The sequence below is a fragment of the Telopea speciosissima genome, chromosome 11 (genome assembly GCF_018873765.1).
Source record: "Telopea speciosissima isolate NSW1024214 ecotype Mountain lineage chromosome 11, Tspe_v1, whole genome shotgun sequence".
Classification (NCBI taxonomy): domain Eukaryota; kingdom Viridiplantae; phylum Streptophyta; class Magnoliopsida; order Proteales; family Proteaceae; genus Telopea; species Telopea speciosissima.
In genome coordinates, this window is record NC_057926.1 from 1,077,843 (window position 1) to 1,149,931 (window position 72,089).

The window sequence follows — 72,089 nt, forward strand, 5'->3', positions numbered from 1 at the left end:
AGGAGAAAAGCATTGTAAGTAAATTGTCCGAGATGAATATCAGCCACATACCCAATCAGCAGCATATTCAAAAGCCATAAGTGTCTCAAGGTCATTGCGACCAAAATAACTGGATACCCACCAGTTCAGTTTTTTAGGAATAACATCTAATAGACTGGTAGGTATGTATCTAAGTGTCTAGATAAGTCACTCCAACAAGAAATACCTTGTTGTCTCCATACCTGCAAACATATATTAGATACTAATAAAATCCAAGCCCCCCCCCCCCCCGGCTGCTCTAATTGTTGTAGTTTAACAAGAAAAAATGTAATAAAGCATTTAGTGAAGCCTAATCCTGCTACTCAGCAATCAAATCCCAAGAGGAAAATAAAACGTATCCTTAGGAGAGGACAAGATTATCTAAGGCTCCTTGTGTGAAGGGTCCTTTGGCCAGCAAACTACTGTCAACAGAATCATCAAGATTCTAAAAATTACAATATTATCGCATGAAAAATTCAGGCTCAATCAACTCCGGTGTTCTCTTAAATTACTTTATGGTTTGAAGAGCCTGGAAAATGCAGCGATCCTAAATATTAAACAAGAAAAAAAAAGAAGAAACAACACTACTCCTTTTAATACTTAAATTTTATTAGAAAAAGAAACAATTAGTCTGATAGGATGAATGATACTCATCCAATAAACCCTTCAAAAAAACTGCAATCTGCATCAAATCCATGGAAATCCCCATCCTTGCCTAGTAAAGATAGACTAGGCCCTAACTTTGGTGAATTTGGAATTCACGGTATATGGAAAATTGGCAGCATCCATTCATCCACCCACTACCATGGACAAAGTGTTCTTTTAACTCGTAAACCAAGCCAACCATAATTTAAATCAGTCAACTTTCTCAAATACTATATTTCGACTATGTGAGAATCACTCTATCTAGAACTATAAACCTGCATGCAGCCATCAGAAATTTAAGTGTTTGTCTCAAGATCTAGGACAATAGCCACTTTTCTATTATTAATTCTCTCTTCTGCATGTAGGAAAGCCGCCAGTTTTAATATTTTATCTTTGACATCCTAGGAAGAAATAATTTAAAGCAGAGAGAAACTCTTTGAAGAAAGGGTCTCTACTGCAGCATATATTACAAAAGAAAGAATACATACCAATGTTAACAAGTATAAATATTATGACCATTACATGTTCCACCTAGTAATCAAGAATGGCTACTCTCTGGTGGAGAGCCGGATGGGAGAAGGGAAAATTTGTAGCGGAAGGGAAAAGGGATCACACATTCACACACTCTCACAGAGTAAACCAATAAACTTTCTATCAATTAACTAAGCCCATTGTTGGGTTACATGCAAGTATTTAAAGGAAAAAATAACAAGACTCTTAGTTAGGCTATGAAACTGAAATAACAACTTGCAATATGAAGCTCTAACTCCTACGTACTCAATCTAAAACAAATAAAAGACTTAAATAAATAACAACAATAACAACAAACTCAGCCTTATCCCAATTAATGGGGTCAGCTAGATGTATTCAAACAAAACAAAGTAAGAAAAATTGAGTTCTAACAAAAAATGGGAAAGAAAAGATGGGAAAAGAGGGATGGGGAAAGAGAAGAGAAATGAAAATTGAAAAATGACAAATTAAAGATGGAAATAAATAGAAAAATGAAAATGCAATATGAAAGGTAAAAGTTAGTAAGAAGAAAGAGGCACAACCCAGTACGTCAGGAAAACCTCAGCTAAATGGAGTTTGCTACATGGATCCTTGCCCTCCAATAGGCTCTATCCGAGGTCATACTTGGTACAAGACCTAGACCATGCATGTCCTTCCTCATCACATCTCCTATGGTCATTTTAAGCCTACCCTAGCTCTTTTAGCTCCTTCGATCGGAATCGTATCACTCCTCCTTACTGGGGCGTCCTTAGGTCTCTATTGAATATGATCATACCACCTAAACAACTCTCTCGGAGCTTGTCATTGATCGGGGCGACTCCCAAGTTCACTCTAATACGTTCATTCAGTACTTTATCCTTCCTTGTTTTTCCACACATCCATCTTAACATCATCATCTCCACTACACAAAATAACTACTAAAATAACTAATTCCAACCCTTATTGGATCAAAAACCATTGGACCGGTTCTGTTTGGATTTGGATCTTCAAATCCTATCATGTTGGTTCAACCAGCCAAGTGATACTTCATCAATTCTCCTCATCTGAAAAGAACTCAACTTCATCAAATTAGGAAAAGGACTAAGAAGGCCATCTGAAGCAACTAGCTGAAGGAGGAATAATCCACTACTTTCTTTAGTTTAATGTCAGGGAGACCCTTAGCAGGAAGAAACTTCATGGTTTTATTGCCATGCTTGAAGGAGTAGGCATTCGCATACCCGTAATGTTGTGCCTTCTTATCAAACAACCACGGTCGACTAAGAAGAATGTGACATATCTTTAGAGGCAAGACGTCACACTATAATGTATCCATGAATTCTCCAATAAAGTAGGTGAGTAAACACATATCTATAACCTTGAGATTAGTGTTGTTCACCCATGCAACTTCGTAAGGAGTTGGATGGGGCTCTATTTGCAATCCCAGCTTATGAACAACTTCTTCAGAAACAACAGTAATGCAACTACCTCAATCAATCACCAGACTACATAATTGGTCATTGCACTTCACATGGGTCTGAAAGATACTGTTGTAGCGTCAATCTTCATCCTCAGTGACTTTGTGAGTGGTCACAACAAGACAAAGAACATAACAAGGATGTTGTTCCTCATCACTAATATTGTCATTGACTTCACCTGGTGCATGCTCTGGTGACAAATCAATTGTTGCAACACCAAGGTGTTCTTATGGAACATAAGGGATAAAAGAATAATTATCAATATATGCCACCAAACGGTTAGGACACTGAGCATTGACATATCTGTATCCTTTGCATGTAAAACACTGAATGGCAGCCTTTGGCATTATAGAAGAGTTGTCGAAAGCACGCCGAGGTGGAGAATTTAATCAGATAGATCGTGAAGATGCCCTATCAGAATCACGCCCAGGTGGAGAATTTAATCAGATAGGTCGTGAAGATGCTCTATCAGAATCACGCCGAGGTGGGGAATATGGCCGATTAAGCTATGAAGATGTCATAGATGAATTAGTAGCCTATGGTTTGCTGGATTAGTTTTCTTAGGGGAAAGACTATTGTTGATTGTAACTTTTACCCTTAGGAAAAATGTCTAAAAAATTCCTTCGAGTGTAAGTTCATTTCAGATTTTCCTCTACCTGATATGCAACCCTGTATTGCATCTTCCATTGTAGGCATTTGACTGGATGCTAGTGCAACACTGATCTAAGGGTACAACCATTGCGGAACTGTGCCACTATTACTTCTTCATCCCACTCAAATTAGATCGAGTAGCATAATAATAGAATCTGGCAACAAACTCCTCAACTGTTAGGTTCTCTTGTTTCAACTGTGAAAAACTGAGATGCATTCGTTGCTTGTAGTTAGTAGGCAAGAATCTTTTGTTTATAACTTCATGCATTTCAGTCCAAGTAGTAACTAAACCAATGCCATGGGTCCAATTTTTTTATTGTTGCTTGGTCCACTAGACTCGAGCTGTGCCTTTTAGTTTAGCCTCTGCAAATAAAACTTTCCTGGCCTCAGTCAAACCGTACCATCTGAAAAAGGTCTCTAAACTGTGAAACCAATCCTGCTTCTAACTTCTCCTTGATGAAGTACCTGTCAATCTCAACATGTTTGGTACGATCATGTTGTACCGGATTATGAGCAATACTAATCACTGCCTTGTTGTCACAATACAACATCATATTAAGACGAATAGGAACACCAAGGTCTTGTAGTATACCCTTGAGCTATAACAACTCAATTATACCTTGTGCCATAGCATAAAATTCCGCTTCAGCACTAGTACGAGAAACCACATTCTATTTCTTACTGTGCCAAGTGACAAGATTCCCTCCTACAAAGGTACAATAGCTAGAGATAGACCTTCTGTCAGGAGAACCAGCCCAATCAGCATCTGTATAAGCCTCTATCAACATGTGATCATGAGGAGACAAAAGAATCCCTTTCCCTGAAGCTGACTTCAAGTAATGAAGAATACGAAGAACAACCTCTATATGAAAAGAGTAGTGATCATGCATAAACTGACTCACAAGACTCACTACTATAGCAATGTCATGGCGCGTATGTGAAAGATAAATCAGCTTCCCTACCAAATGCTGATATCTACCCTTATCAACAGGTTCACCCTCCTTCTCCTTGAGCCGCACATTAGCATTCATAGGTGTATTAGAAGGATGACAACCTAATAACCCGGTCTCAGACATCAAATCTAGGATATACTTCCTTTGAGAGAGAAAGATGCCCTTTGAAGATCGAGCAACTTCAATTTCAAGGAAGTACCTTAGTTTCTCCAAATCCTTAATTTTGAACTCCTGTCCAAGAAACCTCTTTAGTCGACTAACCTCATCACCATCATTTTCGGTCACCATAATATCATCAACATAGACTATGAGAATGGTAATCTTATCATCCATCCTTTTGATAAACAGAGTATGATCAATATTACTCTGTTTATATCCCACAAAAATCGTAGCCTTGTGAAACCTGTCAAACCACGCTCGAGGTGACTACTTCAGCCCATAAAGTGCCCTCTTCAATTTACAAACCTTGACATGGGTTTTGTCACATAAGAAACCTGATGGAATATTCATGTATACCTCCTCATCAAGCTCACCATAGAGGAAGGCATTCTTCACATCTAACTGTTGCAGATCTCATCCCAGATTTATAGCACAAGACAGTAATACCTGACAATGTTGAGTTTGGCGACCGGAGCAAAGGTCTCTTGATAATCAATTCCATATGTTTGGGTGAATCCCTTGGCTACAAGTTGTGCCTTATATCTATCCACAGTGCCATCCACTTTCTGCTTTACCACAAGTACCCACTTACATCCTACTCGTCTTTTCCCTGGAGGAAGATCCACAAGCTCCCATGTATCATTTTTTTTTTTTTGTGTGTAAATCTTTCATTTCTTCCATCATTGCTACCTTCCACTTTCCATCTAGTAAAGCTTCTTGCCAATTCTAGGGAATACGAATAAAAGAAAGAGAAGAAACAAATGCACGGAAATATGGAGAAAAAGAGTAATAAGAAACAACATGAGAGTTGGGATGCTGAGTTCAAGTCCTAGTACCTTTGCGAAGGGCAATAGGTAACTCATGAGAGGGATCTTACCAGATGAAGAAATAGGCTCTGGATTCAAGGTTGGTAACTAGATGGGTATTGTTGCTTCAGTGGATTGAAGTTGTTTGCTTCTTGTACGGCTCTTCTGATAGACTTGAATATTAAAATTATCAATTCTCCTCTAGAATTCACCCATGGTTTTTTGAACTGGAGTGACCTCCCCCTGAACAAGACCTTCATCTATAGGCTCCCTATGTATAGGATCTCCTACACCCGAAATAGAGAGAGGGGTAGGAGTAGGTGGGGCAGCAGTAGGTAGAGTAGAAGGATCAGGGGTAGACTCAGATTGGACATGTAGAAGAGGGAGGAGCCTCAAGAGTCACTACATATTCACTAAAATTCTCCCCCTGAAGAGGTGGTGATGAATAATAGGATAAGGCTTCATGAAAATTAAACTAAGGCTTCATGAGAATTAACATTCATATTCACCACAATACGTCTGGTGGGAGGATAATAACACTTGTATCCTTTCTAGGTTGCAGAGTAACCCAAAAAAATACAACAGAGGTCGCGAGGCTCAAGTTTACCAGGGGATCGAGTATACCTAACATTATAGACATAGGCAAAGACCTTAGGAGGAACAACAAAGGAGGAGGAGCCATGTAAAAATTCAGCAGGGTACGAGAGTAAAGGACCCGAATGGGCATCCTATTAATGAGATAAGCTGCTGTGAGGACAGCATCCCCCCCCCAATATTGGGCGGGAACATGACGGGTAAACATAAGTTTCCTAGCCACTTCCAATAAGTGGCAATTTTTTCTTTCTACTAATCCATTCTGGGCTGGTGTATCGACACAACTAATCTGGTGAATAATCCCATGGGTAGCAAGGTATTTTTGGAATTAACGTTCCATATATTCCTTCCCATTGTCACTCCTCAAGATTTTGAGAGTGGCATTGAACTGGGTCTGAACCAATTTATGAAAGTGCTAAAAATATGAAAAAAAACTTCACTTTTATTATGCATCATATACACCCATGTATTCTTAGAGTGGCAGTCAATAAAAGAAACAAACCAACGACGGCTAGAAATAGAAGGTTTACGACTAGGACCCACACATCAGTATGAACTAGATTACAAAGAGAAATGCTTCTTTTATGAGAAATAGAATAGGTTGAACGAGTCTGTTTGGCCAAAACATAAGCCTCACAAAAGAATTCATCCTTATTACATTCCTTAACTAGTACTGGAAATAAAAGAGATAATGTTCCTAAGGGGGGTGACATAAGCAAGAATGCCATTGTAGTAATTCAGAGGAGACTAAGGAATTCTGATATAGTTGAAAAGGTAATGCAGCTGGAGAACAACCAGCATCAAGCAGGTACAATCCACCATGCAATCTACCACATCCATTCGTCTTCCTCGTTACCAGATCCTGAAAAACACAATGGGACAGAAAAAAAAAGTTACTTTGCAATTCAAATCTCGAGTAAGACTACTAATAGAAATAAGATTAGTAGTAAAGTTGGGAATATGCGAAATAGAAGGGGAGCAGCAGATGAAGCCTTTTCCCGAAATAGAGGATAGGGAACCATCGGCTACTCTAAATTTATCCTGGTCAGAAGTGGAAGAATATTTTTGGAAGAGGCTGGAGGATCCAATCATATGATCAGTGGCACCGGAGTCTATAATCCATGGACTAGAAACTAACGATGCATAGTGACACACAAATGAAATACATGAACTGACAAAATTGGAACCTAATGGGGTGGAAGAATTAGTAGGAGTCAATGTAGTAGCAGCAACAGTAGTGGAAGCCTTTAACATATGGCAAAAAGCCTGTAGTTTTTCCTGGGAGAGACCAAGTTCAGAAGTGGGAGAATTAGTAGGAGTCAATGTAGTAGCAGCAACAGCAGTGGAAGCCTTTAACATATGGTAAAAAGCCTGTAGTTCTTCTTGGGAGAGATCAAGTTCAGAAGTAGGAGTGGTGGTAACAACTTCAGTGTGATTAGCTTTGTTTTTTGATTTTCCACGATCACATTTAGCCTCAAAGTCAGCAGGTTTTCCATGGAGTTTCCAGGAAGCGGCTTTAGTATGATAGGGTTTATTGTAATGTTCACATTTTACCACATCCTTGGTAGAATCAACAGCAGTGCGTGGAGACCCATCAGATAACATGGAACCAGATCCAGTGTGGAAAGTAGATCTCTCAGTTGGAGAATGTAACATAGCAACATGGCGGCTCTCTTCAGTATGAACCAATGCATGGGACTGTTCCAAGTTGGGAAAAGGAGACTTACTAAGCACTTGAACATGAATCTAATCGTATTCAACTTTCAAACCAGCAAGAAAATCATACACCCTTATTTTATCCACATGCTTATGATAGGTAGCATGTCGGTTGCATAGGTAGGTTGATAATCAGAATAATGGTCTAGTTGTTGCCATAAACTCCTAAGGGTAGCATAATATTGTGAGATGGTTAAGTCCTTCTGTGTAGTGTTATGAAGCTTCTTACATATTTCATATACTTGAACATCATTCTCCACATGCCCGTAGGTTTCTTTTACAGCAGTCCATATTTGGATGGCTGTATCAAGGAGTAAATAGCCACTAGAAAGCTCAGGTTGCATGGAATGCAACAAGAAGGACATAACCATAACATCATTGGAAACCCATCGATCCTGGAGAGGACCCTCATCAACTGGTTTCACAGTAGTTCCAGTGAGATGTCCAATAAGACCACGACCAACAATGGTCAAATATGTAGATCTGGACCACATCAGGTAATTAATACCATTCAACTTAATGGCAGCAGTAAGAGGAAGATAGTCATTCCTCCGGAGGTAGCAGTAGTAAGATCAAACATTATCACCCAATCTGATTACCAAAAATCCAATAGCAAATTGGTGCAGGTAGAACACACCAAAATTCCGATTGATATAATTGAAAAAAATCGATTTTGAAAAAGGTGTAAAATTAAGATCTCCAAAAATCTTCAATGAAGCCGCTTGAAAGTGAGGTCAAGTGTTCCTTTAGGAAAGGCAGAGTTGCCCTAAAAAAACCAGCTTTTTCTGACTAGTGAACCCTAGAATCGATAGGTGTCAGGGTTTTACAAAACCTTGACACTTGAGATTGATCTAGGGAAAGGAATGTTGTTGGTGATGAAAAAAAAATTGATGGATGTTGTTCACAATGCTTGCAATGGATCTCCAACAAGAGAAGACTCGATCTCCAAAAAATAGGAAGACTCCAAAATTTGCAGAAGGGAACCCAACAGCTATCGATCCAAAAATATTTCTAAATTATGGAGGTAGGTCGAAGGTGGCAACTAGATCAATTTGATCACCTCATTAGTGCTGCTCTTTAAGATGTGTGAGAACCAAGGGAAGGAAGGAAAGAAGAAAACAAGAAAGATGGAAGAGGGTGGTTGCTTTGTAACCTAGATCAGATATTTTGGTTCTGATACCATGTTAACAGAACAATGAGAGTGTAATGCTTGAATGATCTTTGTGATCACCCCAAGCCTCTTATTTATAATAATGGAATAAAGTACAATGGACAATAATGCCTTGTTGTAGCCAACTCTACAAAGGGAGTGGGCCATTCATAAAAATAAATCCCCAAATGACTCGAATACCCCCACAGTATTCTGGAGTACATAATTTAATAATATCCTTTAGTTAAAAAATGCTTCTCGAGCTCTTTCTCTGTAATTTGAGGTAACCTATAACATTGAGATTGTTTCCTGGATTTTCCACATCACTTGGATCATGGTTTTCTGCCCACCATTCCACATCACAATGCACTTATTTGAGTATGTAAATCCATCTGAAAGAAACATAGCTTTTTCAAGTCAAGTAGCATAACAGACCAAGAGCCAATTACCCTATAGCTATATCATTACGGAAAACATACAATTCATATGATCTCATCAATTTAACCAACAAATAAGAGAAAACACGCAATAGCTTCATAGTCCCAATTAATCAAGTGAACAACATGACCTATAATAGCAAACCTTGCTTCTTCTGCGGTCTCTCTCATCATCCCAAAATCAAGAAAAGCAAGCTTTCCCTCAGCGTTGCCAAGAGATTACCTAGATCTTAAATCCTTTTGCTCAATTACTTCTTGCCCATTTAGCTTCACACCATCTACCCACTCCATTGTCAATATATTCACACTGGTATAATCCCAAAAGATTTCCAGGACAAAAAACTCTTTGTTACATTATAACTTCTTGGACCTCTGTGATTTTGCCCCTCCACACATACAATCAATACAAAGAGAAATCTCCATATACACTAAACCTAGTGTTTTTCACAAGTTCTATATCATCAAGATATAAGGTAAAATAGATTCTAAAGTTTGAAATACAAAAGCAAAACAAGAAGATTATTCTATTCCAAAAGCATTTAGATATGAAATGAAGAGAACATGTATGCTATGGATGACAAAATGGAAGAATTCCTTGGAAAACTAGCTTACACAAGGAATTCAGAGAATGTATTTGGTAATTTCTTGAAGCAACAGAAAAAAAAGGGGAACTAATAAACAGTTGTAGAAGTAGACTCTAATATATTCTAATGGATAAATAGGAAGATAGAGCACAATAGATCTAGTTTTCCAATGTGACAACAATACATCTTTTTTTGCACAATGTCACATTTACCTCCATGGTTTTAAGGATCACAATCAAAACAGTAAGATTATCCAAATGTAAAGATGGAAAATGAGAATATCAAATCCATAATAGAAATTGGTCAGTTGACCAGTACCAATATTTAGCTTATGCTCACAGGATCCCAATCCTGCGTTTGGATTGTCCAAGCCAATTTGGTTTAATATTGACTGGGTATGATCCAGGTTACAGTAAATCTTTAAACTATTGTTTGCCATAGTTTCCTCCAAAAGAAGGACAAGCATTATAGATGTATATATGCCACTAATTAGATCATTGGGTACATTGTCAGAAAGAACCACACACCTCCACATTCCAACCGATGATTTAAAAAATGATGGATCAAGTCTATTAACCTGGAAAATACTAAGAGATTAAATAGGTTCTCTTTAATCTCAATGAAGAACCTCAAGAGATATATGCTGATTTTTTGCAAGTCTTAGCACCAGTTCACATCAACTTTGTTATGTTTTAGGTCACGGCTTGATTTCAACGGGTTACATATCAAAAAGGGAAGGAAGATGACCAATAGGGGAGAGTCTTGTTTCTAAATAGTTTTCCCCTCGAACGACGTTGCAGCCATGCATTTTTTCCTCCTACTTTTATTGCTCGCTTATCCTTCTTTCACTTGCAGAATGATCTCACATGGTTTCTTTCACAGATACAGAAGGTAAATATACAGGTTTTATGCATTCATAAAAAAAATTAAAATAAAATTTTAGTAGTTCATATAGATGACAAAATACAAAGAAGGCATCACAGAATGCTAAAACTTACCTGAGCCTTAGATGGAACCTGATGGGCCACCTTCTTGGAGCCCTTGGCAGAACATTGATGACTTGATAGGTCAGCTATAATGCCATCTAATGGTCACAAAACAAAGCTAACAAGAGCATCAAAAGAATGTTGGTTGACCGGGTCAGTTGAAGTCTTTTAAACAGTCTCCAAAAGTGAGATAATCTGTCAAAAATAAATTAGCTAGTTAAATTTATGGAGTGATGAAACAGTTTCTGAAAACACCACACATAGTATACAGAAAAGAAAAAGCAACCAACATAACTACTAAGATGCAGTAGGACAATGCTGTCAAGAAGAAATCCCTAAAACATAAGAATCCAAATAAGGCTAGTTTATAGTATGGATGAACCCAAAAGCTAGGTATCAGTTCCTGTCGTGTAAGAATTTAATAGAACTAAAAAGAAGGAATCTAAAATATAATAAGAGATGTAATAGTAGTCCTATATCATATTTGTAGCAACAAGTAACAACTACAAAGGAATAATTCAAGTAAATGTTATATTTTCTAGTCAGAAGCTTCACATCCATGTAGGTAGAAGTGATTGTTTTTATTCATGATAGTCATTGTTACAATAAGAAAGAACAACCAAGGAAGAAAGACTTAAGAAGTTGATGAAATTAGGCCAACAGGCCGAAGCCCATGTGACCAGAATAATGGAGCATATGGCAATTTCCACTCGGGGACTTTTAAAAGAATGCATAATAGCTAGCATATATGGTTAACTTTTTCATTTGCTCTAATTTTCTATTAGAACTCTTCAAGAAAATTGGTTTTTCTTGCCCTAAAAGGAACCTAACAAAACCATTGAAGGCGAAACTCTCCCTCATTTCATTTTGGATGAAAACTCTATGTTTCTTCAACCATATAAATACTTTCAATATCGAAACACTTTTTTTTTTGGCATTGTGAACTCCAACAATCTCCTGCATCAAATTGATGAGACCACTAATCCACAGGCAAGAATCAAGAAGTGAGACTCTATAGTCTATAGTCTATACATTCTAATGTAAGACTAGGATACTAGTCCCAAAAACCCACAAAAAACCGAAATTAGAACAAACTCAGAATTAGAAAGGCAGGGTTTCTAGCCAAACCAGCCAAGTGATGGTCACCCAACTTGGATCGAGTGTAGAGGATATTAAGAGGATGCTTGACTCCAAATTTGGTTTCGTTATGGTGGCATGATGTGGAGATACCAGAGAGACACCAAATTAGAAGGTTAAGAGAAAAACCTCAAAATAGTGATGTTCTAGGATTCCAACAGTAGCCGAGTGTTGGACTTGATGATTGGAGCTTGGCCTGCAAGTTTGGATCAATCTTGATGGATAAAAGTGAAGATGGAAGGAGGAGAATGAAAATAGAAGATTTCAGCCTGTGGAATTGGGTGGAAGTGAAGATCGAGTGCAGGGAATGGCAGGGGAATATTATATTTCAAAACCCAGTAGGGTTGGTGAAGGATTGGGGGAGTTATGGAATTGGTAAGTTGCAGCCAAAGGAGTTGCAGAAGTGCAGTAACAACTCCAATCGATGGAACACTCAGCAACAGCAACAATAATGATGGAGAGGTGTCTTCAACCTTGAGTGATGATCTCCAACAACAGCAGCAACAACACTCAAATGGTATTCTGGGCAGTGGAATGATCACAGCAGCTCTGACTTAATGGAGAAGAAAGAGAATGGAGAAGATGATAATGGAGGGGTTGGGATAGGTGGATTTGGCTCTCTCAGCCAGGCTCCTTCAGCCCTTCAAGTCACACACACAACTTGAGAAAGGAATCATACTTACAGCAAAAGAAATTTTCATTCAACTATGTAAATTGTGGGGAGAGGTATAAACAACCTTTCAATAAATAAAGAGCAGAACTTGCACCTCAAGGAAAAAGAAAAATAGAAACTTGACATAATAAGTGCAACATAAAAATTAGAAACTACTCTAATTAACTAGGATTGAAATAAATTAGAAACTTAATAAGATCTTCACTCCTTCAAGTGGTCCCCACCATAAGTGATATCAGCCCACACTTGAAGTCCCAAAACTTTGTCAATAAGTTGACAATAATGCCCCCACGATTCTAGGTTTGAGAGACCCAGCAACTCCTAGGCCTATTAGGCTGGCCCAACTTAAAATTGGTTGGCCCTATGGCCCATTGGGTAACCAGCCCTTCTCCCATGAGTTCCCTTAGTATATTTCTTGCCAAACAGCTTGGCTTCTGTATCACATTTTGTGCCATTTTCCTCTACCATCATGTCTGGACATCCACCATCAAAGCCTACCAATCATTTGCCCAACCCATCTTATTGTGCTATAGTGCACCAGATGTTATCACAAAGATTTCTACTAAGGGGAAAGAACCACATTTCAGAACATCAAATTAGGATTAATTCACGGTAGCATCTCCAAGATTTTAGTCTATTTTCTATCAAACTTCAGCCTCTACTAATCCATAGCGAAATAAACCAAGCCTCCTTAAGGTATTGTAAAATATACAGGAGGAACGGAATTTAAACCATGATTCCTCATTAGTTGAAAGGTGTTAAAGTATATGTATATCGAGCTCCTAGGGTTAGAGTATCTCGATTAGAATATTCCTTATTCTAATCGAGATACCTAGCTCTTAGGTGTCTCATCTTATAATTATAATTAAGTGGTGGTCAGTCCTAGTCCTAGTTCTAGTTTGTTTTCTAGTATATTTCTAATTTTGTTTATTGTTTCTATGATTCCTAGTAGAGTTAGGAATCTTAAGTTGTACCTTGAATTCATATATAAATAAAGGTTTGTGAGAGGGGACTGACAAGTTCGATCTCCTAACATCAGTCCCCTTCTCTCTTCTCCATCCTCTCGGCCTTGGTGTTCTTATGTTTATTCTGTTACATGGTATCTCTGGTAATGATGCTTCTGGTATTGCTCAAGTTAAATCATATCTTCATCAACATTTTCAGATGAAAGACTTAAGCGTTCTCAAGTATTTCTTGGTATTGAAATTTTGAGAAGAAAGAAAGGTGTTAGCTTTGTTATAACATCAAAATATAAAAACCAGCATAAGAGAGAGACAAGGTGACGAAGAAGGAGAGGAGAGAAGAAGAGAAGCTGTTGAGAGAACTTACAACCGATGCATTCTCTTCTCTCCCAGATCTTATTTATAATAATAGAAGAGAAGGATTACAATGAAAACTTTCTTAATTAGAATAGGAAAGAAAATAGAAGGAAAAAGCTCCTAGAAAAATAGAAACACAACTACCTACTAAAAATAGTAGGAACAAAAATAGAAACTAAACAGTCTATGATAGAGGGACTCCTATCATGGCTTACACAAGTGGGGCCCCAATATCTTAACACTCCCCCTCAAGCTAGAATATATAGATCACCATGCCTAGCTTGACACAATTCTTTCGAAACACCGGACCAAATAAGGGCTTAGTAAATAGGTCACCAAGCTGATCTGCGGAGGAGACAAAAGGCGTGGAGATGAGTTTCTTCATAACAACATCCCTCACAAAGTGACAGTCAACTTCAATGTGTTTGGTCCTCTCATAAAACACATGATTGCTTGCAATGTAGATGGCAGCTTGGTTATTACAAAACACTTTCATGGGAGTTGAAATGGAAAATCCCAACTCTTGTAACAAGGACATCAGCCACATTAGTTCAGCTGCAGTATGAGCCATAGCCCAATATTCAGCCTCAGGACTAGATCTAGCCACAATAGACTATTTCTTGTTGCTCCTGTTAGAGTTATTGGAATAGTTGTATAAGGGTAGTTCTATCATTGTCTTATTATTAGACATGGCTAAGTTGTATTTTTTGTTATTTCTTCTTTATTTCTATTCACCTCCCTAGGGAGGTCTATGTAATTCTTAGAAGTGATTAATGAAGTAAATATGGGTGTTGAGGATTACTCAACACATTCGATTCTCCCCAAAACTCTCTCATTCCTCTCTTCTTCTTCTTCTCCTTGCTGTGAATCGTGTCCTATTGCTTGAATTCCTTCTATTTATAAAAACTAACTTGGTATCAAAGCAGTTCTTTCACTGGATTGAGAGTCAACTAAGACTTAGCTGTCCTCTTTACCTCTTCTTGGAGCCCTAGAAAGGTAGAAGGCTCCATTAGAGGCTATATTATGTGAAACACCTCACATATGTCATTCCTTGGAGCTGTTTCTTTCAAACCTACAGCAATGGAGGAAGATTCCTAACTTACAAAAAGCATTTGAAGCCCTAGAAGCTGGTCAAAACATTACCTTCAGCTTGGAGAGTCTTCTGCCTATCTCTCTCATCTCTTCACCTATTGGGATGAGGACTGAAGCCTTTGAATCGCCTGAGGGTCCCCTTTTAGACCCCGAACAGCTCAGTTCCTAAGAGGAGCTAGTCAAAGAGCATAACTCCAATCAGTGCTGCACTTCAGGTATCGACAGATTCTGTTTCTTCCTTTCTCTGAGTGCCTTGGTAGCTGTAATAAGTGGAATAGTCTCTTTTGCCATCTATTTGAATGCTTTGGTTATCGTGGAATGGAACCACAATTCATGTTGAGTGTTAGTTAATTTTTCTTCAAGGATGTGCCCTCAGATTACTTGTTAGCTAGGCTATTGCTTGTCGATTTGTTTCCTCTTGTTGGTTGAAGTTGTGTACAAGATATTTATCATGGATTTAATTCCTGTTGTGTGTTGCTAGAACTGTTTGTGTATTGTAAGGCTCTATTCTGATTAGTTGAGTTTTTTAGGACTATGTCTACCATGTCTGGGAGCAGTATTGAGGTTAGTGGATCAACTCCAGCTAGCAGTTTCAGTGGTGGTTTCCCTACTTTGGCTTCTTTTGATAACCCAAACACCCAAATCTCTGTTGTGAAGTTGGTCAATACCAACTACTTTGATTGGTCCCATTTTGTGAAGTTATCCCTACATAGTAGGGGAAAGTTGGGATACATTACTGGGTATATTAAGGCTTCTGATCCAGGCTATCTCAAGTGGGAGACTGAGAACTCCATTGTTATGACTTGGCTGATATTCTCCATGAAACTTGAGATAGGTAGGAGGTTTATAAGTAAGGAGACTACAAAAGATATCTGGGACAGTGTCTCCAAGGTTTTTGATAGAGTTGGTGATGCAACAAAAGTGTATCAAATCCTCCAAAAAATCATCCATATGAAATAAGGTGATTGGAGTATCTCTGACTACTACAACACTGTTATTTCTCTGCCTTCCAATTACACTACCACTTCTTCCACATGTATTCCATTCGGTGGGAACTGCACCTCAGTCATACCCGATTCTTGGGTTATTGACTCAAGGGCAACCAACCATATGACAAGTTCTTCCTCTCTTTTTTCAAGTATTCCCCTTTGATCATAATAAGGTTCGTGCTGCTGATGGGTCTCTTTCTCCTATCTCTAGAAAGGGATCCGTGCAGTGTACTTCCTCTCTTTACCTTTCATCTGTATGACATGTCCTAAATTCTCTACTAATTTGCTTTCCATTAGTAGCTTAACCAGGGATTTAAACTGTAAAGTGACATTTTTTCTGAACTATTGTTCATTCTAGGACTTGGAAACGAGTAGTATGATTGCATGTGGTAAGGTGGTTGGTGGTCTGTACGTGCTTGATAGTTCACCGGCAGGTTAACATCCCAGCCTACATCTTCTGATTCTGTTTCTGCACTGTTTGAGTTGAATAATTGGCATCGTCGTTTGGGCCATCCACTGTTGGGTGTTTTATCTGTTCTATTTCCTAGTTTATTGAAACTTTGTAATCCGAATAATTTTTCTTTTGATGCTTGCACTTTGGCAAAGCAAACTAGAAGTAGTTATCCTATTTTTGATAATAGAAGTATGAGTCTATTTAGTTTGATACATTCTGATGTGTGGGGCCCTGCCCGATGTGTATCTACTTCTGAGTTTCGGTGGTTTGTCACCTTTATTGACTATTACAACAAGACTACTTGGGTTTACCTGATTCATAGTAAGAGTAATATCTTCCCTTGTTTCACCTTGTTTCATAAAATGGTCCAGACCCAATTTGATGCCAAGGTGAAGATTCTATGGTCAGACAACGACAAAGAGTATATGGATGGTGCCTTTCGCTCCTATTTGGATTCCCATGAAATTATTCATCAAAATTCTTGTGTGGATACTCCTGCTCAAAATGGAGTTGTTGAATGCAAGAATCAACATTTGTTGCAGGTGGCTCGATCCCTTATGTTTGCAATGGTTGTTCCTCCTTGTTTTTGGGGCAATGCAGTACTTTCGGCCACTTATCTTATTAATCGACTTCCTTCCAGAGTCTTAACTGGCCGCTGCCCATTGGATATTTTGTTGGGATCCTCAACATATGTTGTGCCTCACAAAGTTTTTGGTTGTGTGGTGTTTGCTCGAAACCACCATGTTCATGGGAAGTTTGACCTAAAAGTGCTCCGGTGTGTTTTTCTCGGCTACTTGGCTATCCAGAAAGAGTACAAATGCTATCATCCTCTGACCAGAAAATTATTTGTCACTATGGATGTGGTTTTCAGGGAATCTGAAGCTTACTTTACACTACCAATCCCTCTCTAAGGAGAGATTCTAAGTGATGAAGAGGTCCCGCTAATTACCTCTCTGGATGTTAATGTACCGACTATAGAGGATATTTCTGTTGAAATGGAGGATGGGATCACTAGTCAAGAATAAGAACAAGGACAGAATGGGCAGCCTATAATTCAAAGGGAGTCTGGAGAATCAAAAGAATTAAAGACCTTTTCTCGTGCAACATACTTCCCTCCTCGTGGAACTTGGCACAAAGAGCACCACCACCACTAATTCTACACAATCAGTTCCTGCTCCAAGTCCCACTCCTAGTCATCTTCCTGGTAAGCTTCCTCCTGATCCTAGCCTTGATTTACCCATTGCTGTTCGGAAACCAAAGCAGAGTTGTACACAACACCGAATTTCCAATTTTGTGTCATACAATTCTCTAACTCCTTCATTCCATGCCTTTATGTCTTCATTATCCTCTGTTACTATCCCAAACAAAGTTGGATTTTAGGTTAAGAGAGTAAGTAAGAGAGGAGGAAGAAGAAGAGGTAGAAGGAAGAAGGAGACAAGAGAGAAGAGGAGAACAATATTTTGGTAGAATGTATTTTGTGAGAGAGAACTCTCCACACCTATATTACTTCACTAATAGGCTTTGCGAATATTACATACACCTCCCTAGGGAGGTAAAAGATAAGAAAGGTAAAAAATAGAAAATACACAATAGGGCAACTAAATATAAGACTAGTTCCCAAACTACCCTTATCACATGAGTTCTAAAAACACTAACACTCCCCCTCAAGCTGGAGAATAAATGTCATGCACTCCTAGCTTGCATAAGTGAGTACCAAATTGAACAGGGGTCAGAGCCTTGTTGAAGATATCCGTTAGTTGGTCATCAGTCTTCACCAAAGGAGTACAAATGCAACCTGAGTCTATCTTTTCCTTGATAAAGTGTCGATCCACTGTAATGTGCTTGGTCCTATCATGTTGCACTGGATTGTGGGCAATACTGATGGCTGCCTTATTATCGTAGTAGAGTCTCATAGGGCCTTTAGTGTCAAATCCCAGTTCTTGAACAAGCCTTTTCAACCATATGAGTTCACACACTCCATGAGCCATAGCTCTAAATTCTGCCTTTGCACTGGATCTGGCTACAACATGCTATTTTTTGCTTCTCCATGTAACCAAATTACCTCCCACAAAGGTACAATAGCATGAGGTAGATCTCCTGTCTGTAATGGATCCAGCCTAGTTGGCATCAATGAAGCCTTCCACTCTCAAGTGATTATGTCTTGCATACAACAGTCCTTTCCTTGGAGAAGACTTCAGATATCTGAGAATGCGATACACAGCATCCAAGTGGCCACTCTTGGGGGCATGCATGAATTGGCTCACTACTCCCACAGCATAAGAGATATCAGGGCGTGTCATAGAGAGGTAAATAAGCTTGCCCACAAGCCTTTGGTACTTCCCGCATCAACAAGAGAAGGACCATAATCTTCTCCTAGTTTGTGATTCTGCTCAATAGGAGAACTTGTTGGTTTGCAGCCTAACATCCCTGTCTCTGTCAGCAAATCAAGCACAAACTTTCGTTGACATATGTTGATTCCTCTTTTGGTCCTTAATACTTCAATGCCTAAGAAATACTTCGAGGGACCCAGATCTTTGATTTCAAACTATTTAGCCAAGTAGATTTCCAGTTTATCTATCTCAGCCATATCATCTCCAGTGACTACAATATCATCAACATAGACAATGAGGGTTATGATGGTACCATTACCCCGCTTGGTAAAGAGAGTGTGGTCATCTTGACTCTGGGAATATCCATTCTTCAGAATAGCCTGTCAGAAGCGCTCAAACCATGTGTTTGAGTCCATATAGTGCTTTCTTGAGGAGACACACCTTCCCTTCAGCTGAAGGTATTTTGAAACCTGGTGGGGTTTGCATGTACACTTCCTCTTCCAAGTCACCATAAAGAAAAGCATTCTTCACATCTAACTGATATAATGGCCAATCTTTATTGGCAGCCAATGATAAAAGAACTCTTATAGAGTAATGCTTAGCCACAGGAGCAAATGTCTCTTGATAGTCAATCCCATTGACTTGACTGTACCCCTTGGCCACCAACCTTGCTTTGTATCTCTCAATAGTACCATCAGATTTATACTTGATTGTATACACTCATCTTCATCCAACTGGGACACGTCCCTTGGGAAGATCCACCAATTATCAACTACCATTCTTTTCAAGAGCCATCATCTCCTCAGATATAGCTTGTCTCCACTTTGGGTCCGACATAGCATCAGTATCATTCCTGGGATATAAGCTGTAGAGAGAGCAACAACAAAGGCAAGACCTATAGGAGAAAGAGCATCATAGGAAACAAACTGGGCTATAGGATTAGTACACGCTCTTTTCCCCTTTCTAACAGTAATAGGAAGGTTTAAATCAGATGGAGGAGAAGAGATATCACCTGATTGAGGTGAATGAATCTCGGGATGTGGATCTAGATCCAAAGAGGACTCTTACTAGGTCTTCTTTCCTTCATTATGCAAGTCTTCACCTCTCTTGTATTTAATGTGGTAATCCTTCTCCTTCCCAGAACCATTGTCAACAACCAAATCTGTATTCACATCCACATCCACAACCCTGTGCTTTCCAATGTCAAGCATAAAGGGAGAGATAGGTAGAGGATAATGAGGGAAATCAGTAGCCTATTCACTTCCACAATTCTCCCCCTGAAGAGGATGCTGAGATGTTGCAAAGAAAGGGACAAACTCAAGGAAAGTAACATCTTTGGATATGAGGCACCTACAAGAAGATGGGTGATAGCACTTGTAACCTTTGGTAGTAGAAGAGTACCTAAGAAAGAGACACTTGAGGGCTTTGGGATCACGTTTAGTATGATGTGCTTAGCTATGAATTGAAGTTTATCTGCTTTTGTTGTGGCCGTATTTACCACGACATGTCTCATTGCTTGTATATTCGAGGGAACCCAGTTCCCCCCTACCACCTTTGGGCTTTTTCAATAGCGCTCTGTCTCCACCTCTGCTGATCAATAATGTGTTTGGCCTGACCCGATTAGAGGGTCATACTGCTACTGCTTCTGCTTCTCTTTCTTCCTCATATATGGACATCTCCACTAATGCTACCCGCCTGTTGTTGCTATGGCGTTTGAAACTCCTACTGCCACAACAGGGACTACATCTGCCACCTCGTCTGTTCATCCATTTCAGAGTGCCTCAAGTCCGTCAATTTTCAATTTGACTTTCTTGCCACCACTTGATACTAATTGTCCTACGCCGCTGCCTTCGTTATTCTCCCTTACGGAAGATTTGAATTGGACTACACCGGAACCACATCCTTCTGTGGCTTGCCATGGTTCCTTTCTGGCGTCCTCTTCTGTCCACCATTTGGCTTTTGCTACCAGCTATGTTACAACCTCCTCCATGGGCATGAACTTCTCGGGCTCAAGCTCCGGTGTATCCTCCCAGATGTTCGCAGCCACCACTTTCACCTCTGGCATATTCTTTGGGTCCAACTACACTGTACCGGTATCCAAGAAATGAAAGCTAGCACAGCCAAACTAGAGTAACCCGATTTTCTCAAAATTTACTACCATAAAGGATTCCCTCTCACAGTCTCTTCTCTCATCCTTTGACCCTTGTGCCTTGATCAGTCTTCTGAAAGAATGGCTCCATAAGTTATCTCCTCCGGTCTCCAATGAAGTTGAGTTGCCTTCCCCTGTCGCCCCTCTACATACTGGTTTTACTATCACCGACCCTTATATATTGGATCCAGTCCAAGTAAGTACCCCTACCCCTTGTCATTCTGCTTTTACTGATTTTCTCTGTGTTCACTTTATGATTATGCTTTCTCTTGCACTCTGCAGGTACCTTTTGGACTGTAAGGCGAGGAATCGTGAATTTTATCCTAGAAGGTGGTTGTTGGGCTCTAACCTCTTATTTGCACTTTATCTGTTGTGTTTCCCCTTCCCCTTAGTATTTTAACTCTTTTTTCTCATGAATTTGCTATCCTGGAATGTGAGGGGGATTAACAACCCTTTCACCAAACAATGCATAACCTTCCATGTTAAGAAATACAAGTCTGACCTGATTTTTTTATGTGAAACAAAATGTTCGGACCACCAATCCCTAAAATTCAAAGTTTTACAACGTAACTTCAAAACACTGCTGTTCCAAAACAGCTCTAGATCTAAAGGCTTAAAGGGAGGGTTTTGGATCCTCTCCTCCTTTTCCCTAACCTCAACCATCATCCGCTCTCACCCTTCTTTTGTGGATATTAAAGTTATGGATGCACTTGATAACACCTTTTTGGTCATCTTTGTCTATGCCCCCCCGAAAGCACATGACCGTATCCCTGTGTGGTCTGAATTGTGTTCTTTCCTGTCATCTATCACTTGTGGCTTTGTTATCCTCGGTGATTTCAATGAAATCACCTCTGCAATGGATAAGCTGGGGGGGTACCCCTTTTTCACCGCATCCATCCTCCATCTACCTCCTTAACCTTATCGATGACTTTTATCTTGTTAACCTTGTTCCATTTGGCTCTCAATTTACATGGACCAATAAGCAAAAACCACCAAATTTAATCAAAGAATGTTTGGATCGTTGGTTGGCTTCCCCCACTTGGTTAAACCTTTTTCCCACATCCATCCTTTTTCCAAGCTGCATTCATCTCTGGTAGGTAGATCTTGGATAACATAACAATTGCACATGAGGTGTTCTTTTACCTGACTCACCTGAAAGGAAAAAATGGATTTGCTACAATTAAACTGGACATGTCAAGGGCTTACGATAGGGTTGAATGGATTTTTGTTCGCAAACTCCTTTCCTTTTTAGGTTTCAATGACCATTGGATTAACCTTGTTACCTCTCTTATATCCTCTATATTTTTCTCTTTCAAAATTGAGGGAAGCACCTTTGATTTCTTTAAGCCCTCTCGTGGCCTGAGACAAGGTTGTCCCTTAAGCCTGTACTTATTTCTCCTCACTATGGAGGTCCTCCCAAGATTGTTGGCTGCCTATAGAGAATTAGATCTTTTTAGGGGTATTAAGGTAGCTCGGACCGCCCCTAAAATTTCACACCTCCTCTTTGCCGATGACACTTTTATCTTCTACAGAGCTTGTGAGGAAGATTTCTTAACCATTAAGGCAATCATTGACTTATTCTCGGATATCTCAGGAGAAGAGGTGAATTTCACCAAAAGTGAAGTCTTTTTCAGAAAAAATGTCCCATCCCCTCTGAAAAAGAAGCTTTGTGATGTTTTGTTGATTAGGGAAATGTCTCCCACTTCTACTTACTTGGGGACTAAATTATGTCCCTCCAGATCCAAACACAAGGATCTTCAGTTTGTGATTGACAGGGTAAAGTCCAAACTCTCAACCTGGAAGGCCACCTACCTCTCTTACGCAGGATGGAAAATTTTAGTCCAGTCTGTGTTAGCCTCTACACCCTCATACCTCATGTCATGTTTCTTATTTCCAAAAAAGACATGCTTAGAACTGGACTCCATTTACAACAAGTTTTGGCACAATCACCCCTGTGACCGAAAGAAACTCCATCTTATTAGCTGTAATAAAATTTGCCAACCTAAGGTTCATGGAGGACTGAGCCTCAGAAAGTCAGAGACCCATAATGAAGCCTTAATTCTTAAATTGGGGTGGAGGCTTCTAGCTGAACCATCATCTATCTGGGTATGAGTACTCAAGGCCAAATACTTCCCCAATCGTTCTATCTTCCATCCTAAGACTAGATCAAAGAAGGGATCATGGACTTGGAATAGTATTTCCAAAACTCTCCCCAGCCTTAAGCACATGGTCTCAAGACGTATAGGAAATGGTAAGACAACTTCTTGATGGTTTCACCCTTGCATACCAGGAAACACAAGTAACCTCTTACCACAGAACCATCCACAACATTCCAATTTAAATTTTGTTAATGATTATATGACTAACACAAATTGGAATAGGCCTCTCTTATAATCTTGCTTTGCTTCTCCTTCTGTTGCCAGTATTCTCCGCATTAATATTTCCAATCTTGATGATATGTGAACAAGTTCTGTTTCAAAAAATGAAAAATTCTCTACCAAATTGGCTACGAAACAAATTACAACATCTATAATACACAACCTTATGATTAGCCAGTGGTGGAGATTTTTTTGGAAACTTAACTTACATCCTCGGTTTAAAATCTTCTTTTGGCATGTCTTAAATGAAGGACTTCCTGTCAGAGATTCTCTTTCGAAATGGATACCTGTAGAGCCTTCATGTGTATTTTGTGGCTTTCATAACGCATCACTTTGGCACCTTTTTCTATCTTGTGATTGGACTAAGCGAATCTGGGCTTCTGGCTCGCTTGGATTAAGAACTGAGCACATTTCTGCTCCATCGCTCACCTGTTTATGTGCATCCCTCCTTGGCTCGAGAGCCATAAACAAACAATCTATGTGTTGGTTTTTCTCAGTTTTTATAATAAAATGTTATTATATATGGTTTGTACGAAACAAAGTAATCATGTGTGGTTTGAAGGCTGACCCATTGGTGGTCATCCATAATGTTAACCGATGGATTTTTTATCTTAATTTAACTCCACCAACCTTTGATCCACCCATTATACCTACACCACACACACCTTGTCCACCTGTTATTGCTGCTATAATTAACTTCAACATGGAATTCCCTGGTTTGTTGGTCGCTAGAGTTTTTTATCCCAAACTTAGAATAGCCAGATGGACATTTTCCCTTTTCATTAATGGACAAAGAAATTTAATAGAAGTTGATCAGACGACATCCCTGGAAGAAATGGAAACAGAGCAATGTGGCATTCTTCAAGGGTGGAAGAGAGCAACCGCGGAACATATCATCTTAAAGGAGATATGGTGCTGTAACAAACAACTTTTTAATCTGCCTACCACAAAGTCCCTTCCCATAATCCCCTGGAATGCTATAACTAGATTTTTAGAACTTGCTGAACTTACTAAGAACTTTAGTACTCTAACTTTTAAGTGGTGTCACAACCCTAACTCTATGTACAAATTTTTGTCTCCCCCCCTAGGGTTGTTAATATATGGCCTTTTTCATAAAAAAAAATAAAAAAATTTAGTACGATGTGATTTGTTAACATGCACATAACAAACACAGGCAAAGACTTTAGGAGGAAGAGAGAAAGCAGAAACCTATGGAGATAAGATTTCTAATGGAGATTTGAAATCAAGAAGTTTGATAGGCATGCAATTGGTGAGAAAGGAAGCAGTGAGAAGAGCTGCAGACCAAAAAGTCCTGGGAACATGCATGTCAAACAAGAGACTACAAGTGACCTCCAATAAATGACAGTTTTTCCTCTCAGCAACCCTATTTTGTTGGGGTATATCAACACACGCGAGCTGATGGATAATGCCATTATTAATAAAGAAGGCTTAGAGGCCACCAAACATGTATTCTCCTCCTTTATCAGATCGAACAATTTTTATATGAGTATCAAACTGAGTAAGAATCATCTAAGAAACATTCTAAAATGCTTCACAAACATCACTTTTATGTTTCATAAGAACAGTCCAAGTATCACGAGAAAAATCATCAACAAATGACACAAAGTAATGATAGCCAAATAAAGAGGTAGTATGGGAAGGTCCCTAAACATTAGTATGCACAATATGGAAAGGAGCATCAGTTCTAAAACGACAATGTTTAGCAAACATACATGGTTCACATTGAAAAACATAAGAAAAAGCAATAGAAGAAACTACGTGAGGCAACTGTTTCCTCATTACAACAAAAGATGGATGGCCAAGACGACGATGCCATAACATAACGGACTCCACAGAACTACTATCATTACGTCCACACACATAGGACTGAGTTGTGGGCAAAAAAGGGTCAAAAAGGTAGAGGCCTTGCTCCTCACGTCCACTACTAATATCCTCTTTGTCACCAAATCCTGAAAAAGATAGTGAGAAGGATAAAAGGTGACACAGCAGTATAGTGATGTAGTCAAATGACTCACAGATATAAGATTAAGAGTAAGATTAGGGATATGAAGAACGAAAGTAAGAGAAATAGATAATATAACATGGATACTGCCCTTACCAGAGTTGGAGGAAAGGGAACCATCGGCTACCCTAACCTTATCCTTACCAGAACAAATGGTATAGAAATCATAATAATGGGATGTACCAGTCATGTGGTCAGTGGCCCCAAAGTCAATGACCCAAGACTGGGCAGTGGTAGAAGCGGAGGTGGAGACCTGTAGAGTTGAGGATGAATAGGAGCTAGCCACTGTGGGTGTAGGAGATGTGCTCAGCTGTGACATGACCCTGCAAAACACTACATCGGCCATAGTAGAGTCATCCTGTGTAGCATCTGCCTCAGTCATAACAGAGTGTGCACCTCGAGCTCCCCCTCTACGGCCACCACAAGCACCACCTCGTGTACTAAGAGGACGGCCATGAAGAGTCCAACACCTATCCTTGGTGTGCCCAGATCTCCCACAATGATCACATTTAAACCTGTCTCTGCCACCTCCACTAGAACCCCCTGTCTCTACTGCTCTGTCTTCCCCATGGTTAGTGGCCTCTACCACCATGGGTGTCCCGGAAAGAGGAAGAATTGAGAGCTGATCTCTCAAGAGATGATGCTGGAGCTGGTGCCATAATAGGCCGCCGAGTCTCCTCACTCTGTAAATAGCTACAAACCTCATCAAGAGATGGAAGAGGGGACCAGCCTAAAATCTGGAGCCTAATTAGCTCATAATCAGGGTTCAGGCCACCAAGTAAGGTAAAGACACGCTCCTTTTTAAGAGTACGATACACCTTTGCTTCATCCTCTGGATTGGTCAACTAGAGGTCCCTGTAGTGATCATACTCCTCCAAGAGACTAATATAAGCACTGTAGTACTTAGAAATGGTCTTGTCACCTTGCTTCATTGAATTAAACTTTCGGTGGAACTAATAGACCTTGGCAGAGTCACCTACCCTGTCAAATGTCTGGGAGACACTATCCCAAATAGCCTTTGCAGTTTCTTTCCTCATAAACCTTCTCCTAATCTCTGGCTTCATGGAGAAGATTAACCATGTCATTACTATAGAGTTTTCGGTCTCCCATTTCTCATAGGTAGGAGAGCCAACCTCTGGGGGTTTAGTAGCACCTGTAATATATCCAAGCTTCCCTTTACTCCTAAGGGATAGCTTCACAGAATGTGACCAGTCCAAGTAATTAGTGTTATCACGCTTCACGATGGAAATCTGTGGGTATAAGCTCTTATAAACAAACTGAGGGGCTGTTGGAGTGGGCTATGAATCAACCGAACCAAGCCTAGAAGTCTCTGAATCAGCCATCTTGTAGGGAAAATGGCACTTGACTATAAACTAGGATACCAATCAAGTGGGGAGTACACACTCAACCTAAAAAGAACCCAATCACAAGGAAAAACATAGAAACAGCTTTGATAACACTGTGCATAGGCATTACTCAACAAAGGAGGCAGCATATTGCAGTCCAAATACAAGAAAGGCAGAAGTCAGACATTCTCGACCTTACCTGGGCTGAAAAACAGAGTTCCACGAAGAAGAATTGTGCTCATATAGAGCCTTCAAGCAGCAAGAAGGAGCACATGGACCTTAACCAGCACCCTTGGGCGATTCTATTGCACCATTCCAAACCTCAAACCCATTCCAAGAGAGAGAGAGATACAGAGATTGCAAGCTGAAGCTAGCGGTAACTCTAGCAGTGGCTAGAAATGCTTCAAATCATCAAGAGAACTTAATCCAAGCTCAAACAGTAGATGCAAACACAAGAATGGGTTGTATCAAACCTATTTCATTCTCCTTTCAACAGATTTTTTATATAGGGAGCTTCTCCTTGAAATCCTTTGTGCCCTAGGATTTCAAAGAGAAGGAAAGAATAGGGATAAGAAGCTTAATGCGACTCTTAAAACCTACACTCTGATACTAAGTTGGATTTTAGGTTACGAGAATAAGTAAGAGAGGAAGAAGAAGAAGACAAGAGAGAAGAAGGAGAAAAGTATTTCAGTAAAATGTATTTTGTGAGAGAGAGCTCTCCACACCTATATTACTTCACTAATAGGCTTTGAGAATATTACATACACCTCCCTAGGGAGGTAAAAGATAAGAAAGGTAAAAAATAGAAAATACACAATAGGGCAACTAAATATAAGACTAGTTTCCAAACTACCCTTATCACATGAGTTCTAACAACACTAACAAACAATTGGCAGGAAACAATTGCCAAACAGAAGTGGAAAGATGCGATGAAAGAAGAGATGCATGCCCTTGAGCAAAATCAGACCTGGGATTTGGTGATTCCTCCACCAAGAAAGAAACCTATTGGCTGCAAGTGGGTCTTTATTGTGAAGTAAATCAGACGGCTCGGTAGAGAGATATAAAGCAAGATTAGTTGCTAAAGGGTTTACCCAAACCTAGGGAATTGACTACCAAGAGACCATTGCTCCTGTGGCAAAGATGAATACGATGAGAGTCATCATTTCTAGTGTTGTGAATCAAGGTTGAGATCTCCAACAACTTGATGTGAAAATGCCTTCTTGCATAGAGACTTGGAAGAGGATGTTACATGGACATACCTCCTGGTTTTGCTACCCCAGAGACTCAGGGAAAGATATGCAAGTTGAAGAAAGCCTTTTACGGCCTAAAGCAGTCACCAAGGGCTTGGTTTGGTCGCTTCCATAAAGCCATGGTTGTGTACGGATATAAACAAAGCAATGTTGATCACACCCTGTTTGTTAAAAGGTTGGGATCACATGTGACAATTTTGATAGTGTATGTTGATGACATAGTGATCACGGGCAGCAATGCACAAGAAATTCAAAAGCTAAAGACTTATATGGGCACCGAATTTGAAGTCAAAGATTTGGAAAGGTTAAGGTATTTTTTGGGGATTGAGATTGCCTATTCAGCCAAAGGCATATCTCTTTCTCAAAGAAAATATACCCTTGACATGTTGAGTGAGACATAAATAATTGGTTGCAAACCGGTAAATACTCCTCTTGAACCCAACACACACTTGAATAGTAAGGAAGGTGGCCCTATGGACAAGGGTAGTTCTCAAAGATTGGTTGGTCGGTTGATATATCTCTCACATACCCGACCAGATATCGCATTTGCTGTGAGTGTCATGTGTCAATTTATGCCTGATCCTCACTCCTATCACTTAGAGGCAGCATACAGAATACTGCGGTACTTGAAGTCAGCCCCTGGAAAATGAGTCTTGTATTCTCCACATAGTCATCTCCAGATAGAGGTCTACACTGATGCAGATTGGGTAGGCAGTCCTGATGATAGAAAGTCAACATCTGGATATTGCACCTTTGTTGGAGAAAATTTAACTACGTGGAGAAGCAAGAAACAGGTTGTAGTGGCTCGATCTAGTGCTGAAGTTGAGTTTAGAGCTATGGCATAAGGCATATGTGAACTTCTTTGGCTCAAAGGTTTTCTTCAAGTTTTGGGTATGAGTGTTGATCTTCCTATGTGACTCTACTGTGACAGCAAGTCTGCAATCAGTAATGCCCACAACCTGGTTCAACATGACTGTGCCAAACATGTTGAGATTGACCGGCATTTTATCAAGGAGAAATTGGAGCAAGGAATAATTTGTATTCCATTCATTCAGTCTTGCGAGCAGCTGGCTGATATTCTCACCCAAGGTCTTAGTAGTAAATTATATTGTCCTATAATTAGCAAGTTGGGCATGTTTGACATGTATGCACCAACTTGAGGGGGAGTGTTGTAATATGAGGTTTCAAGGGTAAAATTGTCATAGGGGGTAATTTTATCCTTGTACTTATTCTAGAATGTTCCTTCTCTTATAATAAATAAAGAATGGTTGTAGTCACTCTGACTGAAGCCAGTATTCACGAAATTCAACACAAAAGAAAGCACGCATAATAGATTCTGCAGACTTGATGATGGTCTTAGGGAGACCAAAAACTCCACACCAATAAATGTAGCAGGATTGAAGCACTGATCTGATGAGCTCTAATCGACCTGCATATGACAGGAGTCTGGCTTTCCTAAGTGACTTATCTACATCATCCTGGGTGTCTCAACTTATAATTATAATTAAGTGGTGGTCAGTCCTAGTCCTAGTTCTAGTTTGTTTTCTAGTATATTTCTAATTTTGTTTATTGTTTTTATGATTCCTAGTAGAGTTAAGAATCTTAAGTTGTACCTTGAATTCATATATAAATAAAGGTTTGTGAGAGGGGACTGACAAGTTCGATCTCTCCTAACATCAGTCCCCTTCTCTCTTGTCCATCCTCTCACCCTTGGTGTTCTTGTGTTTATTCTGTTAGAAAAGGAATTATCACCCAGAAGTTCAAGTTAAGTATTTAACAATGAAGCTGAAATAAAAGTTGAAACTAACTGCAAAGATGCCTAATTACTTACCAAGAGACGTATCGTATCGTATCGTATCGAAAGGATGATTTGAAGAGACTTATCGTATCGTATCAGAGAGATGTAAGATACAATAGATACGTATGGAAATTGGTCAAGAAACATATGGAAATGCTTAGGATGTATGCAAAATACAATTTTGAAGCATAAAACATTATATCTAAGTAATATGTAAAATAAATCATGTATAAAAAGGAGAACAAAGTACGACAAGACAATTGCATTCAATTGATTATATGTAAATGATAAGATTTCTTACATGTACTTAACTACTTATACCAAAAAAAATTTAGGTATCGTATCAATACCTTAAAGATACGATACATATCGGTTAGTATCGGTAGATACGGAAGGATACTTAAAACCTTGTTACTTGCAATAAAAAAAAGGTTTAATTATATCCAAACTCTACCACATAAGATTGGTAAGATCATTGAAAAAGTGATTTCCTACAGACCTAAATATTATTCTAGAAGGAAATCAGCAAATAAATGTCACTTGCTCAGCAATAGGATCAACCAATATCCATTTTTAAGTCAATATATCAATCTGTTATAAGCAACTAGAAGCTATTAGGTCCTTTTCTTTTCTTTTCGTTTTTTCAGAGAAATGAAACATTGGATTTAATTGATTTGGGTTCTTGATAAAGAGCATTGTCTAATATATAATATATACTCGTAGTAAAGAAAATGAAAGAAATATTTCACATGTAAAAAAGAAAAACTCACATGCCTTTGGTCACGAGAACCAAACATGAAGAAGGATCGATGAAATCACTAAACGATACACATTAAAAGGAAATAGTTTTGCAACAGCTTCATGAAATTCTCCTGAAAATTCCCATGACCATCTGTGCTTGGATCCCCTGGAAAAGGGAGGTATAAACAATAATTAGATGCAGAGCATAACAAAGTCCATTTATTACCATGGTTGAACAAAAAGATAAAAATCTAAGCATATAGATCGAATAGATATGGACAAAATCAGATAAGAAGCTAAAATAAATCTGTCAAAGGAATTTAAAGCAACTTCTGGGTAGCACCACTGTAGTATCTTTGTTTACAAGTTCACAGCCAAAATAGCTTGCTCATATCAACAAGCAAACTTTGAACAACCCAAACCATCATTCACCAAGTATTGCATCCAGCATTCAGTTTTAACACTGCCAGGCCTAATGTAGCTGAAACATGCAGCCTAATCAGACAGAATTTTTATGTGCTGCTGTAACTAGAGCACTGCTGTGCGCATCGTGTGGCGCAGCAGCGGCCATGTGTGTGCAGCAGCGGATAAAGGTCCAATCAAACATTCCCCAACTCAATCACCTGTAACACAACAAATGCATGTACCATAATACTATGTCTCCCTCATGAATGACTTTTCACAGCAATTTGTGCATCTACCATAATACTTGGCTCAGACCACACTATGCACCAGTAGTCTTTATAGAAAAATGGCTTGTGATTACTAATAAATGCCTTTTCCATCACAAGAATGTCCAATGTATTGTAATAATTGACTTACATCACACTGGGCAGCAATAGCCTTGTATACACATCACCAAAGCAATGGAACATTAAATCACTAACATGGCAAATCTCTTCCAAGTGCACTGCTGCCTATGTTGTTTTCCTTAATTTTCTTTCACCATCATCACAGAGAGAAGATGTAAAATTAATTAAGTGAGTTCTAAGGGATACACCATCTTATTTCACATGGATGACAGAAATATGAAAGCTAGTTTGGAATACAATAATTTTGTGGCTTTTTTTTCTTATCCGTATAAGTAAATCTGGAAGGTGTTTTCATATCAGTGGAGAGCACTATGCTATGTCCAAGTCAATAAGAAATTAAGTTCTGTACAGATCAAATTCTTTCAATACACTGTAATCACATTGTAAAGTCTGTTTCTGTGTTTATTTATTTTGAAGATGAGACATCTAACGGATCTTCCATCCGACAATTTTACCGATTGTATTTCCCCAAAATTCATATCTTATGCTTTACAACAGTCTATTGCAAACTGAAAAGCCAATTGCATTTCTTCGATTCGACAATTTACCAACTAAAAAATAATAGGAGCAATGCAGTTGGTTCTGAGAAAACAAACACGAGCTCCTTCGATCTTCGCTCCTATGGAAGTCAGATATCATCTATGAAGTCCTAACCTAACATCCTCAGCCCCAAGGGAAGCAGGGCCATACAGCGGTTGCAGAAGCGCTTCATCCAGAATGGCAGTCCTTCTGGCATAACCACCCAAAAATCCGCTCTGAAAAACGGAAGAGAGAGATAGGAGGAGGAGGGGGGGGGGGGGAGTGAGATTACCAGGTATTCATTAGCTTTTTTTTTCCCTGAAGAGAAGAAGAACCAGTTGCCTTCGAAGGAGAGAGAGAGGAGGGTGAGAGGGGGGGTTGGGATCCGGCTCCTCTGCAGTGCGGCCATGCGGGGTTGCGCTGGAAGATGTTCTGCGCGGCCCTAGCTCGACACGTGGCCAAGGTGCCATTCCGACGGTGGAGATGGATGCGCAACACCGAGCTGGATGCACATGTGACATGTGATGGAGAGAAGGATTTTCCAGACTGGATGGTGCGCATCCATCCCCGCGTGCTGTTGGAATGACGCCTCGGCCACATGTCGAGTTTGGGGGCCGCGCCGGACATCTTGCAGTGCACTATCTTAGTCGTCCAAAAATTCCACCTGCACCCCTTGCTCTTCTGTCAATTCCACACGCTGGAACCAAGAATTGGAAATGGAAGACTCAGAAGAACAGTTTTGAATCCCTCTACTCTCTTCTGATTCCGGCCTAGACTATGCGTGCTTTGTTCTCATGAAAGATCGATAAATTGAACAAGGCAGTAGCAACATCTTGTATACTTCCAATACCGATAGACTAAATAAAGTTGCAGAAGAGTTCTCTATTTTAATGTTTGAAGGGCACCAAAATCAAGGAAGGGTTTCAAAGCGTTTAGCATCCACAGAAAAGGTCGTTGCTACTGTTGATGGCAGCAAGCTTGTTTGAGATGAGAGAGAGAGAGTCCTCAACAGTCTCTCTCTTTTGATTCCTCCTTGTTCTCCATGAAACCCTCCTCTGAAACTCTCACAGGTCTCACTCTCTATTTCTTTTTTTTATTTTCTTCCAAATCTCCAAATGATCCCCACCCCCCTAACCAGTTGAAAACCCTAAACGAAATGAAAGCCAAAGAGGAGAATCCTCTTTTCCGTAGAGAAAAATCCCCAAAAGCCAAGTAGGGAAACCTGAAACGAAGAAGAATAGGGTAGGGTTTTAAGAATCGTGAAAGGTACTGGATTCAGATTAACGTTGCGATTCCCGGTGAAGAAGATGAGTCGGTGATGGAGGAGATTCTTGGGTTTGGCGACAGTGGCGTTGGTGGTGATAGTTTTACTACCCCTGTTGTTTTTCTTGTTACCGGCGATAGCGTTGGAGGTAACGTTGATGAGGGGTTGAGAGGGGTTCAATTCGACGGCAGGTTCTGAATTTCACTACTTAGGGTTTTGTTTTTTCTTCTTTTTTTTTAACGTTGGTTAGAAGAAAGGGTAGTTTGGTCAATAAACAAAATTTTGAACGCCTAACACCTAATATTAACGGCAGGGACTAAAACATGTATTAATTGGGTGCGTGTGGAATTTTTGGACAACTAAGGAGGTGCATGAGTATTTAACCCTTTTTTTTTGGGGGGGGGGTAGGAGAAAGAACGCTAACCAGTCACGCAAGGCAAAGTGTACCTATGCCCAAATACAGGCACGCGCAAAATGATCGGCGCACCCCTTGGAAAGCCGAAAAGGACTAGGGTTACGCCAATCATTTCGTGTATGGATGTGTCTGGGCGTAGGTACACACCGCGTTGGGCGACTAGCTAGCGTTTCTTTTCCTTCTCTCTTTTTTTTTTTTGGTAAACAATTCGCTTGTTTTTCCGATAGCCTTCGGAGAGAGAGGGTATATTACATAAGGACACCTTTGATTGATGAGGTTTTGGTGAGGTGGGAATGTGGGATTATTGGGATGGGATTGTTGTGAAAATTTTTCGACCCAATGGGTTATTAAACCTTTTGGTTAATGGGGTGGGATTTTAAGAGTATGTATGGCAACCATTCTATTCCAAAAAATTGATTCTGAGTGAAAATCAATTTTTTCTATTTTTGGATTTTTGGAGTGATTCTATACAAAAAAATGTTGTATGATAAACCTAGTAAAAAAAAATTGATTCGTTTTTTCTTCTTGTCCACAATCGAAATCCCTGAATTTTTTTTGGGATATAACTTTTTAAAACTGCTTTTTAGAGTTTCTCCAATTCTCTTCCGCATACAAATCTATTCTTCTCTGTTGAGCCTTGCTTTCTTACATCAAATTTTATCAGTTGGCCAAGCACCTTCATATAGAACCACTTTCTTAGATCTTTTAAAAAGGATCACCTCACCTATGTGATGAAAAGATTTTCCAACGCTGCACCTCCTTATCTCCATCTTCCCCATATTATCATGCTGAAGCATTAACCTGAAAAAGATCACTAAATTCCCTCCACTTCAATGCTGACCTGTTGTAACTCTCTGACTTCCAATCTAATAGAAGTTGTATCAGATCATTGCAGAGCTCATACACCTGTGGAAGTCTTTGGAGTATTCTTGGTGATCTTTCAAAGGTGACGAGCAAGTTTATTTACTGAACAAGTTGATCTTGCATCAATTGTAAACACAGTTGGATAGAACTCAACAAATCCTTGACATCTCTTTCTTAATCTCTGTATTGAGCGTACAACAACCTTCAAACTCTCTGACTATTATTCGTTCTTAGGTATTGGGTTTTCTACAGAAAAAAGGTTCAATTTCCTCTTTCAATTGAAGTTTTATGGATCAGTTTAAAGAGATCAGAGAGTGAAAAGAAAAGATGGAGAAGAAAGGTTGAGAGAAAGAAAGATATCGAAAGGGGAAGGGGTTCAGTCAATGTTCTTTTTTATTTTTTTTAGCTTCATAATCTTCAATTCAAGAAAACCGGTGAGATATAGTCCTCCGCTAAGCAAGGGTTTCAGTTTTGAATGAAATTTCACAACAACCTCGACCTTCATCACATTCGTTATTGCAATCAAGGATTTCCCCTTTACACCTGATTGGAATTCCCTTGATGAAAGATATCAGAGTTCTGGTTCCTTGTATCGTCATTGCTGCAATTCAACATGTCTTCTTTTTCTTCGAAATGCCCCAACTTAGATATCGAACCCATCGACTTCACCTTCTGGAGTAACTTGAGAGACAGCTGTGGGAGATGAAGGCAGGGTGGAGGATGAAGAGAGTGGAGAGTTTATATGAATAAGTGAGGAAGACAAAAGTGTTCATCCCTCTTGACATCGCAGCTTTGCTCAGTGCTTGAAGATTGCAGAGGTTGAGTGTGAAAGTTTGCAGAGGTTGAGCGTGAAAGCTTGCAGAGGTCGAACTTGAAGATCGTCATACTATGAGAGGTCAAGCGTGAAGCTTGAGAGCTTTAGGTCTTGTTATGTTTTGATGATAAATTTCATCAATGTCCCTGATTCACTTAAGTCCACATCGTTTCCCCGATTTTTTGTAGAATCAATTCTAAAATGTGAGAATGCTCGCCAGAAACTATTTTATCATCCGGTCTATTTCAAAAATCACAAAAAATGGACCGAACAACCCATACATGATCTATTTCAATTCTACCCCTATAATCCATTTTTAGGAAGGTTACCATACAGATCCTAAATAGACAGTCTAACTTTTCATGTCAGCTCACTAATAGCAATATGGGGGAAGTTCCCATCAGGCAACAATTGTTCTGCCTAACCCTACTTAAGCATGCATATTATGTTAGTGAAGACTTGGTGTGAAGCCTTGGAGGCGACGTACCCGGAGCTAGGGTGAGTTGAGGGGGTCCCTAAACCAGTAGCTCAACTCCCCCATAGATCAATTGTTCCACCTTAGGAGGATGATCGAAACTCATCTCTGATGTATGGATAATTGAGGAGAAATAGGGATTTTTTTTTGGGTAAAAGAAACAAGGTTTCGGTCATGGGAGAAGGGAGGAAGGAGATAGAAATTAGGTTTGAGAGATAGATATGACGGCAAGATTTCTGGTTGCAGAGAAGCTCACAAAGGGAGTAGGTGAAAGAAAGAAGGGGATGGTAGGAAGAGAGAAGATGGGGAGAAACAAGGAGGAATGATGGGGCATGGTGGCCATTGTTATGGACTCCTAACTTATAGGTCCCGAGCAGAGAAGGGTTAGGAAATCTCTCCATCTCCCGTTTTGCCTAGGCTTGCAGGCCTGGGATGCAAACTTAAAAAGAAGAAGAAGAAAGACAATGAAGAAGATGAATAGTGCACCATCTATCCCACCACTTTTCATGTTTGTAAATAAACAGATGAGAATGAACAAAAGGAATTTTTCATTTTTCCTCTGATGTTAGCTCACCCCATTAGCCTGTGGGGTCCGCATGTCACATTCTCACCCCAAAAATCCCTCTAAATAAACGGGGCTATGGGAAAAGGGTGGGCACACTACGGTATACCGCAAGCTAGCACCCGCTGTGTCTATTTCTCTCTTTCCCTTATTGAAATGACTCCCTTTGCCCCTTTTGTATAATGCTCCATCTTGTATCTCTATTGATGCCACCTGCTAGCTTACTAAATGGGGGCTCTGTGCTTATCCCTTCCCTTCGATTAAAAATAAAAAAGGCAAAAAAAAGGTACCATTAGGGTAAAATAGATAAGGGAAAGGTTTGGATACGCCGCTGGCTTTCTCAAAGCTAGCCGTTGTGCCTAATATAGACGGCGGGATAGGGGTGTGAGAAAGACAGACTTAGGTTAGGCACAACGCCAGTGTGCCCAACCTTTACCCAATAGGTAAATGAAAAATTTGTGTGTTAGTGTTTGTGTTTCTCTCTTTCTCCCTTTGAAATGACCCTCTTACCATTCCAATATGATGTTTTCCGTGTCCTCATTAGTGCCATCCGCTAGTTTACCGCATATAGGCGGTGTGCCTATCCCTCTCTCTCCCTTTAATTATATATTAAATTTTTGCTGATATTAGCTTTAGCATTATAATTGGTACTCACTACGTCATAAAGTGGCTTTCAACATTGAAACAAACCAATTAACCCTGCCTTTCCGTGTAGCCGCCGCTCGCTCGCCGGTAGTCTGGCTCTCCAGCGATGGCTTGTCTGGGATACAATGTGAGGCTCTTTAAAGCTACTGGTTTTCCCTCCAGACCAAGAGTTCATCCAACACGACGTGCATGTAGCATCCGCTGTGCAGTTTCTCCAGTCACCAAGCGCTACAATATCACCCTGCTTCCCGGTGATGGCATTGGTCCTGAGATCATGGCCATTGCCAAGGACGTTCTTAGCCTTGCAGGATCTCAAGAAGGCACTAGAATGAAAACCTTCTTCCTTCTCTCAATTCATTTTCTCTTTCAATCGGTGTGTTAAGATTTAGTGTCTTAGTGTTGTTAGACATTTGAGGGTTTTGCTTTTCAGGAATTGAATTTCAGTTCAAGGAGATGCCTGTTGGAGGAGCTGCACTGGACTTGACTGGAGTTCCTTTGCCGGATGAAACCCTTTCGATAGCCAAGCAATCGGATGCCGTTCTCCTTGCAGCAATTGGGGGGTTATCGTCTTTCCCAGCTATTTGTGCTTTTTAGTTGTTCGTGGTTTTGCCATAATTGGTTTCATTTATGTTTTTATCATGGCAGGTATAAATGGGATAAAAATGAGAAGCACTTAAAACCGGAAACTGGTTTACTTCAGCTTCGAGCGGGTCTTGGAGCATTTGCCAATTTGAGGCCGGCTTCTGTATTCCCACAAGTAATTTCTGTTACTTTTCTATTCAAAAAGTTTATGGTTATTCATCCCAAAAAAAAAAAAAAAAGTTTATGGTTCATTTTCTTTGGAATTTCCTTGATACTGCTATTTAACATCCCAAAAAATGTCATATTTGGTACTGATATTTTAATTCGGTCTTCCTTCCCATTTTCGCTTTTATATAAATTTGGTCGGGCACAATGTATCGTATCAAATGCAATGGTAATTCAATTTTTCAGCAAAATATTGTTACTTTTGTATCAACTAACATGTCCTTAAATAGAGTTAAATGGTGAAACAGAATTGGTCTAGACAACCCTATTTAGTTGGGTAAATGCTAAGGCCCCTTTTGTTTGCCGGATAAAAAGGGGTGGAAAACTTGTGAGGGTGGGTCCCACATGTTGTGGGTTGGGTTGACAAGGAAAGAAAAGGAAAGGAAATAATGGAATATGCATTTTGTAGTGGAGTGGGATTTACTGGAAGAGAGAGGAAATGGACATGGGGTGGGATTTCATGGGAAAGAAAGGAAATAGGAAGAGGAGAGAGATAGACTTAAGAGTAACTTTTCCATGAATAGTGCCAAAGTCCTACCAATTTTGGTAGGACTTTGAAAGTGAATGGGGTGGGAAAAAGAGGGGTGCCACCTCAACAGACAAGAATAAATACATTTAGCTTGTCTTGAAGTTTCCTACCCCATGTATCCAAACACACACATCCTTGGTATTTTGTGGGGAAATAGTACACTTTTCCTACCCCTTGCCTATCCCACTTTTATCTGGCAAACAAATGGGCCCTAACTGAATTTTTGTTATCACGGGTAGCGACGTTTAGGAAATTTTCCGTCTCAAATCATACCTTGGTTAGTAATTTGAGATCAAGGACCTTGGCCAACTCAGATATTTCTTGGCATCGAGATTGCTCGTTCTACCAAAGGTGTGTTTCTCTCTCAAGGAAATACACTTTGGATTTGTTATCTGAAACCGTCATGTTAGGGTGTAAGCCTTCAGACACTCCTCTTGAAGCCAATGTTCGTCTCTCTAGCAAGACTGGTGAATCTGTAGATAAAGGGCAGTATCAACGGTTGGTTGGGAAATTAATCTATCTATCCCATACTCAACCAGTCATCATCTTTGCTATTAGCATGGTTAGTCAATACATGCATGACCCTTATACTTCACATTGGGAGGTTGTGACTCGTGTATTACGTACGGTATTTGAAATCTGCTCTAGGAAAGGGGATTCTTTTCTCACCTTTTGATCACCTATGAGTGGAAGCCTTTACTGACTTTGACTGGGCCAGCTCATGATAGACGGTCTACATCTGGTTACTATACTTTTGTTGGAGGTAACTTAGTTACTTGGCGGAGCAAGAAACAAATTGTTGTTGCCTGGTCAAGTGCTGAAGCTGAATTCCACGCGATGTCCCATGGCATTTGTGAATTAATGTGGCTCCAGGGACTGTTGAAAGACTTAGCTCTGCCTATTTCTTTGCCTATAATGCTTTACTACGACAATAAATCTGCTTTTAGTATTACTCACAATCCAGTCTAGCATGATTGCACAAAGCATGTGGAGATTGATCGCCATTTCATCAAAGAGAACTTGGAATAGGGACTGATTTGCACTCCATTTTTGAAGTCTGGAGACCAGTTAGCTGATTTTTTACTAAGGGGTTAAATAGTAACTTGTTTCATTCTCTTGTGTGCAAGTTGGGCATGTGTGATATCCATGCACCAACTTGAGGGGGAGTGTTGTAATATGGATATAAGGGTAGAATTGTCAATAGGGGTAGTTCTGTCTTGTAACCATGCTAGATTGTTCTCCTTTCTGTTATAAAGCTGGCTGTGTCTCATTAGACACAAGTCATATTTTCCTCAAATCCATCAAGATCCATGTAGCCGCCCATTTAGTGTGATAAGGCTGAGTCGTAGTTGTAATGGTTCTAGCACTCTGAATTTATGACCTTGGCATTGCTATATGAGATTGGAAACCCTAGGCAGCAGGGGTGGCAATGGGTGGTGGTGTGTCAATTTTACGTTGTGTTGGACACAAGTATAGCAGAAAATGGCGTGACCTGAACATGAACCGAAAATCAAATTGGTCATATGGGTCAACCCTAACACGGCAAAGAAAACCTCCTGACCCAAACACAACATGGCATGGCTCAACATGATTAATGTATGGATCATGTTCGGTTCGACATGAAATGATATAAAAATGATTAATTAAGGATAAAATTTCCTAATAAAATGTTTGGAGGGGTTATTTTGACTCATTTTTTGGCTGGTGGGTTTGACACAAAAAATAACCCTTTTTTTGTTTCATTTTCGTGTCAACCTGAAAATGACCCGAACCCAAAACCCCCCAACCAGAACATGGATTTTATATAGCTCATGTTTTTGTTGGGTTGCCTAGTTGTGTCAGGTGGAGCCACCTCTACTTGGCTGCACCCAAGGTTTGATCTTAAGTCTCTATCTTGTTTTTCTTTATATATCCCCTTTCTATTCTTCTTCTTCTTTGTTCTTCCTTTCTAGTTTTTACGTTCATTTTTATTTCAATCCCTTGGGCTTCTTTTCTGCTCTTTTGTCTAGTTACCTAATTTCTTTATTTCCTCTATCTATTACATCCACTACCTCATCCTTACTTTCTCTCTTTTGGTCCTGCTACACTAAAATGCTTAGAAGATTAGGTGAGGAAGGCATCAATGTAGACTAGAGAATAGTTTTTGGGTGCTTTTGTATCACTTGCTGGTGTATGGTACATTGGTACATTGGTTCGTGGATCCAGTTTATCATTTACAAAGCACCTCTTGGATAGCTAAAAGCCCCAATTTTTTTTGGTTTCGAACAGGAGTTGGGAACAGGAAAGAATATAGTATTAGACATGCTTTTCTCACCAGGGACAGGGAAAGAAAGACCCTTGAAAGAAACTTTTGTCAGAGCAAAGAAAATTATTTTATAGATGATTCTTATTAGTACAAAGAGTCAAAGATTGATTGTCACTTTCTATTGCAATCCTTTCCCACCCTACCCTTTCCCTATGTTACTACCACTTCTAAAACTGTTTCTGTCAAAAAGGATTAAGACTCTTTACAATATTAACTGCCTTTGATATTGGACACTAATCTTTTCTATTAATATCACAGTTAGTTGACTCTTCAACTTTGAAGAGAGAGGTTGCTGAAGGGGTTGACCTTATGGTTGTGAGAGAGCTTACTGGCGGTTGAGTTTCTATATCTCACATCAATACTAATGTAAATTGATCTTCTCAGCTGCTTAATTATTGATTGTGATTTTCCTTTTCTTTTTGGGACAACAGGGATTTATTTTGGAATGCCAAGGGGTTTTGGCACAAATGAGAAAGGTGAGGAGATTGGTTTTAACACTGAGGTGTATGCTACTTATGAGGTAATGAAAAACCTCGTACACATTTTTATTTGCTGACACATTTTCATTTGTAGAATTTTCAGTCATTTATTTAAGTGGGACACCGAAACACTTTGTATTTATGTAGGTAAATTGGATTGATGCGTTAAAGGGTTTGTGTTAGGATAAACATACTATCTTGAGTTTCTATTAGCAACAACCAACTATGTGTGTGTAACTGTGTAATATGATGATCATGCAAATATGCAATGTAAGATTAGAGGAGGATAGGAAACCATGGTCTTTTCCTGAAGTTCTCATGCCTTCATGCAAACACAAACATTTGCACAAACAGGGGAGGGATTTCCTCAGTAATTTGGTGGCTCAGAAGGGTTCCATGTGTTTCACATTCACCTTCTACTTGTGGAATATTTCAGTCCATAACCAAAAATCCTTCGCCATGGGCTGGAATAAAGCTCTCATTGTTGTGTAGTTTTTACAGTAAAAATTTAAAACTTTAAGCAACTGGTATTGTGGAGGTGAAATTTCAAGGTAACCCTGCCTTCTCAAGTCCTCTCTGAAATGCCATGAGATTCCGTAGAATCTGCTTGTGAAGTCTATCAGATAGTCTCTATATCTGCACATGACTTTTCCATACTTATCCTCTTTTATCTTTGAACACCCTTCCTTTCCCTTCTGCCTCCAGATAGCATAAGGAGTTAGTGACAGGACAAATCCTTTAGGAGGAAATGGACTGTGCTAGATTTTGTAAAAAAATAATAAACCCTCTTTTAGTAGAATTTGAGTTGATGGATCACCATAATTTCCTAATTTTCCGCCCCACTCCCCTCCCTCGGCTAAACACCCCCCCCCCACAGAAAAAACCCAAAAAAGAAAGTTTGTAATGTAATCCTAGATGGGGATAAAGCCAACTAGAACCAGAACCAGGATCTGCTAGGGTTTAATGGGATTGGCTAGGGTAGAATTAGGTAAATAGTGAAATTAGGGTTAGGCTTTCGGGTTTTGAAAAGAAGAATAATGTAGGAATCTAGGGTTTATAATGGGTATTGTGGGCAGGGGCTTGGATCGAGTTTCCCAAACAGTGAGAGGGAGCTTCGGTCCAAGTTTGGGCTGTTTCTGATGGTGGGTTCAGGCTGGGCAGGTTTTAGGTTATGGAAGTGATGCTTGGAGATGGAGGGATGTTAGGGTTTGGTTTAGAGTATTAGGAGAAGAAGGGTTTGGGATTTGGGATGTTTACTTGCTGAATGTAGGATCCTGGGACTTGCAATAAATTCCAGCTACTGTACTTGAAGGCTTCAATGCTCGGCTGTAGCAGAATTTAAACAAGCTTGAGAGTATTCAAAGGAGAGAGACAGTGAAGGCTATCTCAGCCTCACCTTCACAGCCTATCTCAGGACAGTGGATGCATAGAAGCAAATTTTCATATTCATAAATCGTGGGGGGCTCAATTGAGCTCTTACATTATATAGCCTTCCAGGCTGGACAGAAAGTAGATTCTAACTATGACTCATAACACGACTAGGACTCAAAATAGAAATAGGAATGCTAACTAGTACTTCTAATTAGGATTCAAACTTGCACTAGGAATCCTAATTTAGAATTACAACCAAATAAATAATAATGAAAACAAAGACTAATTTAAATCCTAACAACCCCATGACTGCTGCTGGTGTAGGGAATTCCCCTAAACCTACCCGATGGCTACTTATGCTGGTGTAGGGAAGAATCCCTACACCTGCGGCTGGTTTTAGACAGCCAGTTTACATCAGTTTGCAGTAAATTAAAGATGTGATTTGTGTAATCATCTGGTACTGCTGGTGGCACTGGATTTTTTCTGTGCCTTGTTGGAAACAGTATCTCTTTTGTCTCAATATGTTCTTATGTGAGTACTTATTTTTTGAGATATGCAAGTGGGAGGGGAGTCCTCTCACAACTTCATAATCTTCAGAGTTTCATGCTCAGTACTCTTGTCATGAAGCCCCTATTTACTCTCTTTCTCTCTCTCTCTCTCTTCTTGCTCTAGCAAGCTGTCTAATTGGTTACGTTCTTTTGGGAAATGTAATTCAGATTGATCGGATTGCCCGTGTTGGGTTTGAGACTGCTCGTAGGAGACGGGGAAAACTATGTTCTGTTGACAAAGCAAATGTTTTGGAGGTACCTTATTTTCATGCTAATTAATACAGATTTTAAGGTACATGTCTGGACTCTGAATGCTGTTGAATTTTTTATATAGTTAGATTTAGGACTGGCATAACAAAAGGCAAAGAATCTGTTATGCTGAATCGCATTATATGGTAACTCTTTTATTCTGGAGATTGAAGATGTAAAGTAATTCATGCTCTTCATATTTGATCACTAGACCATTTCTAGTTGCTTAATCCTATTCTATAGGAAAATTACACAATATTTCATTTCTAAGCCATCTGTCCCCATCCCCCCAAAAAAAAAAAAAAAAAAAAAAAACACTTTCACTTTTAATACAGCAGAAGGCATCTATCATGTGGTCTTTGTTACTGTTAAGAGTTAGAGCATTGAATCTTTCGATAATGAATTATGATGCATGTAATTTCTTATCTCTGCACCTTGCACATTCTAGCAGACCAAAGGCTCCAAAACTGGTTGAAATGCAGTTTGAAACAATTGTCACCAACATCTTTGGAGACATTTTGTGTGATGAAGCTTCAATGCTTACTGGAAGTATCACCATGCTTCCCTCAGCTAGCCTTGGTAAATTGGTATTGGAAAATCATGCACTTCTCTTTGTTGGTATTGGTTCCCTCCGAATTCTTAGGCACACAGTCCAGTGAATGGATAAAAATACCTTAACATGTATGAGTTTATTCCTCACCCCTAGTGAATAATGTACCATCATTTATTCTCTAATATATATCCTTTCACGCCAACATATTCTTTATCAGATAAAGATCAATAAATGAGAAAAGAAGCAAGGTCTTAGTATATCTTGGTAACTTCCTTACCGTTCGGTCAAAAACTTCTTTCTCTTTTTGCCCCTTCTGTAAACTCCAAGTGACGGAGAGTATGGGAGTGACTGCCATGGAACTGTAAGTAATGGAAAGAATCATATTTTAGCTCCCTTGGCTGAACCCACAGCCTGCCATAGTTTTGGCACAATTTTTGCCTTATAATTTCTTCATCATACCCCAATGCCACCTTCAAAATGAACTGGTGCCAAAGGCATGTATTATGGTTTTATTATTGGTTTCAGGCACTCTTTAGAAATCTGTTTGTTTGATCCTTTTCTAGAACCTGTATGTTGCATAAAACATACAAGGTATAAAGTCAAATTAAAGTAGTACATAAATGTTAACCAGAGATATTATAAAAAGAATGAAGCAAATGGACAATGTAAACAGTGTTCATTGGAATTGGGCAGGCATCAATTCTGTGGAGGAAAAGAGTGACTGCAATTGCCTTGGAATACCCTGATGTTGAGCTTTCACACATGTATGTTGACAATGCAGCAATGCAACTTATTCGTGATCCAAAGCAGGTATTTCTCTGCCTGTGAAGAAAAATTTGGCACTTTCTGCCCTCTGCACCATTTGGGGTTGAGGATTTCCAAAGGGAGGTTTTGATTGGAAACCCTTTTGCTCTTGACAATGGATTTAAGATGATACTTCTTGGCTGGCTAACTACTAAAAATTGCAGTTTGATACAATTGTCACCAACAACATCTTTGGAGACATTTTGTCTGATGAGGCTTCAATGCTTACTGGAAGTATCGGCATGCTTCCTTCAGCTAGCCTTGGTGAATCGGTATTGGAAATCATGCACTTCTTTATAATGTTAGATCTAGGTTCTTTTTAGGAGGCTCCTTTTGATGCCTTGCAATTTTATCATCCAAACAAAAGCCCCATGGCCACTGCATATTACTGCCTGAGGTGATTTCCTTTTGCAGGGACCTGGACTTTTCGAACCCATACATGGCTCTGCTCCTGATATTGCTGGGCAGGTAAGATATTCCATACATTTCTAGTTACTTGGTGAGGGAGGATCGCTTTATACTCTAGTTTCCTGTATATTTTTTATCCTTGTTGATTGAGAACCTGCGGAGTAGTTCTAGAATTTGAAGCGGAACACGATTATTTAGTCTATTCACTTCCTGTGCAGGATAAGGCAAACCCATTAGCAATGGTGCTCAGTGCTGCAATGCTTTTGAGGCATGGCCTTGGAGAAGAAAATGCTGCAAAGAAAATAGAGAATGCAGTGTTAGAGACTCTGAATAGAGGGTTTCGAACCGGTGACATATTCTCTTCTGGAAAGGTACTCTCTGTTTTAGTTTCTTTAGCTAGCCGACTCTTTTCAAATTATATTTGTACTTTTGTAGCCTTTGGGATGATTTGAGTTCTTACCATCTGTTTATAAAATTAAGATATCATCCTTTTCTTGGTATATTATAGGTAAGAATAGCAGAAATGAATCCAGAATTCTGGAAATGGGGAGAATCATCTAACACCATCGGGAGGATGGATTTTGACTTGATGCTTTGAAAAATAATGCATGTCTTGTTGGTCGATGTCCTTAAAGAGACATTTTCCTAGGATTTTATTATTTTCTGATTTAAAAAAACGTAGCATCCAATTCTTGTGCTTAAGGTAGTAACTGGAATCTATAGATGAGTTTGGGATGTTTTAAGTTTTCAAAATCTGTTGCATTTCTGATGCAGTAGCATTATCATGGCTTGACCCGCATGACCCGATCTGGAAACGCAGACCAAGACGAACCAGAACCAAACTAGGTTTTTGGTCCAATAGTGGTTGGTAGAGTTATTTTGCAATTTGCATTTTACGGGGAGTTGGATATACATAGGAGATTGAGGGTGGGCCTTGGTGCAACGGTAAAGGTTGCTCCATTTTGTGACGAAGTGGTCGCGGGTTCGAGTCTGGAAACAGCCTCTTTGCGAAAGCAGGGGAAAGGCTGCGTAAATTATGACCCTCCCCAGACCCTGCAGTGGTGGGAGCCTCGTGCACTGGATATGCCCTTATTTTATATACATAGGAGATTGGATTGAGTTGTTTTATTTCCTTGTTTGAGCGTACTTCAGTTTAGAGAGTACATATATGCAACCCATTGCTTGAGATTGAAGATAGCTGAGTATCGAATTGGAGTTTGAATTTCCTCACGGGTTGTGAGTGGTGTATTGCTGTTCTCTCTTTTCTCTCTCTCTCGTTCTCCTTGGTTCGATCCAGCCCTCTCCTTTTCCACGTTAGTTTCCTATTTCTTCTCCTTCCTCACTCTTCCCTCCCCTTTCCATTAGTATTCTTCCTTACTCCATTCCCATTTCTGTTTCCCCAATTCTCTATCTTTGGCGGTACTTTGGGTTGAGAAAAGCATCAGTGGAACTCAGCGGATCCTTCAATGTTTGGATTGATATTTGGGGGTTGTTTCCATACACTAGGGCGACTTAAACCCTACTCTTGGACCTGAATACCATCCCTGCTGCAAGAACGAAACCTGCAACCAGGTCAGGTTCTGCAAGTTCAGCTAGGGCCAGTTGCAAAAAATCTCCATTGTTGGTTTACCTGATTTTCAGGCCTACTTTTGATTGCTTCTAATAGATTTATGAATTCAGAATCTCACCTTAAAGTTTCAGGTTGATCGGGCTCCTGTGGAGTGAGCTCCTCGTCTAAAAGGAGATTGGGTTACTGCTGGTACAGTTCTTATTTTGGAAGGAAGAAGACAATTCTTTTTATTTATCATTAAGACCCCTTTCTTCCTATATTACAGTATTGCTCAAAAGTCCTTGATTTGTGAACTTTAATTCTGTTTTGTCCCTATTCAATTTAAATACCAGAAATTCCTTTTCAAATTCCTTTTACAGTTTGATACTTTTGTTGGATTACTTTACCCATAAGGGGCTAAACTGCTCCAGAAATTATGAAATTTCCACTCATTCTTTTATTTGGGAATTCCTTCATTTTAGTGGGCCCATAGTGACCCGAAAGTAGGGTTTTGTGATCCGGGGTTGGATCAATTTCTTATTGAATGCGGAGGATTATCAGGACAATAAAGTGTGGGTTCTAAACAACAATGACGATTCATCTAACTTTTTTTTTTTAAAGTTGAGTTCAGTTGATCTGGATGACTTGGAAGCTAGGGTCCCTTCTCACTGCAAATCCTTCTGGACGATCCAAACTCTATTGAATTTCAAATACAAAGCATTTGGGCAGGGAAATCCCTCACAAGGAGATTTACGTGTGATAAATATATCAGAAGATGCAATTTGGGTTATGCTTCCCCCGCATTTTTGTCTTATGTTGTAAAGAGGATGGGGAATCAGTTGATCACATGTTATGCTATTCTCTGTGACAGTTTTTGGATTTGATGACTCCCAAGGATGTTGGTCTGTATTCTGTAGTTTTTGGCAGCCAACCCCTCTTGGTAAGAAAGGTAAAATTCTAATAAGTGCTCTCCTTGATTCTTTTTGATGCAGTTAAGATTGTCCAATTGGACCAATCGGGCCTTAGAAGACTTTATTTGGCCCATAGTTGGATTTTATGGACCTTGGACTTCTTATTTTTGGGTACTGATGCAATGGGCCCTTTTATAACCCCATATTTGGGTTCTTAATTCTGTGCATGGGATTTAGTATATAGTTAGGATTTTGTGGGTCCCCATGTGCTGTTTAAGTTAGTTTAGAGTAGAAAAAATCCTTTTTAGTTGAGTATTTTATGTCTTATTGTTAGTAACTTAGTTTGTAGTTTATGTTGTTTGGAGTTTTCTATAGCGAGTCTTTGATAAGTTTAGTTAATTATTGTTTAGGTAACTTGAAGGGATAGTTGTTTATTTGTGTTGGATTGGAGAGAATAGGACTTGTGTCAGTATGATACTGGTCCTCTTTATTTATAATATCAGGAATAGGGTTACAATGAATACAAAATATAGACACTACCCAAAATACCCTTATTCCCTTAGTCCCAAATTACAACACTCCCCCTCAAGTTGGTGCATAAATATCATGCATGCCGAACTTGCACACAATAGGACAAAAAACCTTACTAGCTAAACCCTTTGTAAACACATCAGCCAACTGATATACTGATTTGACAAAGAGAGTACAAATCAGTCCTTGTTCTAATTTTTCCTTAATAAAGTGTCTATCTTTCTCCACATGCTTCGTTCGGTCATGCTGGACGGGGTTGTGGGCAATGCTAATGGTAGATTTGTTGTCACAGTAAAGCATCATAGGCAGCTGTACCGGAACAGGCAAGTCTTGTAAAAGACCTTTAATCCACAACAGTTCGCAAATGCCATAAGACATGGCACGAAACTCTGCTTCAGCACTTGATCGAGCAACCACAACTTGTTTTTTGCTACGCCAAGTGACTATGTTACCTCCAACCAGAGTGCAATACCCAGAGGTGGGCTGTCTGTCATCAGGAGAACTAGCCCAATCTGAATCATTAAAAGCCTCGATCCGAAGATGATCATGTGGAGAGAAAAGTATACCCTTTCTTAGTGCTGCCTTTAAGTATCTGAGTATCCGAAAGACTGCTTCCCAGTGTGAGGTGTATGGATCATGCATAAATTGGCTGAACATACTAACAACAAAAGTAATGTCCGGACGTGTATGAGGCAGATAGATCAGCTTGCCCACCAAACGTTGATACTGACTTTTGTCTATTGGCTCACCTGTTTGACTAGACAAACGAGCATTTGGTTCTACAGGAGTATTGGTTGGCTTACATCCCATCATTCCTGTCTCAGTTAAGATGTCTAAGGTATATTTCCGTTGAGAGAGAAACACACCCTTTGTAGACTGAGCCACCTCGATGATAAGAAAATAGCGCAACTGTCCCAAGTCTTTAATCTCAAATTCTTGGCCAAGATACATCTTGAGGCGTGTTATTTCTTCAATGTCGTCCCCAGTCACCACTATATCGTCAACATAGACAATTAAGACTGCTATCTTGGTCCCCGTGCGCTTGATAAAGAGAGTGTGATCTGCATTGCTTTGAGAACAACCAAACTAGACCATAGCACCATGAAAACGGCCAAACCAGGCTCGAGGAGACTGTTTCAGCCTGTATAATGCACACTTGAGCTTACATACCTTGCCATCAGTCACTGGACTAGCAAACCCAGGAGGAATATCTAGATACACCTCTTCTTTAAGCTTCCCATGTAGGAAGGCGTTCTTCACATAAAGTTGTTGCAAGGTCCACCCAAGATTGACTGCACATGAGAGGATGACTCGAATGGTGTTCATCTTCGCAACTAGTGCGAATGTCTCCTGATAATCCAGACCATATGTCTGTGTAAATCCTCTAGCAACCAGCCTTGCCTTGTAGCGATCTACAGACCATCAGCGTTGTGCTTGACAACAAATATCCACTTACAACTCACAGTCCTCTTGTTAGGAGGAAGAGTCACCAAATCCCATGTACTGTTCTTCTCCAATGCCTGCATTTCTTTCACCATTGCTGCCTTCCACCTTGGATCTCTGAGAGCCTCCTGCCAATTCTGAGGAATGGAAACAAAAGACAAAGACGATACAAAGGCACGAAAATATGGATACAGACACCCATACGAAACAGCCTTAGAGATAGGATGTTGCGTACAAGTTCTAGTCCCCTTACGGAGGGCAATGGGAAAATCAAGAGATGGATCAGGTAAAGAGGAATCTAATGATATGAACTCAGAGGAGGGATGGTCATTACCAGATGGAGCTGAATCTGAGACCGGATCTGATGCAGGAGTCGGTTGGTTAGGTAGAGTTGATGCAGCTGTGGTAGGCTCTATTTGCTTTTCACGAGGTTGCCGACGATAAACAATGTCATAAGGGACAATAACAGGCTGAGAGGTGTCTTGGACTGTATCAGTAGCAGCTGAATCATCCAAGTGTTCCCCCTGAATAGGAGAAATGGGAATAAGGGCTGAACCCGAACCATAAGGCACATCATCAGTGAGAACCAAGGTCCCCCCTTAGGAGATGCCGAAGGGAAGTAGGGAACAGCCTCATTAAAAATTACATCCATGGTAACATACATCCGCCGTGTAGGGGGTGATAGCAGCAGTAACCTTTCTGAGTTGGTGAATATCCCACGAAGATGCACTTCAATCCACAAGGTTTTGACTTCCCAGGGTGTTGATGGTTCCGGGCAAAGCAAAGGCAGCCAAACACTTTAAGCAGAACCGTGAAGCTAGTAGAGCCCTGGAGAGCCTGGATAGGCGCTACGAAGACTAGAATGCGGCTGGGCATCCGATTGATCAGATAAGCTGCAGTAAGGACTGTCTCACCCCATTAAGAAAGAGGCACAATCATCTCAAAAAGCAAGGAGCGAGCAACTTCAAGGAGATGGCGATTCTTCCGTTCTGCCACACCTTTCTGAGCTGGTGTATCAACACAGTTGGTTTGGTGTAAAATACCATGAGTGTCAAAATATGTACGAAACGCGCCATCTACATATTCCAACCCATTATCACTGCAAAGAACCTGGATAGTTGCCTAGAATTGTGTGCGAACCATGCTGTGAAAGGATTGAAAACAGCGGAACACTTCACTCTTGTGATGCATCAAGTAGAGCCAGGTAACTCGAGTATGACAATCAATAAAAGATACGAACCATCTAAAACCAGATAAAGAATTACACCTTGCTGGTCCCCATACATCAGTGTGGATTAACATAAATGGTATAGTACTTCTTTTATTGGAATTAGAATATGAAACCCGAGTTTGCTTGGCTAAAATGCATGCCTCACAAAACAAATCCTTGGAATTACAACCAGAAAATAAAGAGGGATTAGACCTAACTAAGGTCCCCACAGGCGGGTGACCCAATCGTTTATGCCAAAGTAAAAGGGAAGACAAATCCAAAGAAGCTGGAGCTGCTGATTTTGAAGAAATTAGAGCTGCTGATTGTGTCGGATGGGCTTGATGGGTTGGTTAAGCTTCCTCATCAAGCAAATAGAGACCACCACGGGCCCTACCAAAGCCAATTGTTTCTCCTGTCACCATATCCTGAAACAAACGGTAAGAGGGGAAAAAATATTACTTTACAATTCAAGTCATAAGTAGGCGATGAATGGAAAGAAGGTTTGTAGAGAACTCAGGAACATGCAAGACATGATGTAAAGTTAAAGTAGGAGTACAAACAATGGAACCTTTCCAGAGACAGAAGAGAATCTCCCATTTGCAATGCGAACCTTGTCTTTACCATAACAAGGAGAGTAACGAGAAAAAAGACTAGAATCACCGGTCATGTGATCTGAAGTGCCCAAGTCAATAATCCAGGGACAAGGGGCAGCAGATACACAACCAGCGAAAGCTATACTTGAGATGGCAGAAGAACCTAATGGTATCGAGGTAGAAGACGAGGCAGCAACAGGATTGGCTGTGGCAGGAGAGTCTAACTTGGTGACCAATTGGCGGAGCAACATGGTGACTTCATCAGGCATAGGAGAAGGAGCACCTGCAGTAGGAGTAGGCACGGCAGGTGCAGCACTATCAGCGGCCTCTGAAAGATTTGCAGAAGACTTGCAGTTCGTACCACGGCCCTTGGTAGAGCCCTCAGCTGGACGGCCATGAAGCTTCCAACAGCTATCCTTGTTATGCCAGAGTTTCCCACAATAATCACACTTAAAGGGCTGTCTGTCAGAAGTAGCACGATCAGTAGACTTAGTAGTACCACCCTGATATGGTAGAGTGATTCTGGAAGCTAAGGCTGATCACTCTGGAGCAGGTGGCGCAGAAGGAGGAAGCATGGCTGATCTGCTGGTATCTTCAAGCTGAATCAAGGAGTATGATTGTTCCAAAGTGGGAAATGGATCACGATTGAGAATCTGAGAATGATACTGATCATATTCCACATTCAGACCAGTCAGAAAATCGTAAACACGGAATTTGTCTTTCCGTTTTTTGAAAGCAAAAACATCCGCAGCCGTAGAGCACTGAAAGTCATCATAATAATCCAAATCTTGCCAGAGAGACCGCAACTCAGAGTAATACTGAGATAATGTGAGGGTACCTTGCTTAGTCTCTCGCAGTTTCTTCCGTAAGTCATAGACCTGTGCATCGTTCCCCACTTGTGAGTATGTTTCCTGAGCAGCCTTCCAAATCTTGGCTACAGTATCCAATAGCATATATCCCTGGGCAATCTGAGGTTGCATGCTGCTGAAGAGAAAGGACATAACAAGAGAATTGGCTGAACTCCATCTTTCTTGTTCGGCTTCAGCCGTGGGCTTTAGCTTAGCACCAGTAAGATAGCCATAGTACTCATGAGATTCAACAGAAACAAAGACGGATCTAGACCACATCAAATAATTCCCCCCTATCAAGTTTAACAACACATGGAGGGAAGGTTGGGTATGAACGGCAGCCATCATCTGCAGAAGAACCACTAGAGGCCTCCGAACCAGTCATCTCCCATTGGATAAAGGAGTTCTGGAAAAAATCTAAGGAATCTATTGTGTTAAGATAAGCGATACAGCCAGAGAAAAAAAAACCGATTTCAGAGAGAGACCTAAGAAATTGAGAAGCACAGGAGATATTGCAATCCAAGAAGAAATCGATACCAGGGAATGCCTGGAAACAAAACGATAACCAGAAGGGGATTTCAGACCAAATAAAAATCAAAATTAGGCTAAAAAAGATAGGGAAAAAAAAAAATCGATCTTCAAAAGGAGAAACCTGAAAGATCGAAGGAATGAAGATGTCTGAAACCCAAAAAAAAAATCCACAAGAACTATGGATTAAGCCCTTCAAATCATTAATTTAATGAAGGGAACCAAAAAACAAGGGCAAACAAAAGCCCTCGGTGGCTTAGAAGATCGCCACCGAGGAAGCGGAAGTGGTGGGTGGTGGTGGCACTAGAAGGGAAGAAGAGAGAAGACGGTGATCTCTAGTTGGAAGTGGGGTGGTGGCGCTAGGTGAAAAATAGAGAAAGGGAGAGAGAAAAAACGATGGGAATTTTTTTTTCTAGTACCCTAGATTGATTCTTGCTCTGATGCCATGTTGGATTGGAGAGAATAGGACTTGTGTCAGTGTGACACTGGTCCTCTTTATTTATAATATCAGGAATAGGGTTACAATGAATACAAAATATAGAAACTACCCAAAATATCCTTTTTCCACTTCCTAAGTCTAGTAGCTATTATTAGTACACCCCAAAATGGATGAGAACTTTGTAAAGTTTAACTTTGACTGGTCAGCATGGACAATCTAGAGCCTTCTAGTATTGGTGGCAATGGAATAATTAGAAATGGGAAAGTAGTAGGAGCATACTTGGACCTGGATGGTAATATGATTCCTCCAGATCGGAGCTTTTTTTTAATCTCTGCTAGCCTATGGTTTAGATTAGAGTAGTGCTAGTAAGACCTTGGGGTCAGCTATCCAGTGGACCCCCCAATTGCATTTGACTACATGTTCTGCACCTATCGCATTGCCTTTTCTGAAGGAACTTATTATTCTATGAGGTCTAATCCAATTTGGGGCTCCTTTAGATGGCTGACCTTGGCGAATGGCGCCCCATATACATTTCTCTTTGGAATATGTTCAAGTATGGAGTTTCGATAATGTTACGGCACCAAGGAAATTGGATGCACAATGCTTCAATCAGGCTTAAATATAACAGATAAAACAACCAAAAAAAAAAAGCATACAGGATTATAAAAGAATAGAAGGCCCACAATAAATCATAGGCCTTTCAACCCCTCGCTTCGCAAGATTATTTGCTATATCATTGGCTAACCTATACTTCCAAGAAAGGAGTTCAAGTGAGAAGCAAGATGAAAACCACTTAATACATTGGGGAAAATCTGGCTTCTAGGGATGATTTGGTATGATTTCGATTTCAATTTTGGATTGATTACATGAAATAGTCAACAAATAAATTTTTGGTAAAGAAATTAAAATTGTTTTGGTTACATCAATCTGAAATATTTCAAGAATAAGAATTCCATTTGGTAGTTCAAGTTTTGAGAATAGATTCTCAATACTTCTTCGGGAGAGGAGGGAGGAGGTGGTGGTGGGGTGGAGGCGTGGCTGGTGGTGGTGGTGGTGAAATAGAATGATTTTGCTTTCATTTCTTATTAAACATGCCAAATGACACATATACCCCTGTTATTAATACATGCTCATTAAAGTGGAAATTTAAATTAAGCCTTTTGTTATTGGTTTTGACATTGAGTAAGAAAGGTGGTCGGTTTCTTTGTCCTTATAGCTGAATTGTGGGGTTGTGGCCTGGCAACTTGGCGTTCATAATGTTGTCAGTTTTCTTGTTTTCTGTTGGCTATTATTTGTTTTTGTTCTTTAGCTTCTTTTCTACATCAATTACATCTATTATAACTTCTGTTTTAGATTTTCTCCTTCAAATTTTCCTTAGGCCCATTACTTGCAGGATTTCCGATCCCTGCTTATGTCAGAAAGTGAGTCTTTGAATTGATTTTTTCTAAATTCTGATTTTTAGTATTTAATGTCTCTCAATGTACTAGAAACTTAGTGGTGAATCAGTAAATATCAAGGCCTAATAGCCCTATAGAGGCAAAGGTTGGGTGCTGAACTGCTAGACTGGATATTGAGATTAGATTTGGTGACCTAACTGCAGTTCTGGCTTTTTTCCCCTGCTTGTGGGTTGGTCTCCTTGAGTTTCAAATGCTAGTGTTGCATTAGACCTTTGCTTAATTGTGGTTATTTAGTTATCTTTCGATTTCTTGCTGGTTTTACAGTTGCAATTAAGAAAACAGCCCTAGTTCCTTAGCCGTGGTGCTATTCATGTTACTTTTGAATTATGTAAAAATCAAAGAGACTATTTTTTGGGCCTGTACTCTCATTGAACTCTACTCTTTACTGTCCAATAGGAGCATGAAGGAAATTGGAATTCATTTCAACTTTACAAGTCTGATCCCAGCTGCTCATCAGCAATCCCCTTCTGCTATTCTACTCTACCTTGGGATGATACCTTCTGATAAGACAGTAAAAATAAATAAATAAATAAAACACTGTGATGTAGTACAAAATATGAAGAAGAAGATGCCAAAACACTGTTCACGTGAACAGTGTCACGGTGCCTTGTTTGGCTTGGAAAGAATATTACTAGAAGAACTGTGGGGGCAGAATAGCGTTTTATTTATTAGAGAATTCAAGTCTTTAAGGGAAGGGCTTAGATGTCAATTTATATTCACAAATTTTGAAGTGCACTGCTGGCCGATATTACCTTTTGGTGGGGACCACATGAAGATTTCGGCTGCACCTTTAGGAGTGTTAAGATTTTATTATGTTGCTATTTTTATTTCAGTCCTAGTTATTTAGTAAAGTTTCTATTTTCATGTTGCTAGTTTGTTAAGTTAAGTTTCTATTTTTCTTCTTACTTGAGGCGCAAGTTTAGCCCTCTTTATATTGTAAAGGCTGTTTATGCCTCCCCCCTCCACGATTTTATGAATGAATGAAGATTGCTTATGCAAATTATGTTTCCTTCTCAAGTGATGAATGTGACTTGAAGGGTTGAGAAACCTGGCTGAGAGAGCCGAAGCATCTTTATCCCTTTTCTCCTATCTTCTTCCTCCCCCTCCTACCCTGCTCGATCTCTGTTGGTAACTGCTGCTGCCTGTGACTGTTGCTGCTACTGAAGATCACCATCCGAAGGTTGAAGACATTCCTCCACTTCAACTGTTGCTGCTGCTGATTGATCCTTCGACTGAAGCTGTTGTTGCACCCCTGCAGAAACCCCTTGGCTGCAAGTTTCTAATTTCATAACTCCGCATCCCATCAACAAACCCTGCTGGGTTTTGAAGCACACCATCCCCCATTCATTCCCTCCACTCGATCCTCACCTTCACCCCATTCCACAGGCTGAAACCTTCTATTTTTACTTATGACCATCAAAACTGGACCAAAGTTGCAGGAAGGCTTCTCACCATCAAGACCCATACTCGATCTCCATTGGAGCCTAAATTCAGCACTGCAGTGAGATTTTCCTTAACCCTCTAATTTGGTGTTTCTCTTTTATCTCAACATCCAACCATCACAATTGGATGAAATTTTGAGCAGAAATTTCCCTTACCTACCACTGCACTCGATCCAAGTTTGGAGACCATCACTTGGCTGGTTGGTTTGAAACCCTAACTTTCTAATTCTGAGTTTGTTCTAATTTTGGGTTTTGTGGGTTTTTTGGGACTAGTAACCTAGTCTTACATCAGAAACAAATTACGTTGTTTCTGATGTCAAATATCTCTTTCATTTGTTTATCCTTGCCTGATTAATTGACTTCTATTGCTCGCATTTCTTTAGCCTTTGGTGAAAGATTATGAGCGATCATGTGGTCTATGCCTCTATACTAGGTGTGACCTTGTTTTTAGTAATGCAATCAGATCTGGTGAATCGTCCAATTCTGAAAGGAATCGGCCGATCCCGATCCCGATTCCAGCCAATTCCTGCAACCCTCTCTTGAATCACCCATTATTCATGTTTTTATTTTCATTGTTGTCTATTTTTTCCATTCAGTAAAATAGCAGAAAATAATGAAATAAACCTCTTTATTGAATTAGAAACTCCAAAAAATCACATATTTTGGAAAGTCTCTGTTCCCTCTTCCCGATTCCAATTTCTATGGTATCAGTGGAGGTCGACCCCATGTCCGATTTCGTATACTTGAACCTTGGGTGTGGCCTTTCAAATGTAGTCCAGATTGAGCCACATGCTCGCGCTTATGCTGGCATGAGGTTGGCCATTCGGATATTAATGTTTGTCTACGCTGTTGAATTATGCATGTTAGCTGATCTTTTGTATAGAAGATCACATAGTGGGCAAGCCTTGGCACAACGGTTAAGTTGTGATATTGCAACCATCAGGTTGCGTGTTCGAAACAGTCTCTCTGTGAAGCGGGGGTAATGCTGTGAACAATTGCCCCTCCCAAACCTTGAAGTATTGGGAGCCTCGTGCCCTCGAACGCTCTTTATTACATAGTTGGGACTCGTTGGAAGTGATATATTGACTGTTCTGCACATGCCATGCATAGGTATGGTGATGTTTTGCGCAACTGTTGTCTGGAATATGAAAAGCCTTGGATCATATTAGTTGCACTTTTGTTGCAAAATGTATCCTGTTATAGGACATAAATTGTTTTACTACCCTGATGATGCAATAAGAAAAAATTTCTTTATTATTATTGTTGTCATTTATAATAATTATTTGATAATCCAACACTTTTGTCTTCAGAAGTTGGTAGGTTGCAAGGAGATGGGCGAAGAAGTTCTCAGATCTGTTGATTCTGAAAGACCAATTGCCGTACTGAGTTGAAAAGCATGATCTCCATTGCCTTAAATGAACAGCCAGAGTGGGTCTTATCCATTACTCATCTAGCTAGTCAACGACGAGAACTATATAGCTTAGATATAGCTTGGTGGGAAACTATGTTCTTAGAACTTGAAAGATGCATCACATGAGCTTTTGGAGAGATAATTTGTGCCCTTGTATTTTCTCCTGTCATCAGTGTGGTTCGAATGGTCACTAATTTTGTTGTTGTATCTCAACTACTATGACTAGAAGCAACAAAATGGGGCTGATGCAACCCATTCTCAACCCTTTGCATGAGTTTTTAAAAGGACAGTAAGTTGGTAATATGAAGTTAGCTTTTTCGAATATACCGGCTTGCATGAATGGCAAATATCTACGATGGAGCAGGGATGATCGATCGTTGTTGAAGGGCATCCATTCATACAATATATTGGACAAATTGATGGATCCTGTACATCAAGTCGATTTTTTATGACTCAGCAAATTGAGGAACTGTTCATTGATTTAACCTTTTTGATGAACTGAAATTAAAAGAAAAGAGGAATTAGATCGTTCAGAGTCCCAGAAGTAGAAACTGGAATTTTAGATTTAAAAGCCTGAGCAGCAAGCGTATTGAAAAAAGAACAAATTCTGATAAACCATTTGGTTTTCATGTAATACTGCTAGGCCCCTTTCACCTGTCCTCTAAACAGGCTAGAAGAGTTAGATTAAGCAACATAATTGAACGATATGATTACATATTATTCCTCAATAATCTCTGTTCTTTATGTCCATAGATGCTGTAGATACACAGAAATGTCTTTAAAAGCCATAGCTAAGAGCCATTAAGGTGTAGACTCCCCACACCAAATATTGGTAGCTTTATCCTGATTCAAACTGTAGGCATCTCATGAGCCATAACATTACTTCTGTGAAAACGATCTCTCCCCCCCCCCCCAAAAAAAAAAAAAAAAAAGTTCCGGAGTTCAAGAAGGCATCCTGCAGTCAAGTTAAAACGTTGAATAATAGGATCAGACCCAGTACCCAGGAGAGGCTTCAAACATCATGGGATTCATTCTGATAAATTCTATTATTAATAGAAAATGTTTCAGTGCTAACTGCAATAAAAAAAAAAAAAGAAGAACAAAGAAATAAATAGATTGAAGACAGAAGTGACTGCTTTGTATCTATTTCCATAAGAATCCCTGAACTGAATCTTGCCATGAGAGCACAAGCAACAGCAGTACCAACACCCCAGCAAGGCCCCAAGAGGAACTTCCAAATCTAAGCACAAACGAAGAGTCAAACGAAGGAAAAATAGGCGCCTGAGCTGCCCCTCGTCTCAGCGATGATGAAGAAGCTGCTCTAATTGAGATTATGAGCCCTCCAAGAACTAGGGGAAGAAGGAAGCTCGAATTCCACCACCACCACCACCTGTCCTCACGGTGATAGACGTCAATCTTTCGCTGCTTCACATGATACAAAGGTGAGAGTACTATCGCCAAAACCAATGCTAGAGCCATTGCCACTGACCTGTGGAACGAGTACTGGCTCTGGTCCGAGCAATTACTTAGTGTTGCCATGGTATATATGAATGCCGGCAATCGTTTTGAGGAACAGAAGATAGATCGAGAGAAGGAGATATATATATAGTACGGAGATGGACAGCCAATGTTGGAACCCTGTGAGCATGAGTGTGAGTGTGGATAAGAAAAGCATAGACGATGGAGCCGTCCATAAAGTGAGAAAGGCAAAAAGAAACGTTCCCTGCTTCCTTTCCCTTGGAAAGTACTAGTTTTAAAAGTGGAGAGGCGGCAAAGGAGACATTAATCCTTAGGAAAGTAAGGTATCTACGTCCCTCACCCTCCGCTGCTGACTCATTGATTCCTCAACTTTTGTCTGGATAGCGACAGAAGTCTCTTATTTTGTCATGGGAAAAAGAACTATGAACCTAGTGTGGCCCTTGCCCCAAGACACGAGACTGAGGGAAATGATCGCCCGTTTCTCATGAGATAAAAATCTCACCCTTGTTGATACTTTCACATATGCTCCAGTTGGCCTTTGCATTGGTACAGAAACTATGCTGTCTTTTAGGGAACCCTTTTTTTTAAGGTGAAAGTGTTAGACTTGTGGTGTTGTGTGGCAGTGTTTATAGAGCTCACATTGCATGTGTTGTCATTGTTAGCAATAATGCAGATGTGTCATGTGTTGGGATATGTTTCCAAATATTTTCGGGATATGTACGATGTGTTTTCGAGATACGTAGGATGTGTACAATTGTTTTGTTACCTAAGAACATTTTAGTAATTTTGCACTAGTTTTGATATGGCATGTGATATGTGTGCACTAGTGGTTATTGATGTGTTCGGAATGTATCTGATGAGTTTTGGTTGTTTCGGTATGGGTTCAAATGTGCAAGACATGTACATCATGCATGGTGATGCCCATGATGGATGTGCGATGAGTATGGCATGTGTATGACGTTGTGTACAACATGTGTGTGGTTTTTTTTTGCTAAAGATCAGCAATGTATATTAATGATAAAATAAAGTTACAAAATCACCCTTAGTTCAAAAACTAAGAAACCCACCACGCCCCAACATTGGTTAGAATCTGTAATATGGGCATTTCATAGCTTCCCATACAGCTACATGGGTTATAAAATTTGGGACTGAGACCCAAATGCGTGACTCTTTAAGGATTGCTGCCTTCTTGGCTAGCGCATCAGCTATTGTATTGACTTCTCGGTAACAATGCATTATACACCACTGAATTGAATCAAGATAAGCTGTCATCGCCCACCATTGTTGCACATATTTCCAAGGCAATTTAGCTGATAGAATAGACGAGACCACTGATGTCGAATCACATTCCACCCATAGATAGCCAATATGAAGATCCTTCGCAACCTTAATCCCCTCAAAGAAGGATGCTAATTCAGCATTAAAGTTTGTCCCCACTCCTTGGTAGGTCGTGAAACTCCTGATTACAGTGCCAAGATGATCCCGAAAGGTTCCCCCCGCTCGATATGTGTGTGGTTAGTGTGGATGCTTGCATGTGCATGATGAGGCATGTGGAGTGCTTAATGACAGTTATGTGATGGTATGGTCGATGGCATAATTGAGATGCATGAAGTCATGATTGATATATGCAAGGGGTGATGGCATGTGGAATAATATTTTGGTGGGCCCATATGAAGTTGACGTAGTGTTTCTTCGGGTGATGTGGCAAGACAAAAGGCCACATTGTCATGACCGTTTCGTCCAATGTTGTTCGCATGACTTACAATCATGGCATAGGTGGGGTTTGAGAGTTAGCCATTGTCACGTCCCCATCCCAATAAGGATAAAGTACAAGAAAATGGGTGACTAGAACGACAGATGTCATCCCAAAACTACCAGGATCACAGATACAGTGTCCCAATCCACAGTCTATAACCAATATCAAAAACATAATAATATCAGAGTGTGTAAACCAATGGAATAATTCATTCCAAAAATAGATCGAAATCAGCGGAAGCGTTAATCAATTTAAAATCGAGAAATTACAAGGTGTTCATTGGCTAATGATAGTGTATACAGTAGTTACAAATTTCCTATAACCATCAAGAAATTTCTCCAAAAGATACACAAGGAGTTTATACACGACAAAGATAAACATAAAGTAAAGAGTAAGATTATGCCTCAAGGGCATCACCCTTGAATGTACATCAACATCCAAGCCCAGCCACTAGCTCTACTCGATTCGCATCAAAATGAGCACATCAAGAGACTACCTGCATATCAACTAAAAGTGGTTGCGCAACGGGGTTAGCTCCACAAGCTAGTGAAAGAGCAAAGGGGAATGCACATACACACGAACACACATTTTTAAACAGTTCATGATGCATGCACATGTTAAATTCATTTTTCATCTAGCACACAAATTTAAGTTAGGTATATGCTACTATGATAACTCGGGAGACACTGTGGGTCACTTAACTTATCGCCACAATGAAACCTCAATTATCACAAGGGAGCCTACGCTGGTCGAAGCCACCAAGACCACCCAGTGACAGACCCCTATAGCCATTACTACCCCTGACCTGGCCTCTCTCCCCCACAGGCAACAGTTGCTCTGACTACCCAACACATAAACCCCTGTTGGTAAGGGTCGTAGCATAAGGGGACAAGAATCCTAACCACAGATATACTACATGCAAGTCCTATCGTTCCGAGAGGTATTCCGGGTGCATCAACGTCCCATTCCATCTAGTACCCGGGTACCAAAACGGCACGACACATACAAGGCAGGATGATAGTCAATGAGTTTCATAAACAATCCTGGGGTTCCGGTACCGGTACACCCGGCACCGTAACCCAATACAGTAATGAATCAATTCACATATCCACATTCAAATCAGTTCATAATTTAGACAAATAATACAATTATGCAAAATGCTTATTAATCATATAATAGCATGATAATGAATATTTAATGAATAACAAACCCAAACAATCACCCAAAACCTACTCACTGTAGTTCGGATCTCGTTCGATGTGTTTGGTATGGACTTCCTTGAAATACGCTCTCCTGTACGAGTTAAATGGCCTAAATATGCGAGAGCAAGTATTAGAAGGTGTGTGGAGGGATCCCATGCCAAGTCCCAAAGGCTAAAGTTGGGTTTTAAACAAGACAGCACGAACGGACTCACAGACGAAAGCAACAGAGTAAGTCCATTCCTGGCTCCGTTCAGGCCAAAAGGTCAAAATAAGAGGGACGGATTCACGGACAGAACCTCATCATGAATCCGCTCGATCCCTTAGACATTCCTGAGAGGGAACGAAACCACGGATGGAACCAGTAGGTGAATCCGTTCCTGGCTCCGCTCGAGCCAGTCACCAAAATGCATTTGACGGATTTACGGACGAAACCACGACATTGGATTCGTTCGTGCATCCGTCGAGGTTCTTTCCAAGATTTTTAAGGATTTTTCTCTCCATCTTGGAACTTGGAGGTCACAGGGCCCTCAAGGTCATGGAGGGGAATCATAGGCCTTCCTAGAGTCACTAGAACCTAGTCTCACCTCATGGGTCCAAGGTCTCACAAGGATTCAACTCCTTTGTTCCAACTATAGGGTTTAGGGTTTGGAAAACCTTAGAACAGCAAAAATGGCTGTAAATGGGATGAGTGGAGCTAATATTAGGGGTAGGTCCTCATCAATGGAACCCCATCATGAGCTAAGCTCCACCTCGAGTTCCAAGTGGAACCCTAGGTTAACTCCTCCTTAGTAAAACCTCCCAAAACCTAAAAATGGAGAAGGATGAGAGTGTAGTAAGATGAAAGCTTAACTAGATGAGTGAAGCCCAAACTCCAGCTTCAACCAGCCTTGAAGATCCACCTTCCACTCTCTTCTTCCTCCCTTTTTCTTCTTTTTTTCTATTCTTTTCCGGACAGCAAGAGGGGAGGAGTTAGGACAGCAAGGCCTCCTCTCTTGCTTCCCCTTCTTTTTCTTCATTTCCCCTCCCATTCCTCTTCCTTTCCCCTTCTTCTTCTTCCCTTCTTCTTCTCCTCAACAGTTTGGCTTGGATGGGGAAGAAATAGGAATCCTTGAGCCAAGCCCTTCTTTTATAAAATGAAATAGGCCTTAGGGCTTGTTTGCCTAGGTCCCCCAAAGTTAAGAATCCTTTTAATTCATGAAATAGGCCTTAGGACTAGCTTGGCTAAGGTTCTAAGCCCCTTTAGGTCCAACTAGTTAGGATATGTTTAGCTTAGCCTAAGGTCCTAAAAATGTATTTTAGTCTAGGGATTATTTGGCTCAATCCAAGTAAAAGAAACCATTATTTATTTTAGTTAAGTCTTGTGGGTTCACTTTCATGGCCCAACAAACCAAGTGAGAGTAAGGGTGGGGGTCTATCTTGTCCGAGGACTTAGTCACTGTGTCCGAAACACAGGGACGTGGGTCCCACACAAGAAAATAATAAAAGGGTAAAAAATAGCATGGACGGATCCACGAATGAAACCAATCTTGTGAGTTTGTTCGTGACTCCGTTGCTACTGTAAGGGCTAAAAACACAAGGAAAGTGGTTGGGTTTTGACCCACACTTCAGGACTTTGAAGGGGATATGCATACCAAAATTTAGGGTTCAAGGCTTACTTCATGGTGTGGTCCAATCGCCCATCAAGGTGTGAATACAATCCTTGTGTTCGAGCCTTCCCCCTTGACTGTTACAGTCCAAGGTCATAGATGTTGACCATTGACATCGTGGCAACACCCGTCGGTAAAAGTTCAATTTGACCCGGGATATTAGGGTGTATTTTGGGTATGGGTGTAACAGCCATGGCATGGGGATGTTGCCTAATGATATTTTTGTAATTAAATTTCTATGAGTATGATTTTTGTTTGGGGGGGGGGGGGTTCATGTCTCCTTTTGAAAAAGTACAAAAAATAAAAAAACATCCTTATAGGGGTGTGATAAGTTGTTAGTGGCTTGTGGCACATTGTCCTGCTACACACTTCGCCTGATGATCCGGATCTCCTTCAGATTGTTAGGTTGTAATGTCATGTTTCAATCAAGGAAAGTGCTTTGACTTCCTTCCCTTCGTGTGTTCTTGTCTTGCTTCCCTCCCCCTTTCGTGGTTTGTTTAGGCTTACTCATAGCACACAGCGTGCTAGTGAGTGCCACACAGACACCCAATTGAGTAGGTCTGTGACATTTGGTATTAAAGCCATGTTTGATCATAGGAACATAGGAAAAGCTATGGGTGAAAATCTACTGACACAGTCGAGCACTAGGACTCACCTTGATGCACTCGAGGCCCAAATGTAGACACTTGGGGGTGGTTAAAGAACCTACCTACCCTAGTAGTAAGGGTTGGTATCATGGGAGAAGGGCAACGACCACTCGTTGAGAAGGTGGACAACCTTGATGAGGGATACACACAGCTCTCCAATGCCATTGAGGTGCTAGAAGAAGACACAAGGGGCGTAGTGGTAGCTCTATAGGCCTCGGTTAAGGAGTTAACGAGTTAACTTGTAAATGAGGGTAGTTGGTTTCGATGGTGCCGGGGTGACAGAACCTCGTCCCCATGTAAGATACCTGAGCCGAGTACATATGGCGATGCTCGAGATGCCAAGGAATTAGAGAATTTATTATTTTTTGTGGAGAAATATTTTCGTGCAGTCAAACCAAATGAAGTGGACAAGGTGTCGATGGCTAACAATGTATATTTCAGGAGATGCAAAGTTGTAGTGGCGCTCACATTACAATGCCATCCAAGAAGGGTTTTGTATCATCCAAACATGAGAGGACCTAGAGAAGGAATTGAAGAGTCAATTCCTCCCTAAAAATGTAGACTATCTTGCTCGACTCAAGCTTCGGCAATTGCAGCACACTGGCACAATTCGAGACTATGTCAAAGATTTTATAACATTAATATATGCTTCACATCAAAGACATGTCTAAGAAGGATAGGATGTTCCAATTCATTGAGGGTCTAAAACCTTGGTGTAGGACTAAGATGCATCGACAAAGAGTACAAAACCTTACTTCAACATATGTTGTTGTCGAACATATGATGGATTATGCCAGCCCCCTACCAAAAAGACTCCTATGTCAACTAATGGGGGTGGACGATACGAAAAGACCTACAACAATAATAGATACCAGGGTGGAAGGGAATCATGTTTGAATAGGCCTGCTTCCTCCTCAAAGTGTTCCATTATTTTGACGACCGAATCAAAACCAACCATGCAATGCTTAATATGTAAGGGACCCCATAAAGCCCTTAAGTGCCCCCATAGAGAAACTATCAATGTTGTACAAGCATCATCTCCACCAATCGAAGAGGTGGAGAATGGGGATGGGGATAATAATGAGCCACAGGTGGAAACCCTTCAATTGGTGTATGCCCAGAAGGGGGAGGTTGATGACAAGATGGTCGCATCCAGGGACTGATGTTTGTTAATCCTAAAATCAATGAGAAACCCACGAAGATAATACTAGACATGGGAGATACCCACAACTTCATCTCTGAATCAGAGGCAAAACAACTTGGTCTGAACTTGGTGAAGGACTTGAGTCGTAATAAGGCAGTTGATTCCGATGCTCGACCAGTGATTGGCACTGCTAGATCTATTCCTATTAAGATGGGGTCTTGGTCTGGATATACCAACCTAATGACTATTCCTATGGATGACTTCCAAGTCGTTTCAGGTATGGAGTTCTTACAGAGCCATAAAGCAATGCCCATGCCATGTTTAGAGTCGCTATGCTTGTTCGGGGATAAGCCTTGTGTTGTCCCTATAGTACCCAAAAAAGGCACTAGTGCCATCATCTCAGCCATTCAACTAAAGAAGGGACTGAAAATGGAGAAACTTACCTACAGGGTTACTTTGAAGGTTGGTTCAGATGAGGTAAACATGGAGCCAGTACCCAACCAGATTTGTGGTATATTAGAAGAATTCGAAGATATGATGCCCTTGGAGTTGCCAAAACACCTCCCTCCACAGAAGGCCAATGGCCATGAGATTGAACTACTCCCAGGAACGAAACCACCCGCAAAGAGCCTATATTGCATGGCACCCCTTGAATTGACTGAACTTCGTAAGCAATTGGATGGATTACTTGAAGTAGGTAGGTTTCATTCAATCCTCCAAAGCATCGTATGGGGCTCCAGTACTCTTCCAACGTAAACATGATGGGAGCTCGAGGTTGTGTGTTAACTGTAGAGCTCTCAACAAGGTCACCATTCAGAACAAGTACCCCATACCCTTGATTGTCGACTTGTTTGACCAACTGGTAAGAGCCAAATACTTCTCTAAGCTTGACCTGAGATCGGGGTACCACCAAGTTTGGGTTGCAGAGGGTGATGAGCCTAAAACCACCTCCGTCATAAGATATGGCGCCTTTTGAGTCCCTCGTCATGCTAATCGGCTTGACCAATGTCCCAACAACATTCTCTACACTAATGAATTTGATTTTCCATGATTGTCTTTGTTATACCCGCACCCAAGATACTAATATTATAGTCTTACTCTTACGCCTCGTAGATGGAGCTAAAGTCTATGTCGGTGAGCTGTTCACTATGGTCGTCAAACCGACCCACAAGATCATTGACTAGTTCATGGGGTTGACTGTTGAGGATAGGTTCCTCAATCTAGAATGGAAAAAATTCATCGACGATGATTTCATGAACTTTCCTCCTAGCACGAGTCCCAAGAGCGAGGAGCATCAAAAGCAACACCCTGTATTGTGCCACTTCGACGTCTTGTGCCCTAGTGAAGTCAGTGTTGAAGCGAGGAAACTTTTTAGGATCTTGGATGACACACCATGATGGACGAGGGGTAAATTACTAACCTTATTTATTTATTGCTTATTGCCCTCTCAAAGTCCTTGAAGTGCGGGCTAAGGTCCGGGGACCTTTCTTTTCTTGTTTAGCCTTTTCAGCAGAAACGGATCTACGAATGGACCCACTACTAATAAGTCCGTTCGAAGATCCACTCGTGCTGATTGATGTTTTATGTTGAGACCTTTTGTGGGATCCACATATCCCAGGCCCCGGACTGCATTGTCGTGTCCCCGTGCATGGTGGACCCCACCCCTATCTTTTCCTTATCTAGTTGGGCCATATAAGTGGACCCACAAGGCTTAACTTAAACAAAAATGGGTTTTAAGATTTTATAAACTTAGGCAAACAGGGCCTTTGGGTCACTTACTATATCAAGCATACTTGGCCATTTATTGGTCATTAACACTCTAACCTACTAGGCAATTGAGCAAGAGAAGGGGAGAGAAAGGAAGGAGGGACGATGCAGAAGAAGGTGGAGACTTGGAATTGTTGACTTGGAGGGTTGGCATTGGCTTCCACTTGATTGAGATAGGCCCTCTCACTCCCTCTCTCTCCCTCTCTCTCCTTCCCACTTATTTTGGGTTTGAGAATTCCATTTTTGGGATGGGTATGACCTAGGGTTCCACTTGGAACCCAAGGTATGACATTGGTTGAGTATTGAGTCTCATTGGTGAAGCCTCATACCCAAATTACAAACCTCCAAACTCCTTCCCACTATTGATGCTGACCTAGGGTTCCAATTACACTAAATCAAAATAAATCGACCTTTAAGGGATTCAAATCTTGGAGTCCTTTAGAACCAACGAATGGACTATGACCATGCAAACGAAATGCTTGATAGCTTCTCAACACACACACACACACACTAGTGGATCCATTTCGTCTAGCTTAGATTTTAATTTTTTATGTTTTTTTATTGATAATATTACATCAGTTTGGGTTAAATCAATCATATCTAAGCTTTGGTTCGGAATGTTGATCGTACTATGAACCTAGAACTAAAACTACAAATGTATTTATTCACACAAATAAATAAATATAAAACTAAAATTAAAACAAAAAAAGGGTTTTTACCATAACGAGAAATGTATGTTTCAACCTTCAAAGGTTAATAACACGTGAAAGAGATATGACGGGTGTTTATCAAATAAAAAAAAAGATATGACGGGTATATTTTTTTGGTAGTCTGTATCGTTTCAATTTGACTCACTGAAATGGCTTTAACTCACATCTTAAGCAGTTGTTTCATAATCGAAAAAATAAATTATGAGTTCCTTGATATACCAAAATAACATCCATAAGTTTTCACCGTGTAATGCTGACAATCCTGCTAATCCACCCCCTTGATATATCTATAAATGACCGTTGTCTTACCATCTTTCTCACCAAATACCAAAATAACATTCATAAATTTTCACCATGTAATGCTGACAATCGTGCTAATCCACCCCCTTGATATTTCGTTATAGGTCTATTTATCTTACCATCGTTCCCGTCAAATACCAAAATAACATCAATAAGTTCTCACCATGTAATGCTGACTATCTTGTTAATCCACCCCTTTAATATTTTGTTACAGGTCTGTTTATCTTACCATCCTTCCCGCCAAATACCAAACTAATAGCCATAAATTTTCACCATGTAATACTGAGAATCCTGCTAATCCACCCCCTTGATATTTTATTATAGGTCAGTTTGTCTTACCATCCTTCCTGCCAAATATCAAAATAACATCCATAAGCTTTCACCATGTAATGCTGAAAATCCTGCAAATCTAACTCCATTGATATTTCTATACAGGTCTGTTGTCTTACAATACTTCCTGCCAACTACCAATATAACAATTCTCCAATTTAACCACCTTCAAAATTCTATACTGGTATGTTGTTTAACCATCATTTTCGTCATAATCCTATACAAATTTGGTTGTCATAACATCTTGTCCGGCCATAAGCATTTAATTATTAATGCAGATTTCATGTGCTATACACAACACTCCAAATAAACTATTTCTAACATATAGAAAACATGAATGATAATATACATTTCTTCATATGACCCACTAACACTGCTCATCTCCCCTTTCGTATTATGGAGGGTGTTATCTGGGTGTAATAAGACTGTGAGAGCTTCATCAAACTTATTTTAAATCCCTCCCAACCTCGGCCCATATCTATTTAGTTATCTTAGCTCTTGTTTTGAAAGTTGTAATTTCTCCTTTGTATCTAGAGAAGCTAATGGTTTAGAAGATACTCTAGCCTAGCAAGGAAGGCCAATCTGTCTATCCCATGTATCTGTCTATCCCATGTATGACAGATTGGCCACTGTCCACTCCGTGGTTGGTTGATACTTGTGCTTCAACCTTTATGTATTCTACATGGGTGAATGAATAGATCTGCTTTTACCAAAAAAATTATGAAGGGTGTTATTACAGATATAGAAGACTAAAATCCTTCCCCGTTAGATTTCACATCATTGTTCGGATGAAAAGAATCTGAAAATATGATTTATCATCACCCCAAAAAAGTTGTCAGATAATGGACAGGGGGAAAAAATAATAATCCTCTCCAATTTCTTAAAGTTGGCAATGCGACAGTGCTAGGTGGAGATGCCGACACATGGCATTTTGCACATCCAACGATCCATCTCATTGACTATGTTGAGCTCAGACCGTTGGATGGTCGAGTTGTGCCAAGTGTCGACATCTCCACCTAACACTGTCGTGCTGTCGAGCTTTATGGATTTGGAGAGGGATAGGGTAGGGGAGTTTGGGGGATAAAGTCATAAAAGGGTTGAAGAACCAACTTGACGACCAAATAAGAGAAGAGTAATAATATTGCAATGAGTTTAATTGTGTTAAATCAAAAGCATAAGTAAGTGTATTGGACTTCATACATATATTAATATCACGATCCAAAACCACAATGTCAGTATTATCATTCCGTAATATTGACTTTTCAGTATACTAAATGCCTAAAATATTCTGGAGACAGTATACATATTCATAGTAATATAGTACTCATTTCCACCCCAAAATGAACATTAGAGGAATCACTGACTTAAATGATAAATTTTATTGCAAATCCAATTCTGAATCAGAATGAGAACATAACACCGTTCAGTGGAAGAACCAGATCATCCTACAAACATATGTTACAACCAAGGATGATCACTTCGAATTCCTTCAAAGATACAATTCTCAATGACTGACTGTATAGAGATCAAATGTATCAATCCCGGTAATATCAATGTGTATTTATTGTTGCAACAGTGAGTGTTGACGTTAAAAAAAAAAATTGTAGAAAAGGGGTTACATATCTAGCATATGCATATTTTGGATGCAGTAGTATAACATAGATGTGAATTGGATAGAATATCGTTCTGGAACAAAATAGATATACAGTAATGGAAATATATGTTGTGAATACCATATAGCAAATAAATGGATTACATGAAATTGGGGGAAGAAATTCAAAGTTGTAAGTGATAAGGATGATTCTGAAACAGGCCATTTCAATATTACAAAATATGAAGACACACTTAATCTAAAAATAACTGATGATATATTGTAGGTAATCAGTATAAGGATCATCAAGAAGAAAATCTATTCTAAATAATTGTGGAAGGTTGATTTTTAAGTCATCATATATGTTGATTGATCTCACTAACACATTACATATGTCAGAGTGATTAAATTTATTTGGGACATTGAAAGATTTTTAAAAAAAAAAAAGAGTTCATAATGCAAATATTTACAACTCTGATATGTTCACCATCCTATCTCCAATGTTTTGGTTTGAGCTCCGATTATCACTCTATCAGTAAGTCGTATTTCTTCTATCAATTAAATTGATTCAATGCATGTGAATGAAACCAACTGAGAAGGCTAATAAATTAATTTGACACATCAATCAAACATTGTGAATTATACATGCATTACCACACAATCAAATCCTAATAATATAGTGAAGAAATTGCCTGAAACGTGAAACATCTTTTGTTATATGATATATTTGATTATATTATGTTATCTGTGAAGTTGTTACACCCTTCTATCTTTTATTACGTCTCGTTCGAAATTATCAATTCAATAGTAGGGATACTCCTATGTTTGGTATAAGAAAAATGTTTCTAACCGAATTGGCCTCCTTTAATTTAAAGATGAATTGTAAGTAAAACAATGAAGGCATCAATTCATTTTAAATACGTAGAACAATAAAGGCAACAATTAGCTTTAGTGTTTATGAAACAATGAAGGCAACAATTAGATTTAGTGGAAAACTGGTGTTTGGGGTTACCATAATAGTTCACCACTCTCTACTAGTTATGAACAAAGTAAATATATGAATGGGGAAGACAAAGTCTAATTCAAAATTAAAGGTCATAATTGATTTCAGGGAAAGGAATTTCAAGCGGTAAAGGATAAATTAAATACACTAATTGTAATGGGTTAAAGAATGCACTGATATGTTATTTATCCATTAAATCTGGAAATATGCAAATACATATAATTGAATACAGAGCATATAAGAGGAAAAAATGATATGACAGATGGTATATAGTTTGGTATGGAATAGATATCATAGAATATAATTTGTTTCAGACATATAATCATACAGTTTGGATGAGAAGATGATTAATGTTTCGGAATGAGTATTACCTAATTAATATGTGCTTTCCAGATGCAGTTTATCATTCTTGCATATAGGCATCGTCGTATTTAATGTCCTGTTGATATTATTTGTACCACTCTTCAAATACTTGAGGATATGTAAACTTGTATCTGCATCAAGTTATAGCAAAAATTGCCCCTCCTCAAGATTGTTATTTCCATTCTTAGATAATCGAAAAATTAGGTGGTCGTAATCTGAATATGAAAAGTTAGTCATACCTCCTCTCCTATTCTCCAGCCATTCCATATCCCAATTGACTCTCTTTTTTTTTTTTTTTTTTTTTTTTTTTTTTTTTTTTGTATACAAATTTCTCACCCAAAGCTCCCTCTAACTGCCTCTTTTTCTGTAAATCATCTGCTAAACCAGAACTGATCATGTGTCCTTGGTCTTGACTCTTATGAGAACATGAGAAAGGGGATCTCTATGACACACCGAAGATTTAATTCCTTGAATCAACCTCAGACGCCATACTATTGATACCAGAATCTTGTACTTCACTGGTGAGTGAAAGGTGAGGTTAATACCCTCATAACATTTAGTAATCATTTTGTCCACAATTGAGGATTCAAATTTTTGTAAATCAACAAATACATCGCTTTCGAAATTTAGTTTCTTCTCAACGACTTGATTCTGATTTTGTAGATCAGTTACAACTTCTTCAAATTGAGTCCATTCTTGTCCCGTTCTGATGGATAATATAGCGTCACTATACGAGTCAAAAATGAACTTCTGTGAATTTATCATTACAGACTCAACCAACTTAAAGCTTTTTTTTTTCTTTTCATAGTACTTGGATGTAGGTCGTCCAAATGGTCGATACTTGCATCACAATGCTGCGTCAGCACGTCATTGGAGCTTTCCCCCAAACTTCACCACGGATTGTCTTCTAATAATTGGCAACTAGTAGACCCATCTCAACATGTAATAATCTAGAATTTGGAAATAATTATTTCGTAGTAGGACAGCCAAAGCATGCCTACATAGAATTCCCTTGAATTCAAAA

The 72,089-nt window shown here is 39.8% G+C and overlaps 1 protein-coding gene across 1 annotated transcript; it reads left to right on the forward strand.

The window, feature by feature from the left end:
• The first annotated feature begins 36,786 nt into the window (after window positions 1-36,786).
• On the forward strand, window positions 36,787-57,446 carry LOC122646615 (3-isopropylmalate dehydrogenase 2, chloroplastic-like). The gene is made up of 11 exons (XM_043840201.1): window positions 36,787-37,032; window positions 37,143-37,272; window positions 37,358-37,469; window positions 40,612-40,687; window positions 40,785-40,873; window positions 42,920-43,006; window positions 44,247-44,363; window positions 44,522-44,629; window positions 44,772-44,825; window positions 44,984-45,136; window positions 57,027-57,446. Exons 1-11 carry the CDS (start codon window positions 36,819-36,821, stop codon window positions 57,105-57,107), a joined length of 1,221 nt encoding a protein of 406 aa, XP_043696136.1. The 5' UTR covers window positions 36,787-36,818; the 3' UTR covers window positions 57,108-57,446.
• The last annotated feature ends 14,643 nt before the right edge of the window (window positions 57,447-72,089 follow it).

Bases quoted from the DNA above. Each gene is read 5' to 3' on its own strand.
- LOC122646615 (XM_043840201.1), top strand. From the start codon at position 36,819: ATGGCTTGTCTGGGATACAATGTGAGGCTCTTTAAAGCTACTGGTTTT. The intron at 40,688-40,784 runs GTTGAGTTTCTA...TTGGGACAACAG, and splicing joins TGTGAGAGAGCTTACTGGCG to GGATTTATTTTGGAATGCCA. The intron at 43,007-44,246 runs GTACCTTATTTT...GGAATTGGGCAG, and splicing joins ACAAAGCAAATGTTTTGGAG to GCATCAATTCTGTGGAGGAA.